The following is a 72089-nucleotide window of genomic DNA, read 5'->3' on the forward strand; positions in this document are numbered from 1 at the left end:
CCTTATTGAACAAAAGCATCAAAATAAAGAAGAAATAAACTATTGATATTACAGTCATACCTCAGAGATATTGTACTTTCTGTTCCAGATCACCATCATAATACCATCAACAAAGTGAATCACATGAAATTTTTGGTTTCCAAGGGCATATAAAAGTTTTGTTTACACTACATTTTAGTCTAATAAATGTGCAATAACACTATGTCTAAAAGAAATGAGCATATGCTGTTAGAAAAATAGAACAGATAGACTTGCCCAAAAGGTTGTCACAAACCTTCAATTTGTAAAAATGTGCAATATTTGCAAAGCACAATAAAATGATGTATGCCTCTACTGACTTTAGTAGTTTTAAGTGTGGTTTGGTCTAGCTTATAGTATACTGAACTAACTCTAATTTCTACATTTGTAAAGATGGTTCTGCTTTTAATACAAATGGCATTGAAGTAGTTCCAAGAATTAAACAACTGAATAGATTGGAACCCAACTTCAGTATATGGATTATTTTAACCCTGAAGTGTTTTTCCTTAGTTCTTAAACAGGTTTTTCAGTGAAACATTTAAGTCAGATTTTGAATTCTGAGCATCATTTTTTGATGGTTATTGATTTTTCTTTTCAAAAGTGAGTTTTCGTCTGAAATGAACAAAGAATGATATGGTTGATTTAATTGATTCCTGGAATGTGAATAACCAATACTCTTAAGGAAGCAAAAAAAAATTGCAAGGAAATCTCCAATGTGTTCCCATTCAGGGTGATGTTTCATCTTTTTCTAGCTTGTAAATGTCCTCTTCCCATGATTGATTATTGTATGCAGCTAGAAGCACAATACAGTTCTGTCCAGGTAACAATATGGCAATGATTAATAGAAGAGAGAGGTATATTTTATTGTTTTGCAAAATACCAATATACTTCATGTTTATGGTGCAGAAAATTTTGTACTTCGATTGTTAAATTACATTATAAAAATATTTGTCTTTTCTCTTTATTTTAGAAAAAGAGGTGGGGAGTGTTTTATGTCCAAGGGTCTGGTGGAAAGGTGTAATGCTAAGAACATAGTCTATAGTTTATTTAAAGATGTTATATATTTTAAGGGGTATATCACAAACCCATAGAAAAGGAAATGATTCTCAGTAAATAGTGTAAACATTGCAGTTTGGGAAGAGGAGTGACAATTACTTTGTAAGCAATCATTCATTCAGCAAACATATACAAAATCACAAAAAAACTAATAAATTTATGACATTTAGTTTTTTAATAAAAACATACAAATTCAAGAAAAAATGGAGAATATAGTATGATTTATTTTTACTGCTTTTATTCCTTAAATTGCAAAAAAAGAGAAATGAATTTAAATACATCAAAAGTAAACTACATCACAAGAAGCATGCCTAATACATAACATTAAATGACAAATACCAAATTGTCATAATTTTTAAAATATGTTCCTTAGAAGTTATGTTCTTACAATATAAAATATCTTGCAAATATTGTGAAAACGTTAATATCAAGTGAAACTACAGCAAAGTGTTTAAACAGAAATCTCACAGACAGAAAATAATTTAAAATATTGAAAATGAAATGCTTCCAAAGTCATATTTCTACCTTTTAATTTTATTTTCTCTTGTCTTTAATTTCAGGTTTACACCTAAATGATTGATTCTTTTGGGTAAAATAGTATTGGAATGTTTTCTGAAGCCCTATTTTATCTCAAATATATTATTATAGTGAGAATGTGTCTTCATTTTTCTTTGTAATTCATGCACTTTGAACATTATACTTTATTTGATTGCTGGTGCAAAATGTGAAAGTAAAGTTAAAAGTGACAGCTACATCCTGATGATTCTGTCATGTAATTCTCTAACTCACCCCATTCCTTAATTCTGAATCATCCTTTCAAATTCTCCATATCACTGAGGTCACCAAATGCTAAGAAAACATTCTGTTGATGAATAAAATTGCTTTTGAAACAAGCTGCCCAGCAGAGCTTCATCTTAGTTACTATGTCTAAAAATAGCCAAGGGAAACAAAAGGCTACTTATTTTATAGAAATTATGGGGAAAGCATTTGATTTACTATTTGATATGTAGCCATGGAAATTCACTTACCTAGATCATAGTGGATGACCAACATCAACATCACCACCCCCATCACATTTGGCTTGCAAATGCTACAAAGTATCAATCATGTCTTTGATTAATATAATGAAGAAAAGTCTGAAGAGTAGTGATTCTTATTTACATGTTCAGTTTTAGAGCTATTTATTCACTCTAGGGGAGATGACAAGAGTTAAAAAGAATCTTTTCCTTGCATTGTAGATTGCAGGTCCCTCAGAAGTTGTGTTTGTTTTCTCTTGTCTCATCTCCAAGTCTTCATTACCAATTTTTGGGCTCTGATGTTGCTTCTGGGACTCTACACAATGCATTCCCCAGACATCCTTGCCAGCTGTCTTCCTGTTAGTTTCTGCTAAGTGGAGGAACTGGAGGTGGAGGGGGAAGGAAGGAAAATGTGAGGATTGGGAAGATGTGAAGAGAAGAGGAGAAGGGAATTCCTTCTGATTTTCCAGAAATCAGAATCCAGCAACAATAGACACTTGGCACTGGCTAACAGCTTCTCATCATTTCACCACTGTCTTCAGAGATTAGAGCAGCAGACTTTGGTCTTGAAAGACCCTACTGAGACATGGCCACTAGAGGTCTGGACACTACTGAGGCCTAATCCATTCATAGAGGCTCAAACACCCTGAGAGCAAAGCCCCTTCCTTAGGACTTAGCAGCTGAGTGGATAGCTTCCTACAAGCTCTGAGATTCTGGTAACAATTTCTCTTTCCTACTGTCTCCCAATGTTAAGTATAATAGATGTTTTCTGAGTTGAATAATCATTAACTTAATACACAATATCCCCTTTGTGTTGTTTCTCCTTTCCAACATCTAAAATTTCATGTATTAAATCCCTCAAAGGATTTGTTTTAGTGAATGGATATTAAATGATACAATACTCATGACAATGTGGGGCTATTTTAAGTTAATTTCCAACTCCTGAGAGTCAACATAGTGCTCTAAATTCATATGTTAAGTCTGATATACATACCATTTATTCACTAGTATTTATTCATTCATCCATGTAATAAAAATAAAAATGAAGGGAAACTATAACATGCTAATGATAGTCAAAGAGAAAAAGATAAATAACTCCAGGCCTCAAAGACATCATTTGAATTGATATTAACTAATGAACTTCTCTGGTCCAGTGAGTTGTCAAATATGTTGTCAAAATTTAATCTCAATATAATTCTGTGAGGTGGGCATTATTATCTAATATTTAAATTCAGGAAATCGATTATAAGGGAGTTTAAATTACTCACCAAATGAAAAAATCATGATCAAAACACCAACCGATGATTTCATGAACTCAAGTTTATTGCATTTCTCACATCATTATTGATAGAAAGACAGTGTCCTCTTTCAAAAAAGGAAATGTAATGTAGAAACTCACATGAAACATAATGGAAGTACAATTAAAGCATCAATTGGTGCATATTAATTGTGAGTGAGTGGAGCAGTGTGGTTTAGGCATGTTGAGAAAGGGTAAAGAAAGGGCTGTTCAGAGAGCAAAGACATGCAAAGAACATGAGCAGAGATTAAGTCTACTTATAAGTTACAGGAAGAATTTGATCCACTATGGTTAGATCTTAGAGCAACCATGGTAAATGATAAAGTGAGAAAAGAGTCAGAAATGCTGCTACTGATAATAATGATTATACAGTCAATTGCAAATATATGTTTTGTGGAAAATGAAAATATAATTTTGAAAAAATCATAGTTTCCATAGCACATACAGAGGCAAAGTCTAAGTCTCCTGAGTTATTCATTAGATTTATTAAGCCTTTACAGCAAACTAAATGCCTGTGTGTTAGCAGTGCTATTTCCTATATCCAGTTAAAACAAAACAGATTGAAGTAAATAAAGTATGGGATGAGCATTTTGAAATATGCTCAATCTTACTTTTGGAGATTGAAAAGGCACAAAAATATTCAAAACAAAAGACCTACTCATAATAACCTAGCAACTGACTGTTCTCTCCACTCTAACACAGCAACCCACCTATTCACCCTTCATCTATGCTCCACTTTGGAAACATGAGTCCTGTGAAAGAAGCACTCTCTAAGATATTTTGGAGCCCACCATTTTCCAGAGAGCTGTTTTCACATCCTTGTTCCTCAGGCTATAGATGAGGGGGTTCAGCATGGGAATCACAACAGTATAGAACACTGTGGCCACTTTATCCATTTCCAGACTGTAGTCAGAACTGGGCCTGCAATAAAGGAAAAGGATTGTTCCATGGAAGACAATGATGTCTGTGAGGTGGGAGGCACAGGTGGAAAAGGCTTTGTGTCTTCCCTCTGCAGAGCGCATCCTCAGGATGGTGATGAGAATAAATAAATAGGAAGTGAGGATGATCACGATGGTGATGATCTCATTGAAAGTGGCCACAATGTACACCAGCAGTTCATTCAAAGACACATCAGAACAGGCAAGAGATAAGAGAGGAGGTAAATCACAGAAGAAGTGGTTAATCACATTTGATCTATAGGATGGTATCTCAAGAGCCAAACGTATGTGAATTAGAGAACATACTGTTCCACAGAGATAGCACACAGACACCAGTCCCAAACAGAGTTTCTGGGACATGATTACCATGTACAGCAGTGGGTAGCAGATGGCCACAAAGTGGTAATAGGCCATCACGGCCAGCAGGATGACCTCAGTGATCACACATGTGCTAAACAAGTATAATTGCACAGTGCATCCCAGGAAGGAAATGGCTTTTTCCTTGTCTAAGATATTGGCCAGTATCTTAGGCACAATGATGGTGGAGTAGCAGAAATCCACAAAGGACAGGTGGCTAAGGAAAAAGTACATGGGGGTGTGGAGCTGAGAGCTGACCTGGATCACTGTGATCATGCCCAGGTTGCCCATCACTGTGACTCCATAGATGAGCAGGAACACCAGGGAGAGGAAGATGCTCAGCTCAGGGAGGTCTGATAATCCCAGGAGGATGAACTCTGACACAGTGCTGCAGTTTCCCTCCTCCATGTCCCCACTTTATTTGGGGTTAGGAAAAAAAAACAAAAAAACTAAACTAAAAGTCATTGTCCATTATAGGATCCAAAATTCAATTTTTGCTCTCTCCTAAAAACAGACATGAGAAAAATTAGGAGAGTTGATTTTGACAACAAAGAAATAGGACATTGTTTTTGTGCAGTTTAGGAGGAATTCAGAAATAGCAAAATACAATGAACAAGGCTCATGGTTTAGTTCACAGATCACATAAAATCATTAAAAACATTAACAACTACAGAAGCCTCTAAGGTTCTTTAAACTCATCTTCCACAGTTAGTGACTGGCATCAAATAAATAGAAAGAAGTTAAAGTATTATTTATTTTGCTTTATTGATCCATGGTTTCAAATCCATTTTCCCCCAAAAGTCCTTCAATCAACTATCCAAACCTTGAATCCTAGAAAATAATGTTTAAAATATATAATAATCTTCTCTGAGTTTTCTACTTAAGTGATAGGAAAAAAACACTTATTTAATAATACTAAATCACAATTTTTCACTTCCTATTGACATCTGTAGATGTAGAAAATAGTCTTCATATGCTATACTAGCATTTTTCTAATAAATGAGAAGAGTGATTTTATTAATTATGCTCTTCAGTTTTGGCCAGGGTTCAGGGAATTGGATACTCTAACACATCTTTCTGAAACTATGAACCTTCTTATAACTAAGACATATGCCTTAAAAAGAGATTTTTGACAAATTAACTTCAGTGCCTTCAATTTACTGCAAGAAATGATCAAAGAGGTGAACTAGAAATTGTTAACAAAAATGCCTACAGATGCATTGCAGCATTATTTATGATATTTAAACTTAGGAGTATCCTAAATGTCAAAAAGAGGGAAATGGCCAAATCTACGGGACACATTTATGATGGAAAACAATTAAGCTATTAAGATAATAATTTTGAAGAATTTTTAATGACCTGGAAAATGATTGTAATAACACTTCATTTTAAAAAATAGTAAGCCAGTTTGCTTAGACAGAATATTATTCATGTGTACATAAATTTCATTGTATCTTTAACCATCAAAATGCAAACATTTTCTTTTAATGAGGAATATATAATCTTACCTGAATTCTCACAAAACATAAGTATTCATTGGATGGAGGGGGAAAGAGAATAGGGTTTTTCTTTAATCAAAGGTAGATTCTTTCAAGTTCTAGAATACAGCAAATCCAAATAGAGAGTAAAGACCCTCTACTTCCTGACTCTTAGTTAGTATGTACATGACTGTAAAGGCATCAGTTGGATTATTAGAGGGGAAGAGAACCTGGACTAGAAACAAGCACAACTAAATATTCCCCCATTTTCAGCTGGTTTAGAAGAGGTCAAGGATATACACATAGAAATATCCCTGCCTGAAAACAAAAATGATTTTGATGATACTCTTTTCTCCATTCCTTGACCAAGAAAACTGAGTTACTTAACTCTCCTTGAGTTCAACTTAGTACATAATATTGAAAATCTTTTCCTGTTTTCAAAACTAAAGGTTACGAATCAGCTTGTTTCCCACCCATGAAGTAGTGGTTCTCACTGAGTAGTGACTTTACTCCTCAAGTGCCATTGGCAATATCTGGAAACATTTTTGATTACGACAAAATCAACATCTGGTGATTTTGGCATCTGGTAGATAGAGGTCATGGATGGTGCTAAATATACTACAGTGTATATACAAGAGAGCCCCCCACAGCCAAGAACTTTCTGGACTGAAATGTCAATATACCAAGTGTGAAAGCCCTGCATTTCACAGTGTGTTACAAAGGCCAAAATGATTCCTCTCCTTTCTACTCCAAAGGTTGTTCATGTCTAGGTCTCTCCATGAACAGTCTTGAGGGTCTCTTACTGCCACCTTCACCATCAGGAGGTCTACTAGGAGAACCTCCTAGCTTTCTCTTCCTGGTCCCATGGATGGAGTTAGAGTAAGTATCAAAGGAAAAACAAGTGAATAATACAGGCTTTCCATTTTTTTTGTACTGTTTTCTTTTCATACTAAGCTGTTACAGGATATTTCATCCTGCTACTAAATTTTTTCCATATCTGATCTAGACTATTTCATAATACTCTGAGAGAAAAATGATTCCATGAAAGTGACCTCAAAAACATGTTCTTTCTTAAAATATTATTTAATTAAAAAGCAGATAAGATAGAGGTTGGTAAGAAAACCTCTGCCTAATCCACTCTTCCTTTACAATTCTCCCCTCTCACATATGGCTATACTTAATTAACCCCATGAGGAAAAAAAAATGAAAACAATCATCAAGCTCCCACAAATATCATTCATATCCTTTCTCAAATAACCAGTTTAGTCCAACCAACCTACTTCTGGGACTGACATTGCTTCCCATTTCTGAAGATGTTATAATGGAAAATGTTACAGGCTTTATGTATTTTTGTGTGTCCCTGGGGTCCATGTTCCTTAAGCTTTCTGAGACTATCATTCATCTCTGTGGAACAGAAACAAGTTTTCAAGGAAACTACCTTATCTTGTGACAGAAGCAATTATTGATGTCTATGCAAGATAAACAAGAGGCTAAAAGTCAATGAGATATAGTACTGTAACAATACAATTCCTTCCAGTGTTCATGATGAATTACACAACATTGTATGCTGTATCTGAAGATTGCCTCTGTAAGCCAGTATTCAAGTTGTCATCATGAAATGTATAAGCATGTTTTACCATGTTGACTGTCTCATATTTAAAATGAATTACTGAATGACATAGTGTCTGAAGTCACTACAGGGATCCACCAAATACCAGAAAGGTGTGGGAATAGTAAGCCTTCCTTTATTTGGAAAAAATATAATAACAATAACCATAACAATAATAATTACTCACATTACTGAGCACTTCCTATGTGTTAGGTTCTGTTCTAAAAACAAGAATTAACTCACTTCTTTATAACAGTATGTGAAAGAGGTAACTTTTTCATGTCCCCTTTATAACTGAGATGACAGAGGCACAGGCAGATGTGGCTTGCCCAGAATTATGCAAGAAATCACTGGTAGGAGGAGGACACATGTTGCTTTCTGATTTGCACCATCCATGTGGCTGCATGAAGAGCAGAGAGACAAAAGGGTGCTGGGATGACATACTTCCTAGTGGAAATTTTCAATACCAGAGGCCATTAAATGGCAATGCTTCAAAGATCTCTCCCAGGTCTAGTGCTTTGCTGACTATATACTGTCTACCTAAACCAATAGGGTTCACACCACAGTTTGCGTGCCCTGGATATATCAAACATTTCAAGAATTTCATGGATATAATTAGGTGTAGGTGAATCTATGTTCAATTCTTAACAATGATGTATGTATTTTTCTAAAATTAATTTTAGAATGACTTTAAATTGGGGAGTGTTTTTTGTTCTCCTTTTCTATCTAGCTTCTTTTATAATTCCTCTTCTCTCACTTTATGAAATAGAGATATTCTTCTTTTCCATTCACATACTGCCATGACAAATTGCCTCATGAGAAAAACATATAAAAACAAAAATAAATTTCTAACAGTTAAACAGAAGGACAACTTGAAATGTTTTCATACTGAAGTTCCCTTTAATTATAGCACCTCAAATCATAGAATGACTTATTTCTTCCTAACTCAACCCCCCCCCCCCAAAAAAAGGGCATGTTCCAGTCCCAACGCATGGTCCTGTGGGTTTGAACCCATTTGTAAACAGGCACTTTGAAGATGTCATTAGTTAAGCCATGGCCCAACTGAATGAGTGTTGCCCTTATCCAAAATAAGTGGAGTCCTTATAAAAAAGTAAATTGGACACAGAAGAGAAAGCCAACATGAAATTCAAGGATAAAGGATTGCTAGCAACCAGTCCCAGAATGCTGCAGTCTTTAGGAAAAGGTCATTACCTCACTGACATCATGATTTTTGACTTCACTTATCCTCAATGGCAAATTTTTGGGATGCATTATTGCACCTAACAATTTTAGTATTAGATATACAAGCTTTATGTCCTTGTTGGCTGCAGTTAACAGATCATGCTCTTTCCAAATTGTTCCATGAGCATGCCAAATGGCAAAAGTATTCCTTGAGTCTATGTGCATGGTGACGCTCTGTCCTGCACTCAGATATGGGGCTCTTAGGAGGAAAACTTGCTCCACCATTTGTGCTGAAGTTCCGTTGGGAAGAGGCTTTGCCTCCAGTATCTGTGTGATGGTAACTACTGAGTATCCTGTCCTCCATTTACCCTGGTCCATGTAACCACACTCCCTTCAGTGAGTATTTCTTGGTCTGGGTCTGAGTCTGCCACATCCTTTAGGCCTGTGTGAATAGACCTTATCCAGCAGCTAAAAACAATCATGTTTTGGGTAAGTCCATTCAGACTCTTCAGCTCTGGAAAATGGGTGGCAGGATTGAGCTTATCTATTGTCTTTAGGATGACATTCTGATTGTCCAGTAGCACTGTCTGAAAACTACTTAGTCTTCCCATCATGATCCATTGTCCCTCTTTTTGTTCTAACATGGTATGGACATAATGGTGTGTGTGTGTGTGTGTGTGTGTGTGTGTGTGTGTGTGTAAGAACACAGGTTGGGGGTCCAAAAACTTTCCAGCTTCTTGAAAAAGGTCACAAGTGGCTGCTACTGCATGTAAACCTGCAGGCCATCCTTGGACCACTGTGTCAAACTGTTTTGATAAATAAGCCACTGGCTGTATCTTATTTCCAAAAGGCTGTGCTAGCCCTCCTAAGGCAATGACATGCCTCTCATTGATGAATAAGTCAAATTCTTTCATGGCATCTGGGAGCCCTGAGGCTGGAGTGATATCCATTTGTCCTTTAAACTTTGAAAGGCAATTGTGCATTCCAGTCCATTCTAAAGGATCTTTCTCATTTCCCTTCAGGGCCAGGTTTGGCTATTAATCCAACACTGAGTATTCACAGACAACAGTAGCCAGTCAAACCCAAGAACCCTCTGAGTTCCTTTTTGTTCTCTGGCATGGCTACTCACCATAGGGCCTCCTTTCTACTAGGCAACAAACCTCTTTGTCCTTTAAAGAGCATGAATCCTAGGTATTTAATATGGGTTTGTATAATCTGAGCCTTTTTCTCAGATATCTTGTATCCTTTCTTGACTAGCCTGTTCAGCATTGTTATAGTATTACAGTCTGAGCCTTCTTGAATTTTGCTTGCTGTAAGGTTATCATCTACATACTGGAGAAAAGCTCCCTCATGAGCTTTACTCCTTGAAGACGTTTGGAGAGGTGAACATACATGTCCACACAAAAACATGTCCACACAAAAACACGTCCACCCAAAACATGTCAAAAAATGTTCATAGCAGCATGAGTTATATAGTCAAAAAATGAAAACAATGCAAATGTCCATCAATGGACTAGAGGATAAACATAATGTGATATATCTATACAATGGATTATTATTTGGAAAAACAAAGGTGTTTGATACTTGCCACCACATGGTTGAAACCTAAAAATATCAGGCACAGTGAAGGAAATCAGTTAAAAAATGACCATATTTTACAATTCCGCTTATATTAAATGTCTGGAATTGGTAAATTCATAGAGAAAAAAAATAGATCATTGGTTGCCTAAGTCTGGTGGAGAAAGTTGAGGAGAAATGAGGAGAAACTGCTAATGTGGATGAGGTTTCTTTATGAGGCAATGAAAATGTCCTAAAATTGATTGTGGTGATGGTTGTACAACCCAGTGAATATAGTAGAAACCATCAAATTTCACTCTAGATGAATAATTTTATGGTCTTTGAATTATTCCTCAATAAATCTGTTATAGAAAATAGAGTAAAAACAGGACAAAATGTCAATTTATCTGACTATTTCTATACCTGATATCAGGAGATTAATCTTGCAAGAGGCAGGAAGCATGTTTATTCATGTGGGTATTATATTTCTGTATGGTTAGGAAAAAACATGAAAATTTACCAACTTTGCAAAAATTAAAAACTTGAAAAAAACCTTGTATTGGTATAGTTATAAATCTATTAAAAAATAAACCTATAAGTTATATGGAATCCATGATGGATGTGATTGCCAAGGAATTCCATGAAGAAGTGAATTTTAAAAATACCATTATTTTCTATGATAGAATAAACACTAAATTTTTATTTTGCCTACTTTAGGGTTGACTGATTTTTATTGGTCTGAGTGATAAGAAAATATTTTGAGTTATGAATTGTATAAATAGATATATACACCTGTACTTACATTTTGCTATAATTACATGTATAATTTCACACATTTGGGGGTTTAGAGAATATATCACACAAAATATTTTAATCCTATTCATCAAATAAGACTGGCTGTAAATACCATGTAAACTTCTGCTCATATGTGACACACTGGCAATGAAACAAATACCACATGACATTGGGAAGGGCATGTCCCTCAGAGCTCCAAGGTATGCCAATCATATACACTGGAAATTAAAATAAAGTTTCTCCTGTTTTACTTTTTTATTGTGCTGACACGTATGCAACATAAAATTCCTCCTTTTAACTACTTTAAATTATACAATTTAATTGTGTTAATTACATTCACAATATGTGCTACCTTCAACACTATCCATTAACAAAACATTTTCCTCACACTAAGACCTCTTCTTCATAGTATTTCTGGTCAGCTTTCTACTTGTTTACTCTCTCTCCAGGTAATATAGAGATGTATGTAGAATCATTTTGCCATTTCTCCTATCTTCCTCTTCCCCAGTAGTTCCTTTCCCCAATTAAGAAATCATTTGCAGATAAATTTGACAATTGGTATTATAAAGACTATTGTGGATCATTAAATATTTTCTTGAATCATAGATTACTTCTTATACATACTAAAGATAATAATTTTAAACTTGAATTCTCAACCCTCCCTGTATTTTCCCTCTCTTTTTCACCCCATTCTTGTTTTCAGGAGGCCTTTCAATGACAAATTATATAGACAGATTAGAGATATTTATTTTCTTGTAGTTTTGGAGTCTCTGAGTTGTATATTTTCCATTTTTATCTGTCTAAGCAGGTGGTGTTAGAGTTTGGATTTTGCATGAATCATGGCAATATACAATATATTTCATATCACTAGGGGTGTATTTCCAAATTATTCTTTACAAATGACACAACCTAGAATTTCATGTCTTCAGAACTGTATGTGGTGCTTCTGCTTTTCCCCATTAAATCATTTACAAATGTTTTGCCAAATGTATAATGAACCATCCAACAGATATTGGCTCAAGGAAGAACATTTCTTTTCTTTAAAAAGAAGTCTAAGAGTGGGGTTAGTAGGGCAGATGACTTTTGTTGTTTCAGGAGCTCAGACTCAGTATCCCATAAATTAATCCCTAAATGGTTGAAACTCACATAACATTCAAAATCTAGGAAGCAGAAGTTGCTGGGAAGTACTACTCTCTTTACAGTCCTGCCTCTCCCTCTTTCTCTCTCTCACTCTCTCTCTCTCTCTTTCTCTCTCCCCCACCTTCCTCCTTTCTTCCCTCCCTCCCTCCCTCTTTTAGGAAGAAATATCTGCCTTGACAAAGCCCTGGCAGACTTCCTCTTACATTATTGATAATTGCCATTTGGTTTCTTTTTGTAATTCTATTTCTCTTTAATCTTAATTCCTAAATGGTGGCTGAACTTTTTGGGATAGAAATCTTTTCTTAAAATAGGAACATTTCTCTTTTAATTTATTTTTCAGCATGTTCCTAATGACATAATGCTAATTCCTCCCCTCCAACCTCAAATTTATTGGAAACCTGCCCAGACTATGTCCTGCATCCACTTCATGATGACTTTCCATTTTTTGGTTTACATCATCCAATATGAACAGTTTTTTATTTTTTATTTTTTGTTGTTTGTTTGTTGTTTTTCTAATTTTTTCTGAGTCAGTTTATTAATTCATTACTTATGGCTCTGTTGAATTCATTTTTTTTCTGCAAGAAACTATTCTAGGTATTCATTATTTTATTAAACACCCTGCTGTTTCTCCCTTTCTAATCTGACACCTGCCAGAGTGGTATTGTACTCTTTGTAATATCTGGGATGGTATCAATGAAGCAATAAAATGGACTTTAAGAGGTGATTAGGGCAATTGTCAAGAGCCTGAAATCTGGAGCTAGATCACCTGTATTTGAAACATGATTCTTATGTCTAATACTTCTGTAAACTCAGAAAAATTACTTACCTTCCCTAAGCCTCCATTTATCTTCTGAAAAAAAATGAATATATTAATAGGATCTACCTCACTGAACTGTCATGATCATTGCATTAAGACATGAAGAATTCTATCACAGTCAATAAGTGTGAGATATTACTGTTACCTGATAGTCCTTATGACCATCCAAAAGATGCATTCTAACTGGTCCAACACTTAAGTAATATTTATCCTAACATGACAATACTTCATACACTTTTTTTTTTTTATTCTGATGAAGTGAATTTTTTCCACTTCATTAGATACACAGGGATATTTATTTCATTTTTGTAAATTAAGGAAATGTGATGGTTAGTTTCATGTTTCAATTTGGCCAGGTGTCTGGTCAACCAAGCACTGACATAACAGTTACTGCAAGGACATTTGTGGCTGGTTAATAAGCCAGAAGGATGGTTTATTAAATCATCAGTCAATTGCCTGAAGCTGTGACTGATTACATCAATGAAGGGCATGTCTTCCACAGTGAAAGAATTCAATCAGCTGGATTTAATCCAATCAATTGAAGACTTTCAAGAGAAAAAGAGGGAGAACCTACACTTTTACTTCAGCTAACCAGCATTTCCTGAGGAGTTCATCGGACATCTTCTTCAGATTTGGTAGTTTGCTGCCTGCCCTAGAGAACATGGACTTGTGCATCCTGCCCTATGCAACTTGGACTCCTTCATTCCCAGAGGTGCATGAGATACATTTATGAAATCTTGTATTTACAGATATCTCTTGTTGGTCCTCTTTCCCAAGATAACCCTAATTTATACAGCTTTGTACTGGGAGTGGTTCTTGAGAAACAGAATCTTAAAATGGGCTTTTACAATTGGTTTTCTACTTTCATTAGATTCAAAGGAACTGATTACTCCACTTCCAATAATCAAGATGGCACTGACAGTCTGTGGCATGGGTTGGCAATGGAGATACACAAAATATGAACAATTGATTTGCCTAATCATACTCTTATATGAAGCAAAGCTCTGTTTGACAGAGTTTTTGACACCTTAATAGAGTTTTGTGGAGTTATGAGATACAATAATTCTGGCTGGTTGCCCTAGATATGCTGGATAAAGTTATAAGAGAAAAGGATGAACTAAAAGCTTCAAATTTGAAACTTAAATGCTGTATGACAGATGTAAAGTGTTCTATGTGTGCCTTGAAAGAAAATCTTACTTCCTGTGGCTGCAGACTTGAGATTTCTGAAAACCAGACCCAGATTCTCAATGTGCAAGTAGCAGATTTGCAGTGAAAACTAAAATCTCGACCTCAGAGTGTCTGCTGTTAAAGTAAAGGCATTGATTGGAAAAGAATGGGACCCTGAAACTTGGGATGGGGATATATGGATTGATAATAATGGCAGTGAGGACATTGGACATCTAGATATTTACTAGATATATCTGTAATGATCTGCCCTGAGGAAACAGCCACCACCTCCAGTCTGCCCTGATGAGATAGCTACCCGACCTCCATTCTGCTTTGAGAAACAGCTTTCTGACATCCAGTCTGCCCTGAAGAGTCTGCCATCCAATCTCTACCTAAAGAGATTAACCCTTCAGTACCCGCTAACCCTGTAGTCACCATCTCTGAGGAAGCAGCATTCACTCCTCTGTCTGGAGTGATTAATCCTCTTTCATCAGATGAAACTGCAATGGAATGCCCTGAAGTAATTGGCTTGAGGGGTACTTCCAATTCTTCTCATGACCTGCCCCCCCACTCTTTTATTTAAGATCTATAACTAAACTAAAGTCGCAACAGGCTCTGAAGGGTGAGGTACAAAGTGTGACTCATGAGGAAATACTCTATACTCCAAAAGAACTGCTTGCATTTTCAAATTTATATAGACAGAAATCTGTGTTATATGTGTGGGAATGGATATTAAGGTTATGGAATAATGTTGGAAGGAATATAAAGTTGGATTGGACAGAATTTATTGATATGGGCCCACTAAGCAGAGATTCTGCATTCACTTTTGTTGCTAGAGGGGTTAGAAAGGGCATTAATCATTTGGGTAGTTGACTGAAACATGGATCAAAAGGTGGCAGACATTATATGAAGTCAAAATGCCAGAACTGCTCTGGTATAATGTAGAGGAGGGGAATTAAAGGCTTAGAGAGTTTGGAATGCTAGAGTGGATTTATCATGGAACACCTGCTCACACACCCCTGGAATGTCCAGGGGACACACCTTTTAGTGGGACTGAGGAATAAATTTGTGAGACTAGCTCCATCATCCCTGAAGAGCTCTGTAGGTCGTATATTACTGGGGGAACTGCTGTCACTGAGCTGGAATCCTTAAACACAATGGGGATAATTGGATATCAAGTTTGCAGAAGCCATGTCACAGCAGTTAATTACCAAAGACAAGGTTGGCATGGCTACCACAATGGAAAACAGGCTCAAAGCACGGTCAAAATAGTCTGACTCACAGACACTGTGATGGTTGGGTTCATGTGTCAACTTGGCTAGGTGGCCTAGCTGTCTGGTCAAGCGGGCACTGGCCTGACGATTGCTGTGAGGATATTTGAGGCTGGTTAATAAACCAACGGGCTGGTTTGTCGGATCACCAGTCAATTGACTGCGGCTAACTGATGACTCATCAAGGGGCGTGCTTCCACAGTGAGAGAATGCAATTGGCTGGATTTGGTCCGGGTGATCAGTTGGAGGCTTATAAGCCAGACGGTTAGAGAACCTTCACTTCTTCTTCGGCTGCTCAGTGAAGCATTTCCTGGGGAGCTCGTCGAAGTTGCCGGTTCGTTTCCTGAGGCGTTCATCAAAGTTGTCGGTTCATTTCCGGAGGAGTTCGTCGGACGTCTTCCTTGGAGTTGACAGCTTGTTGACCGCTCTGCAGAATTTGGACTCATGTGTGCCCGCAGTTGCGTGAGTCACTTTTACAATTTGATAATCAGAGACATCTCTCATTGATTCTGTTTCCCAGGAGAACCCTAACTAATACAGCTCCTATTTTTTTTTCTGCATTTTTCATATTCTGACTCAATGAGCACACTGATTAAGAGCTATTATAATTCAAGAGTAGACAATAGAGTTTATGGTATAACAAAACATATTTTCATAAGGTATTAATTATGTACCAATAATGCATTTAAGCTAAATACTTCAAAATATTTGGCACAAAATAAGAACTTACAGATTACATTTCCTAACAAAATGTCTAGTTGTTTAAAATGTTAAGAACTTACTACAATAAAATTTCCAAAACCAAAGAACAAAAATATTATATAAATCACTTTGTGGCATAGAACATCATAAACTTATTTATGTAACTCAGCAGACAGATTTTGGTGTTAGAAAAAATATGGAGAAAACCCTAAATTAAACCAAAAATTCAATGAATGATTGTTTAGTTCTGGTTAAAAGAGGCTCAACTTTGTAAGGACCTGGAACCTGTGAGCATCACATTGTTTGTAAGAATAAAAACTTCTCGAAATATCAGTAGCATACTTTTCTACCCCAGCAAAGACATTTCCTCTTTGATAACTCAGAACCCTGCTGTTCATTTGCCAAAGTTGTGAACAATATCTGACAAACTTTTTAAATTTGACTACCAAGGCCACCCTTCAGAGGCTGATTCTGTTGTGCTTTCTCATAAGTTGTTCCCCAGTGGAGACAGGGCCGGTGATAGGGAGATGCCAATAGATGACAACTGGTCTTAGAGATAACCTGAGTCATGAAGAGTTCGGCAAATGTCTATGGAAGGCCTATTGTATTTCTGGCTTTGGACAGAACCAGATAGGTGCAGTGCCTGTTCTCAGAGCTCTGGCCCCCTGGAAATCCAGTCTGCCTTCTGCTTCTCAATCACCAAGAGCTTTTGTTTCTTTGTTTCCTTTTGTGGGACTTGCAGAGTTACCAATTTCCTCTATAAGTGCAAACAAACCCCTTTCTCTGCATGCCCGTCTCTGAGTTCCCTTGAGAAGTTTCTGAAATCTTTGTGGACAAGGCGTACACATTGACTTATCTAATTGCCTTCTGCTCCTTTGGGCAATGCCCAGTGTTTTGCTTTCCCCTTGGCCTCTCCAGCATGCTCTCTGCAGTTGTCTGCCCAGTTGACTTTCTGAGGCCTTTGGCTTCAGTTTATGTTGTCCCTCACTGTGGCCCTCTCTTGCCTTCCTTCTTACCAGCCTGGCCACTGGGTTTCCCCAGCTTCCCTTTCCTGCCTTCTGATAACTCAGGAGACTTATATTAACTCTTCCTTAAATGTTGGGTCTTCAATAAGTAGAACAAATCAGGATTTCCAAAGAGCATTTCCTTGAGCTTTGCTGTGAGCTTCAGATCTATGCAAATAATAATGTCTTCCTGAATGCTATTTAGAATTATTATCATCAAAAAGGCAATGGTTTCTTGAAGATTCTTATAGGTGGTACTGAAAGAGATTGGTAAATAAACACATAATTCCACAACAGTTTCTTCTATTGTGCTGTCAGTTTTCACACTGAGAAAATGGACTCTCTGTTTTAATAGTTAAAGTCACTTGGTATGGGATATCAATTTATTCCTGAGAGCTAGCTTAAAAAAAAGAAAAAAAAATGACACTTTGATATTAAATTGAAATTCATATGCACACAGAAAGTTTGAAATACAAAAACTCAGCTAAAGGATAAATAATGAAAATAGTTGTGTATTCACTGGCAAGTCTATGACCCTCATCATAAACTGTGTATAATTAGGAACTCACCTATTGATGAGTCCTGCAACTCAGAAGCTATCCAGCAAACTGCCATCTATGAGCCATATATTTTAAAGAAGATTTTACCCAAAGACAAATAATTACAATTTAGTAAACTTTAATTTTCCAAATGTTTTCAGAAGGAATCATGAGAACCATCCTGCAGTATAAAACACAGCTGGATAATCCATTTACCCAAATGAACAAGCAGCTGCACTGAAGGGCAACAGCAAAAGGTAGTGGCAGTGGCAGCCTCGTACTACAAGTATCCCCTTCACAGACTGAGATACAATGATCTTTCTTTACTTCATTGACAACTTGAATTTTCAGAGTATTTTAAATAGCTTGATTTCAATTTTACAAAAATAAAATAATTTGATAAATCAAAATATAATTCTAAAATATGTTCAAGTAACCCACAGAAAGGCAGAGAATAAAAATAGAGAAGTGAAAAACAGAGAGAATGAATAAATAATAGAACATAAAATAGAAGACTTAAAACCTAACCTATTGATTATCATATTAAATATATATGGTCTAAGCAAACAAATTAAGAAGCAAAGATTTTCAGATTGGATTAACAAACATGACCCAACTGTATACTCTGTACAACAAACTCAACTAAAATATTGTGATATAGGTTGGATGAAAACAAAAGGATTGAAAAGATATAAAATAGAATATTAATAAAAGGAAAGCAGGAGTGACTGTGTTGCTATCATATAAAGCAGACTTCAGCACAAAGAAAATTACCAGAGACAAAGAGACACATTAATGATAAAAGAGTCAATCTACCAAGATAACATAGCTATTCTAAACATGTATGCACCAAACGACAGAACTGTAAAATACATAAAGCAAAAATTAAGAGAATTGGAAGAGAAATAGATAAATAAAAACGAATCTCAATAATTTATAGAACAACTAGACAGAACATCAGCAAGAATATAGAAGAGCTCAATGATGTCATCCATCAACAGGAATGAATTGACATTTATAGAACACTCTACCTAACAATAACAGAATGAAATTTCTTTTCAAGTGTCTATGGTACATATACCAAAATAAACTAAATCTTAGGCTGTAATTACAATGATCACAAAATATAGTCTAATTTATAAAATATTTGTCTGTGCCAGCCATTCTACAAATAGGTCTTTATGAAAAACAAATGAAAGCATATGACTATACAAAGACTTATACAAAAATGTCCATGGTGACTTCATTTGTAATAACCCAAAACTGGAAACAATACAAAAGTCCATTAAGGGAGGAACATATAAACAAACTGTTATATGTTGATACAATGGAATACTACTGAGCTATGAAAAGTATGCGCTATTGATAGATGCTGCAACATGGATAAATCTCAACATAATGATGCTGAGTGCAATAAACCAGACAAAAAGAATAGGTACTATATAATTCCATTTATATAAAATTCTAGAAATTGAAAATTAATCTATAGTAACAGAAAACAGATCAGTGGTCACCTGGGGGAAACTTTTGGGGGCAAAGAAATTGTTCATTATCCTGATTGGGTTGATAGCTTTATAGTTGTAAACATAAATGAAAATGTATCAAATTATACCTCTTCAATAACAAAATTCATGATTAATAATACCAAACATGCTGTGCAAATCTTCATCCTAATTATATAAATATATGTACATCTAAATGTATGTAGGTATATATACATGATATAAAAATCATACACATTATAGTTCAGTTTATATAAATATGTGTACATCTAAATGTATGTAGGTATATATACATGATATAAAAATCATACAAATTATAGTTCAGTTTACCCCTTTCCTATGCTTTGTGCTATTATTGTCATAAATAAAAATAAAAATTACATATATATATATATATATATTTGAATGGTATTAACAGAACCAGTCAAATAACTTAACCTAGGTAAAACTGGAATCCCAGAGAAGGAGAAGAGAGAGAATAGGGCAGAAAAATTATTGGAATGAATATTGGAAATTGTCTTACATTTGTTCATAAGTATCAGTGCAATCAAAGCAGGAAAATACAAAATAAACAATAACTACATTTATTATATTCAAAAAGCAGAAAGCCAAATATGAAAACATAACCTTAAAATCACTCAGAGGCAAAAAGTGGTATTAGTTCATATTATACACACAGCAACAAAGATAACAATGATGGCTGACTTTCTATCAGAAACTGTGTAGGTTATAATGTAATAGAAAAACACCATTAAATTGTCAAAAGGAAAAAAGTAAAAAGAAAAAAAATGTTAATACAAAACTTTTTACTGAGTTAATACAACTTTCAAAACTACAGGCAAAGTAATGACATTTTCAGATAATCAAAGCAAGAGATAAATGATTAAGAAATTATGTCATGCCAAAGGAAAAAGATGCTACATGGAAATTCAGAACTCCAGGAAGAAATTTATAGTATGTATTTACAAATAAAATTACTTTTTTTCTTTTTAAATTGTTTAACATATATAATCACCAATTGAAGCAAAGCAATAACAAATACATTGCAAGTTTTATAAAATATGAAGAAGAAAAATAGATGAAAAAATATCACAAATCAAAGAGGAAACTGGAATTATCCTTTTGAGGTTCTTATATCACATATAAAGTATTCTTATTTAATTGAAGACAATTTGCAATAATTAAATTATACCTAAAACATTTAACTAAATGTACAATGTATTTCATTATATTTATAGCATTACTGATTAATTACAATAATATTTTATTATATAAAATACATAAGCAATCCATATGTCAATAAACTGATGAAGGGATAATGGTCCAAGAAATGGAATACTTTTTAGCAATAAAAATTAACAAAAAGTAATGATAAATTCTACAATATGGATGAATCTTGAAAGTAGTCAGTCTCAAAAGATCATATATTGCATGATTCCTTTTGTAGGCAAGGTCCAGGTTTTTCAAAGAAAGAAAATACATTTAGTGTTTACCTAGTACTGGGGGAGGAGAGGTGGTGAAGGGGAATGGGGAATGACTGCTAATGGGTGACTGAGTTTCTTTTAAGGATGATAAATATGTTCTAAAGTTAGGTTGTTGTGATGGTTTCACAACTTTGTGAACAGTCACATTTTATATCTGTGAATTGTATTCTATGTAAATTATATCTAAATAAAGCTGTTAAAATAAATATGGGTTAAACTGAGTGATCATTTCTACAGAATAAAAGACAGTGCAACTGGCATTAAGTATTCCACTCCCACAAAGGCAGAATGTGTATATATTTTTAAAAATTTAGTATATAATTGTGCTTTGAATTCCCAATTTTCATGATTAATATTTCAAATAGTTTGCATTGTATTTGATCATTTAGTTTATTTAATTCACACAGAATGACTCATTAAGTTTCATTACAGGGAATAAATGGTACGTAGTCTGAGGAAGAACCACCTGTCTCTAATCTTAAAATGAATCCATATAATCTATGTAAGAGACATCTGCTTCAGTAGCCAAGTGTTGGACACAATGTCACCCATTAAGAGCCAGGGCCCACAGTGCTAGAGAAGTTCATGCTCCAGGTCTCTGAGGAGCATGGCACAAGTGTCAAGCACTTCCTTTTGGGGTAGAGTGGAGGTTAAGCATTATATAGTCAGGGTTCAGTGCCAACAAAACAGTTCCACATTTCTGCCTTCATATACATTAGACATCTTTTCTCTTTCTGAGTCCCTAATGCTAACTTTTAATTTTCATGCTAGCTGCAGGATGAAGGCTCTTAATAAAACATGTGCAATCTACAAGTTAGAGCTTCATTGTTATTTTGTATGTGTGTGTTTGAGATGAAATGTAGAGATGTGTGAGAGAGATTCTGAGATCTGGAACTTTCAAAATTTCTGAATCTTCGGGCTAGAACTGTCAGTTCTCTACCCTAGCTCCAAAACAATAGCATCCCTGTGGCTGGAGAACAAAAAATGACTTTCCCTAAAACAGGAGCTGCACAGCATTGATGTTTGTGCCTCCTCACATCAAATCACAGGAACCCTATTTACATCCAGACCAATAATCATGGTCAAATCTCAGTTTAACACAAGTAAAGCTCCTAATTTGAGAGGAAATATCCTACACCCCAAGTGCATTTGCAGGACTTCAATAATATGAACTGTGTGAACTGGGAGAACACATTGGGTGATGGAAAGAATTTCATTCTGGAGAAGGGGTGATATATTGAATACGGACTTCAGATTCTGTGTTCTGATAAGGATGTGGACAGCCATCTCCTTGAAGCCTGGACAGAATAATGGATTATAGCAAAGGATCCCAAGATATGTGAATTTCATCGGTGAAAGGAAAGTTTAAGAATGGGATCATTTGCTATAGGAAACTTGCAATGGGGAAAGGAGACTACTCAGAAATTTTTAGGGTTGTTGGATAAAAGTTCTGACCTGTCACTGATACAAGAGAACCAAAAATACTATCACAGTCCTCCAGTTACAGTGGAGGCCTGTGGAAACCACATTACAAATTGAGTTTTAGTTCACCACTGCTTCACAGCAGGCTCAGTATACCTGAGGATCTATCCTGTGGTTATTTTTCCATTATTCAAATGCTTAATTTGAACAGATATATTTAATCCCTGGAAGAACTCTCCTACTGATTCCTCTCTAAGAAGAACACTTAAAGCAAAGGCAAGATAGAAAATCAGAAGAGAAATCATATTACATAAGGAATTTCAGAGAAAATGACAATTGTAGATTTGAAAGATTCAAGATCCCCATAATATCACCATGGAAATAATTGGTCTAGACCATGCAACAAGTAAGTTATAGCATATGACAATGAACTATTATAATGTCACTCAGGAGGTAGCCCCTATAGAGACTATAATACCAGGAATATTAATTTTATTAGAGTATAAGAGCTTCTAGTACCTGGTTTATAGCTATGATCTTGTGAATGAATATTTCTCCAACCCCATGAAAGGGCTAAAGAAAAGAAATTCACCTTTACATGGCAAAACGCAGTAATATTTTACACCAGGACCATATAATCTCCTGTCATTTTTTTTCAAATAGAACCCCAAGGGATTTAATCTTCTCAATATTGTGCAAAGTATCAGAATAGTCCACTGTATTGACACAATCATGCAAAATACTCTGGTAAGCAAGGTCATATGAAAGAGAACTGAGACACCTGAGCTAATTGCCACATTTATGAATGAGGCCATCTTGGGCCATCTACCCAATTTGAACAAGAATGTGTTTCCAGGTAACACCAGCAGAAGAACCATCCAGCTGGATCCAGCCCAAATTACAAAATCTTAAGAAAATTGTGTTTTGTTTTGCTTTGTTTTTTTAATCTAAGTTTTTGTGTTGTGACTTTAATCCATTTATTTTTGAATTAAATTTTGTGGTGTTGAGCCACTAAATTTGGGTTTGTTTTGTTTGCTAGTACACAGTAATAGATTATTTATACATGGCTATATTATATATCTGCCAGAAATGTGAAGTAAAGACCATGAAGAATTTTCAGGGACTGCCACATGCATGAAGTTCTTAGAAGTCCTGTGTTCAGAGGATGCAGAAATTTGCTCAAAAAAAATAGTTATTACATGGCACCTGCTACCACTAGGAATTAGGCATGGTATTTGATGAGTCATTGGATTTTGGAAGCAACATGTAGTGTCATGGAAATGCTCTTCTCCAATAGTAACTAAGGAGGCTGCTAGTTGTGAGTGGGATTCACTGAAATGGGTAAAGCAAGAAAGGGCTCAGGCCCCTTTTGGGTGATGGTGAGGATCACCTGAGCAGGTAAGCTACTGAGTGCTGACAGCTGAATGTGGGGGAAGTTCTAGCCTGGGTGGCTGGAAGAGTAAATTGCTGGGTACCAATTATGGCCCAAAGATCAGCTGCAGTAGTAAGAACTGAAACTTGATTTTCTGACCTACTTTAAGTCATTTTAGGAGACTAGAAATGACACTTGAAGAATTTGACTTGTACCTCTCCTCGCGAGGAAAATGGATATTCTCCTAAGGCCTCTAGAAGGAACACAGCCCTGACAGCACCTTGATTTTGGTTTACTCTAAAATGGCTTATTCTCAAAAAGTTAAAAAAAAAAAAGAATGAAAGCCTACAAAACCAGTAAATGTTTCTCTAGAAATCAGCAAAGACATAATTAAGAAGAAAAGCAGCAAACCCCAGTAGCACTATTGAATCCACTAATTTCCAATCAAATAGAATCCTTTAAAGGGGTGGAACAATTCAAATTTAACAGGACAATGTCCCCAAAACAGTGACTGAGATTTACACACACACCCATATGCACACATATATTAATTGATTAAAAAACATATATATCATAATTCAATCACATAATGACATATGTCTATTTAAATGTTTTGAATTAGTGACAAAGCCCTTAATTTGAACATCCATTGGGCTTTAAATTTCACAAAAAAAGTGATTTTTTTTTTCATTATTTTATAGAAATGAAAAAAAGGAGATTAAAGAACATTGTTAAGTCCTTGATATGTTTCTGGCTATGGACTGAGACTTTGGGGAAATGCTTTCCCAAGGTCATTATCATTTTGCATCATTCTCTTTAAATAGACCTTCTAAGAAGTAGAGGAAAGGGCATTTATTGCCAAAGATGCTGTGAAGTGGTACATCTCAGTAAGTGAGACAGAACCAAGACCAACAGTCTGACTCCTGCCAGCCAATGATTTATGAGTACTAACTAGTCACAAAGCAATTCTGAAGGCATCATTCCTACTTTATTTTGGTCAGCTGCTCTCAAATATTTTCAGGAAGAGATGGACAAATGAAGCAAAACTGAAGCCCTGGAAAATACAGGTGAGTTTATTTTCATCTAAATTTATATCTTCTAATCTACATAGAAGTTTTGTGGAAAGGGGGATTCAATTAAGTTGCTATATTTTAAGCATGTGCAATATATTTTCAAGGCTGTTCTCAGAAGTAAATGGAGATTAAAATTATTTAGAGGATACTAATAAGATAATAAAGTGTATCCATTTGCAACTAAGAGAATAGTGTGAATGTGAAGAGGAAAATGCTAATCAAAAGCTTTATCATTTCAAAGGTAAGTGAGGCATTTTCTTGCTTGAGACTTTCAGAAAGGGGAGTAATGAAACACCTGAGTTGATCTTTAGTCAAAGAGGAAGTAGGACTCCCCTTCCCTCCTCTAGGACCTTGTGGCATAAACAAGGATGTCACAATTCATCCAGTACATAAATGACACATTTCTGCCAAATGAAATTCAAGCAGCAAAATTCACAGTTGTCAGAAATTGCTATGATTTGAGCTCCTTCAAAATGAAGTGCTCTCTTAGTGAGGAAAAGTATATTTATTTTTTAATTCAGAAGGAAAAGCAAAAGGGGATTCATCATGGAAAAGCAGAGGGATGTGCGTGGAGCTCTGAATTTGAATGTTATTATATCCTTATGGTTATTGTTATTCTGCACTGTAAGAGAAGGCACACTGTAGTGAATATTCCACCCACTCTAATTTGCAGACCTGAGGACACGCAGTCACGAGTTTCACCCAAGCTGGAAATTGCAGCCATTGGTGTTGCTGCAAGGTGGTAGCTGAGAGCACAGAGTGCAGTAATAGCTGTAGGCACTAAATTTGACTGGGATGTTGAGGTGATATGGCCTCAAATGGATACATATCCTAATGATTATAAGATACTGTATAATCGTAGCCTAACATTTAATTAGAGGAATCATTTACATCTATGGTGTGATTTGAGAAGTCACCCTGAAAGATCCTGAAATCAAAACTCTTAGACAAACTAATACCACCCAAACACTCCAGTGACCCCATTAGAGTACCTGACATACTAGGGCTGAATTTTCCTCAACCCATTTAAATGATCTTTCAGTGATGACCTCTTCTGGAAATATTGAATTCATCCAAACAGTGAAAACTAAAATAAGCTGGCATAAAACTTGAAAGGTTAGAAGAATGCATGAAGGCATGGTGACTGTTTTTTGATTATTGTTGTAGTTGTTGTTGTTGTGATTGAAAGACTGAAAGACCAAGACCAAGTCAAAGACAAGTTTGGAGATTCCTCACACCATCCCTGTTTGAAGATGGAGAAATTACCTTGGGACTTCACTTCCCCATCTTTTAAATCAAACATATCTTGCTTTGTCTCTTATCCCTACCTCTTTATAAGAATTATGTAGCTATTTCAGGCTGACATGTGATTTTATATCATGGTAGAAATAACCCTTAGAATGATAGAAATGATAATGAAATAAAAACTCTCTCATAGTACAAATGGGGAAACAGAAGTTCCATGATGTTAAATAATGCAACCAAGATTATAGCCTGGTTACTCAGGTTTATATAATGTTTGTTTGTATAATTCTAGTTCTCTTTACACTATACTGTCCTACAACCTGACTATAAGAAGCTTGAGATCAACTAAAGAGCATAATCTCAAATACACAAACACCTGAGTTTCATAAGTAGGAGAACCTGCAGAAGTCACTTAGTCTCAACTAATTGAGTTCTCACTGATGAATGCAATAGCCAGGCATGGCTGTGTTCAGAAGGGAAAATGAGGGCATATGTTCTCTCTTCTGTGTCAAACAAGAAGTGAACTTTTCCAGATATAGAAGTATTACCATATCCCCAAACACAAGTTTATTTCAAAATTAGGCTGAGTGTCTTATACAGAATAGCAACTAAATGAAGTTTAGGGGAAAAGCCAAACAGGTGACAAAATGTTTACAAAAAGGTGAAAGAGGTGGATTCTTAGGTGGGTAAGTTAAAGGATTTAAATTATCTCTTTGGACATTTTTTCCTCCATTGAGGTGAATGAATTAACTGTTGTATGGAGGCAAGATGATCAGAATACATGAACATCAAATTCTTTAAGTATTTGTGCCAAGCAGCAGGAAGTACACATTTTCCATTTTCCACTATTGTGTTTATCTGTTTGCTCATCATTACAAATAACGCTGTGGTCCTTTTTATGTTTTCTTTCAGATGATTTAATTTTTTCTTGGGAATTTGCCCTGCTGGATTAATTCCATGGAAAAAATAAACAATGTAACTGAGTTCATTTTCTGGGGCCTTTCTCAGAACCCAGTGGTTGCAAAAGTTTGTTTCGTGGTGTTTTCTTTCTTCTACACAGGCATTCTTCTGGGAAACCTCCTCATCATGCTGACAGTTTCCACTGGCAACCTTTTTAAGTCTCCTATGTATTTTTTCCTGAACTATCTGTCTTTTGTGGACATTTGTTATACCTCAGTGACAGCTCCCAAGATGATTGCTGACCTATTAGCCAAGACTAAAACTATCTCCTATGTGGGATGTGTGTTGCAACTCTTTGGGTCACATTTCTTTGGTTGTGCTGAGATCTTCATTCTTACTCTAATGGCTTATGATCGTTATGTGGCCATCTGTAAACCCCTACACTATATGACCATCATGGACCGGAACAGATGCAATAACATGTTACTGGGAACCTGGATAGGTGGATTTTTACATTCCATTATCCAGATGGCTATGGTGGTCCAGTTACCTTTTTGTGGACCCAATGTGATTGACCACTACTTTTGTGATGTCCACCCTCTTCTGAAACTTGCCTGCACAGACACATATGTTGTTGGTGTTGTTGTTGTAGCCAACAGTGGGGCTATCACTCTGGGGAGCTTTGTTACCTTGCTAATCTCCTATACTGTCATCCTGATGTCCTTGAGAAAGCAGTCAGCAGAAGGCAGGTGCAAAGCTCTGTCTACCTGTGGCTCCCACATTGCTGTGGTCATCATCTTTTTTGGTCCCTGCACTTTCATGTACATGCGACCCAATACTACCTTTTCAGAGGATAAGATGGTTGCTGTCTTTTACACCATTATCACTCCCATGTTAAATCCCCTGATTTATACCCTGAGAAATGCAGAAGTAAAGAATGCAATGAAGAAACTGTGGGGCAGGAAGTTTTCTTGCAGGCTAATAGCAAGTAGTTGAAAGTGATGAGGCTTTAACCTGATCTTAAATTTTCTCAACCTTGGTTAACTCATCATCATAATGAAAAGAATAATAACAACTGCACAGGGTTGGAAGGAACAAATGAGACAACAACACATTTAACAGATGGAAAGTAATATTTATCATCATCATAATTATACTCATTGTAGTATTTAATAATCAGATAATGTTCTAAAATATCTAAGTCTGAGAAATTTTATTCAAATATGAATATCATCAATACCTTATTCAGCATCATTTTTTTCTCCCCATTCTGGCCTGTTTGCCATTTTCTTTAAAGAGTGAAAGTCTACTGAGAAGTATTTAAGGGTTTTTTCTAGCATTTTGAAATGTGATTGGAACATATTAAGTAATAAGTTTGCATATGTTGCCTGAAAAAATAATACATTATACTAGTAGGGATCTGAATTAAATCATTCTGTTCTAAGTGTTCCAAAACAGATTCTGGGAAAAAAACAAATCTAGTAAGCTTGGAAATGACAAGGGAAGAGTGAGCAGAATGTAAAAGACTTGTTATCCTCTGACCTTTCAAAAACTGTTTTCTTTCTGTTGAACTCATTGTCTTTGTCTGCACAAGGATTTTGGACAAATGTACCTTTAAGATCTCTCTTTTAATTGTAACTCCCATGAATATACTTCTATTAACTGGTCTCTGTAGCCAGAGACCCTATTAATATAAAGTGACTAATTGGAAAAATGAAAGAGACTGGATAAAAACAGTCAATTGTAAAGAATAGGTAACTGAGAAAAGTCAACAGAGTGAATGAAATTTACTGTAATTCATGGTTGGGAAAACATGTGTGCTGGTTTGAATGTACTGTGTCCCCCAAACGCCATTATCTTTGATGTAATCTTGTGTGGGCAGACATTATCAGTTTTGATTAGATTTGAGTGTTTCTTTGGAGATGCACCCCACCCAACTGTAGGTGATAACTCTGATGAGATTTCCATGGAGGCATGGCCCCATCCATTCAGAGTGGGCCTTGATCAGTGGAGCCATGTGAATATGCTGACAAATAGAGGGAACTCAGTGCAGCTGAGAGTGAACTTTTGAAGAGGAGCTACAGCCAAGAGGGACACTTTGAAGAAAGCACAGGAGCTGCAGATGACAGACAGTTTGAAGATGGCTGTTGAAAGCAGACTCTTGCTACAGAGAAGCTGAGAGAGGACAAATATCCCAAGTGCAACTAAGAGTGACATTTTTGAGGAACTGCAGCCTAGAGAGGAACATCCTAGAAGAAAGCCATTTTGAAACCAGAACTTTGGAGCAGATGCCAGCCATGTGCCTTCCCAGCTAACAGAGGTTTTCCAGACACTATTGGCCATCCTCCAGTGAAGGTTCCCAATTGCTGATGTGTTACCTTGGACACTTTGTGGCCTTAAGACTGTAACTGTGTAACCAAATAAACCCCCTTTTATAAAAGCCAATCCATCTCTGGTGTTTTGCATTCTGGCAGCATTAGCAAACTAGAACACCATGTCTTCCAATGTTTGGACAAAACAGCTTTAATGAATACAGTGAGCCATTTCTCACTGCTTTCTTGACTTACCTAAGAATTTCCAGCTGCAAATTACAGAGAAACTCACTCTAGAGAAACAGACATATGCCTTTCTCATGTGAACTGACAGTTGCTTCAGTGATATGTCTTTCACGACGAGACACAACCTGGGCTTTTTTCCTATAGCAGGTGAACATATTACTGACAATGCCTTCACCATTGTCTCATCACCTTTTCCACCAATCATTTTATCCAATTATTGCATATGTGTTTATGGTTGTGGTGTGTGTGTGCATACACAAGTGTGAGTGTGTAAATGTTACTCACTTTAAGGGCTACACATAATTAAGGCTTAAAGAATGTTTTCTGATGTTGCTACAATGGAATTAAAGAGAGGAAAATTAAAAAGCAGCAAGAAATCTGGGCTAGAAGGCATAATCAAGAAGTCAAGATTCTTCACCTTGGGATCACACAAAACCATGGTTATTGTCCCAGCATGGACATATACTCACTGGTGTTTATGGACCTCCATTTCCTCAATTTAAAAATGAGGACTAGATTAATGCTTCTTAGGGTTGGCTGGTAATTGGAATCACCTTGAGAGATTTTTGAAGAGTTAACAGAACCACATCCAAGAGATTCTGATTCAGTAGGCCAGAGCTAAGTGGTATATAAAAATCTATATTTAGAAAAAAAAACAAAACTTTGTGATTTTTATGCAGCCATTGGTCACTGTTCAAGACACTTGGATTCGGCATCAGTGGTGCTGTATTTGGCTGTTCTTAGAGCTTATGAGGTCTGTGAATCAACGGAATCCAAAGATCCTTACCTTGGATATATACCCCATCTGCTCTGCCTAACACACAAAGAGAGATGAAATTGACCTGATCTACAAAACAGAAATAAATGCATGTTACACAGTATTCTTTCCCTTATGCTTTTTCACTAAAATATTTGAATATAGCAAGATAATATTACTGATCTTGCATGCCTGAGGTCCCTAAGAAAATAAAAGCTGCCAAGTTCATGGTTCTCAAAGCCGAGAAGGGGAGCATGTGTAATAGTAATCAAGTTTCCACCAGTGACATTATAAACTTTTTCCAATTCACAAAAGTTTCTCAAAGTCAAGCCCCATCAAAGGAGCTTAGAGAGTCTCCTCTTGGCTTCTTGGAAGGAGATGAACTAGAATGATGAGAACACAGACTCTCCCCAGTTTCTGGGGTAAAAGTCTAGTCAAGAACAGTAGTGTATTCCATGGATGTGTGATTACGTATTGGCTGCCAGCTTTTTAGTTTTCTAACCTTGCTGCCACAAGATGGGAGGTGTGACTTTGCAAGGCAGATACCTCCATAAACAAAACTAAATGTGCCACTTCTCATTTTTCAGGTGAATAAATTTATTTTATAATGCAAAACAATGACAAGATCCCTCCCTGTATCTTCTAACTAATGATTATACTTCTGCTTTCTGGAGCATCAAATATTTAAAACATTTTTTCATGTAACTCTCAATTGAATTTGTAAAGTTGGCTTTCATATTCCTTCAATATGGAATCCTTTTTTTTTTTCAGAGTAAATACTGTTTATTTTTAACTATTGATTTTTCAACATTTTCAGTAATGTTTCATTGTTAATATATTTGGGTTATTTAATGTCTTGTTTGTTTTATTTTGGGGGGCTTTTTTTAAAATAATTTTTATTGAGATTGTTCCGATACCATACAATTATCCAAAGATCCAAAGTGTACAATCACTTGCCCCTGGGTACCCTCATACAGCTGTGCATCTATCACCACACTTAATTTTTGTTCAATTTTTGGAAACTTTTCATTACTCCAGATAAGAAATAAAGTGAAACATGAAAAAAGAAAAAAAAGAAAAGGAAACTCTAATCCTCCCCATCACTAACCAACCGCCCTCAATTGTTAACTCGTAGTATTGGTATAGTACTTTTTTATTATTTATGAAAAAATGTTGAAATACTACTAACTGTAGTATATAGTTTGTAATAGGTATATATTTCTTCCCTATATGCCCCTGTATAATTAACCTCTAATTGTACTGTCATACATTTGCTCTGGTTCATGGAAGCGATTTCTAGTATTTGTACAGTTGATCATGGACATTGCCCACCATAGGATTCAGTTTTCTACAGTCCCATCTTTTGACCTCCAGCTTCCCTTCTGATGACATATATGACTCTGAGCTTCCCCTTTCCACCTCATTCACACACCATTCGGTGCTGTTATTTATTCTCACATCTTGCTACCAAAACCCCTGTTCATTTCCAAACATTTAAGTTCATCCTAATTGAACACTCTGCTCATATTCAGCAAGCACTCCACATTCTTAAGCCTCTTCCTATATCTTGGTACCTTATATTTCATGTCTATGAGTTTACATATTATAATTAGTTCCTATCAGTGAGACCCTGCAATAATTGTCCTTATGTGTCTGGCTTATTTCACTCAGTATATTGCCATTGAGGTTTTGTCATCAACCCATTTTTTTTTAATATGGTTTTGTTCACTCACCATACATTCCATCCCAAGTAAATAATCGATGGTTCTCTGCACGGTCATACATTTATGTGTTCACCACCTTCACCACTATCTATATAAGGGCATCTACATTTCTTCCACAAGGCAGGAGGGAGAGTCAAAGAAGGTAGGGAGGCAAAAGAAAGAGGGAAAAAAAAAAGGACAGCTAGGAAGCAGCAAAAGGAAAAATAAACTTAAATCAAAGTAGAATAAAGAATCAGACAATACCACCAATGTCAAGTGTCTAACATGCCTCCCCTATCCCCCCTCTTATCTGCATTTACCTTGGTATATCACCTTTGTTACATTAAAGGAAGCATAATACAATGATTCTATTAGTTACAGTCTCTAGTTTATGCTGATTGCATCCCGCCCCCAATGTCTCCCCATTTTTAACACCTTGCATGGTTGACATTTGCTTGTTCTCCCTCGAAAAAGAACATATTTGTACATTTTGTCACAATTGTTGAATACTCTAGATTTCACCAAGTTACACAGTCCCAGTCTTTATCTTTCCTCCATTCTTGTGATGTCTCACATGCTCCCCACCTTCCTCTCTCAACCATATTCATAGTTATCTTTGTTCAGTGTACTTACATTGTTGTGCTACCATCTCCCAAAACTGTGTTCCAAATGATGCACTCCTGTCTTGTATCACTCTGTAGTGCTCCCTTTAGTATTTCCTGTAGGGTCGGTGTCTTGTTTACAAAGTCTCTCATTGTGTGTTTGTCAGAAAATATTTTGAGCTCTCCCTCATATTTGAAGGACAGCTTTGCTGGATATAGGATTCTTGGTTGGCGGTTTTTCTCTTTCAGTATCTTAAATATATCACACCACTTCCTTCTTGCCTCCATGGTTTCTGCTGAGAGATCCTCACATAGTCTTATTAAGCTTCCTTTGTATATAATGGATCGCTTTTCTCTTGCTGCTTTCAGGATTCTCTCTTTGTCTTTGACATTTGATAATCTGATTATTAAGTGTCTTGGTGTAGGCCTATTCATATCTCTTCTGTTTGGAGTACGCTGCGCTTCTTGGATCTGTAATTTTATGTCTTTCATAAGAGATGGGAAATTTTCATTAATTATTTCCTCTATTATTGCTTCTGCCCCTTTTCCCTTCTCTTCTCCTTCTGGGACATCAATGATATGTACATTATTGTACTTTGTTTCATCCTTGAGTTCCCGGAGACATTGCTCATATTTTTTCATTCTTTTCTCCATCTGCTCCTTTGCATGTAGGCTTTCAGGTGTTTTTTTCTCCAGTCCCTGAGTGTTTTCTTCTGCCTCTTGAGATCTGCTGTTGTATGTTTCCATTGTATCTTTCATCTCTTGTGTTGTGCCTTTCATTTCCATAGATTCTACTAGTTGTTTTTTTGAACTTTCAATTTCTGCCTTATATATGCCCAGTGTTTCCTTTACAGCCTCTATCTCTTTTGCAATATCTTCTCTAAACTTTTTGAATTGATTTATCATTAGTTGTTTAAATTCCTGTATCTCAGTTGAAGTGTATGTTTGTTCCTTTGACTGGGCCATAACTTTGTTTTTCTTAGTGTAGGTTGTAATTTTCTGTTGTCTAGGCATGGTTTCCTTGATTGTCCAAATCAGGTTTTCCCAGATCAGAACAGGCTCAGGTCACAGAGGGAAGAAATATTCAGTATCTGGTTTCCCTGTGGGTTTGTCTTAGAAAATTGCTCCATCCTGTGATGCCTCAGGTCACTGTGCTTTTCTGCCCAGCAGGTGATGCCTGTTAGCCTATAATTCTTGACTGGTGTGAGGAGGTATGGCCATGTTCCCCCAGGCTCTGGGGTCTGGTTCTGAATGGAAAGGGCCCCACCCTTTTCCTCCTAGAGAAGACAGACCCCCCAGGTGGAGGTCATTAGCATTTCAATGGTCTCTCTCTCTCTCTCTCTCTGCTTGTGCAGTCTCCACCCTTCCCTGAGTCACAGCCCTGGAAACTGAAAATGACTGGGGCTTTCTACACTGAGCCGAAAAAGAAACAGATAGTTCCCTTCAGACCCAGTCCAAGGCAACCCTCCAGCTCTCCAAGGTCAGTCGTCACCCAAAGCCTCTGTCTGTTTTTCGGGGATTCGTACCTGTAGCGAGCAGTTCACACTCGCTACTTAAAACCCCAGTTGGAGCTCAGCTGAGCTATATTACTTGCTGGGAGAGAGCTTCTCTCTGGCACCACGAGGCTTTGCAGCTTGGGCTATGGGAGAGGGGGGTCTCATGACTTGGATCTGCAGGTTTTACTTACAGATTTTATGCTGTGATCTTGGGCATTCTTCCCAATTCAGGTTGGTGTATGATGAGTGGATGGTCTCGTTTGTCCCCCCACAGTTATTCTGGATTATTTACTAGTTGTTTCTGGTTTTTTGTTGTTGTTCCAGGGGGACTACTTAGCTTCCACTCCTCTCTATGCTACCATCTTGCCAACCTCAGGAATCCTTTTTATGCATATAAACATAGCCAGGAGATTAAGATATTTCTCATGTGTCAGGATCTCCAGAAATTCACTATTTTTGTAGTGCCCAAGTGGGCATGCTTCATTTTGTCAGTGTTCTGATGTATCCAGGTGTTATAAGATGACCAGCTTTCAGTACAATATGGCCCTCAAAAGTAAGATAGGCCTTCCATTTTATGCATAAGAGGAATGAGAGTTAAATAGACTGTACCTGAATCCAACCTGAAGACTGAGATTTTGCCCAGCCATGCCCAGCCTGGATCAAGTGAACCCCAGCTAATCCATAGACATAGAAGCAATAATTAAATGCTTGTTGAATAAGTCATGAGTTTTGGAATTTCTAGTTACACAGTATTACTGAATGGAAGGATGCAAGAATGACCAGAGGAAATTGTGGAAAATGGAATTTTTAGGCATGTTCTTGAAAATATAAAATCTCCCATATATTTAGCATGAATTACATTGCAAGGAACACTAAAAAAAAGGCAAGTTGGAGAGAATGGATACAAGGGACAGAATGTTACTTCGGCTATTCACATAAAGGCCAAATTCTAAATATGTAAGTGTATAGCCAGCCTTCCTCCCACTTGTTCTTCCATGAATAACATACTGAAAGATATTGACATAGTATTAAACGTGTTACTATAGATTCCCTTTCACCTCTCCTTTGTTGATAAGTTATAGCAAGAGAGTGAAAAGAAATAAATGCAAACTGTATTGAAACAGACTCCTGAAAGGTCTGTCTCCTACTCAGGGAAACCAAATAAGGAATTTTTTGCAATCAGCTCATTTAATTTATTACTGGAAAATGTGGCTATGGTGGTTAGGTTTATGCATCAACTTGGCCAAGTGATGGTACCCAGGTATCTGGTAAAGCAAGCACTGGCCTAATCATTATGGCAAGGACATTTGTGGCTGGTTAATAAACCAGAAGGCTGGTTTATTAAATCATCAGTCAACTGGCTGCAGCTGTCACTGATTACATCAACAAAGGGCATGCCTTCCAAAATGAGAGTATGCAATCATCTGAATTTAATCCAATCAGTTGAACACTTTTAAGCAAGATAAATTGAGGACCTTCACTTCTTTGGCTAACCAATGAAACATTTCCTAAGGAGTTCATTGGAGTTACCAGTTTGCTGCCTCCCCTATGAAATTTGGGCTTCTGCATCCCCACAGTTGTGTGAGACACTTTTATAAAATATTTTATTTAGATATCTATTGCTGATTCTGTATCCCTGGAGAACTATAACTAATACAACTTGGAACTGGGAGTGGTTTTTGAGAAACAGAATCTTAAAATGGCCTTTTACAATTGTTTTTCTACTCTGATTAGATTTAAAGGCACTAATGACTCCATTTTCAATAATCAAGATGGCACTGACAGCCCATGGCGTGAGTTGGCAATGGAGATACAGAAAATATCACCATTTGATTCTCTTAATCATTCCCTTGTATGAAGTAAGGCTCTGGGTGACAGTGTTTTTGGCAGATTAACATAGTTTTGCAGAGTTAAGAGATATAATGATGTTGGCTGGTTGCTCTTAGATACACTGGATAAAGTTATAAGAGAAAGGGATGAGCTAAAGGCTTCCAATTTGAAACTTAAGTGCCATATGGTAGATGTGAAGGTTTCTATGTGTGCCGTGAAAGAAAATCTTACTTCCTGTGGTTGCAGACTTGAGGTTTCTGAAAACCAGACCCAGAGTCTCATTGTGCAAGTAGCAGATTTACAATGTAAATTAAAATCTCAACCTCTCGAGGTGTCTGCTGTTAAAGTAAAGGTATTGACTGGAAAATAATGGGATCCTGAAACTTGGGATGGGGACATATTGTTTGATAACAATGGCAGTGAGTACATTGGAACTCTGGTTACTGCTGAGTCTTTGTTATATAAAACTGTAGTGGTGTGTCCTGAGGAAACAACCCCCCCCCCCCAGTCTGCTGTGAGGAGACAGCTACCCAATCTCTACCCTGCTTTGAGGAAATAGCTTCCCAAATTCAGTCTGCCCTGAGGAAACTGCCATCCAACCTCCACCTAAAGAGATTAACCCTTCAGTGCCTGATAAACCCATAATCACCTCCCCTAAGGAAGAAGCCCTCACTCCTCTGTCTGGAGATATTAATCATGTTTCACAAGATGAAACTGCCACAGAATGTCCTGAGGTAAATAGCTTGAGGGATATTTCTAATTCTTTTCATGACCCACCCCCACCACCAGTCTTTGTTTCAAGACCTGTAACTAGACTAATGGCCCAAAAGGCCCTGAAGGGTGAGATACAATGTCTGACCCATGAGGAAGTATGCTATAGTCCAAAAGAAATGCAGGAGTTTTCCAATTTATACAGACAGTAACCATGGGAATATGCATTGGAATGGATATTAAGGATGCAGCATAATGAAGGAATATAAAGTTGGGTCAGGCTGAGTTTATTGATATGGGACACTAAGCAGGGTTCCTGCATTCAATGTTGTAGTTTGAGGGGTTAGAAAGTGCATTGAAAGTTTGTTTGGATGGTTGACTGAAATGTGGATCAAAAGGTGGCTGACATTACCTGAGATTGAAATGCCAGAACTGCCCTGGTATAATGTAGATGAGGGATTCAAAGGCTTAGAGAGATAGGAATGTTAGATTGGATTTATCATGGAAGACCTGCTCACACACCCTGGAGTGTCCAGAGGACACACCTTTTACCAGAACTGGGAAACATAAATTTGTGAGACTAGCCCCATCATCTCTGAAGAGCTCTGTAGTCACCCTTTTCTGTAGGTTAGATATTACTGTGGGAACTGGTGTCACTGAGCTGGAATCCTTAAACACAATGGGGACAATCAGATCCTGAGTCAGCAGAAGCCACCTGGCAGCAGTTAATCATCAAAGAGAAGGTGGGTTTGGCTACCATAATGGAAAACAGACTCTAGGCAGCAATCAAAATAATCTGACTCACAGAGACTTATGGGATTGGCTGGTAGATCATGGAGTATGTAGCAGTTAAATAGATGGACAGTCTACTAAATTCTTGTTTGAGCTGTATATGCAGAAAAATTCTAGGTCAAGTGAACAAAAACCTCCCTTGAATTGCAAAAACAGAGAGTCATGGCCCCTTAATCAATTCCCAGACTTGAGATAGTTTACAGATCCAGAGTCCCTTGAATGAGGGGAAGGACAGGTACCCTTGGGGAAGGATCCTGTTACACTGCCAAATATTTATACTGTTAATCTTCCAGCTATAGCTATACTGCTAAACTTCCTCCCATCCCTCCCCAGAGGACCTACAGCCTTTAACCAGGGAAAGTGTGCTTTGGGGAAAAGGAAATGATCAGATATTTGGGGGATTAATAGACATGTGTTCAAAAGTGATATTAATTCCAGGAGACCCATAATATAACTCTGGTCCACCAGTCAGAGTTGAGATTTATGGAGATCAGATTATCAATGGAGTTTTAGCTCAGGTCTTTCTCATAGTGGGTCCAGTGTGTCCCTGGAACCATTCTGTGGTTATTTCCCCAGTTCTGGAATGCATAGTTGGAATAGACATACTCAGCAAATGGCTAAATCCTCACACTGGTTCCCTGATTCATGGAGTGAGGGCTATTATGGTGGTAAAGGTCAAGTGGAAGCCACTAGAACTGCCCTGGCCTAACAAAATAATAAATCAGAAGCAATACAGGATTCCTGGGGAGATTATAGAGATTAATAGCACTCTTAAGGACTTGAAGAACACAGGGGTGGTGATTCCCACTACATCCCCATTCAACTCTCCCTGTTTGGTCTGTGCAGAAAACAGATGAATCTTGGAGGATGACAGTGGATAATTGTTAGCTTAAATAGTTGGGAATCCAATTGCAGCTGCTGTTCCAGATGTAGTATCATTGCTTGAGCAAATCAACCTCCCCTGGTACCTGGTATGAATCTATTGATCTGGCAAATGCTTTTTCCTCAATAGGTATTGTAAGGACCACCAGAAACAGTTCGCATTCAGCTGGCAAGGCCAGCAGTATACATTCACTTTGCTACCTCAGGGTCATATCAACTCTCCAGCCCTATGTCATAACATTGTCTGCAGGCATCTTGATCATTTCTCCCTGTCACAAGACATCACAATGGTCTATTTTATTGATGATATCATGTTGATTGGACCTAGGGAGCAAGAAGTAGCAAATACTCTAGATTTGTTGGTAAGGTATTTGCATGGCAGAGGATGGGAGATAAATCCAACAAAAATATAGGGGCCTTCCACCTCAGTAAATTTTCTGGGTGTCAAGTGGTGTTCAACATGTCAAGATATCTCTTCTGAGGTGAAGGATAAGCTGTTGCATCTGGCACCTCCTATGAACAAAAGAGGCCCCATGCTTATTTGACCACTTTGGATTTTGGAGACAACATATTCCTCATTTAGGTGTGCTACTCTGGCCCATTTACTGAGTGACCAGATAAGCTTCTAGTTTTGAGTGGGGACTGGAACAAGATAAGGCTCTGCAACAGGTCCAGGCTGCTGTGCAAGCTGCTCTGCCACTTGGACCATATGATCCAGCTGATCCAATGGTGCTGGAAGTGTCAGTGGAAAATAGAGATGCTGTTTGGAGACTTTGCCAGACTCCTATAAGAGAATCACAATGCAGACCCTTAGGATTTTGGAGTAAAGCCTTGCTATCCTCTGCAGATAAGTACTCTTCACTCAAGAAACAGCTGTAGGCTTGCTATCTGGCCTTAGTAGAGACAGAATGCTTAACTATTGGCCACCAATTTATCATGAGACCTGAGTTACCTATCATGAGCTGGGTGTTGTCTGATCCACCAAGCCCTAAAGTTGGGTGTGCACAGCAGCACTCCATCATAAAATGGAAACAATATATACTAGATAGAGCTTGAATGGGTCCTGAAGTCATAAGTAAGTTACATGAGGAGGTGGCCCAAATGCCTATGGCCCCCAGTCCTGTCACATCACCTTCTCTTTCCCAGCCTACAGCTATGGCATCTTGGGGAGCTCCTTACAATCAATTGATTGAGGAAGAGAAAACTCAGGCCTGGTTTACAGATGGTTCTGCAGGATATGCAGGTACCACCTGAAAGTGGATAGCTGCAGTATTACAGCCCCTTTCTGCAATGTCTCTGAAGGACAGTGGTGAGGGGAAATCCTCTCAGTGGGCAGAACTTCAAGCAGTTAATCTGGTTGTTCACTATGCTTGGAAGGAGAACTGGCCAGAGGTGTGTCTGTGTACTGTTGCTAATGGTTTGGCTAGATTGTCAGGGACTTGGAAGGAACATGATTGGAGAATTGGTGACAAAGAAATACGGGTGGGCAAAAAACATGAAGATGGTTGTGTCTGGATAATTTCCATGGAGGTGTGGCCCTGTCCATTCAGCATGGACCTTGATTAATTTACTGGAGCACTATATAAGTTCAGACAGAAGGAGAGAGCTTGCTACAGCCAAGGGGGACACTTTGAAGAATGCACAGGAGCTGAGAGAGAAGCTGCAGCTGAGAGACATTTTGAAGATGGCTGTTGGAAGCTGATGCTGACATTTCTGAGAATGCCATTTTGAAGTGCAACCTGGGAGCAAGCAGACACCATCCATGTGACTTCCCAGCTAACAGAGGTTTTCTGGATGCCAATAGCCTTTCTCGAGTGAATGTATGCTATTGTTGATGCCTTACCTTGGACACTTTATGGCCTTGGGACTGTAATTGTGTAACCAAATGAACCCCCTTTTATAAAAGCCAATCCATTTCTGTGTTTGCAAAAGGGCAGCATTAGCAAACCAAAACACATACCTACTTTCATAACCTTCTTCATTCCAGAACTTTCTGAGATAAATATTTAAGAAGGACTGGCAGAAGTTAGGAGAGGCATTATAATGAATAATCTTAGAGTATTGCATTATATCATACAGCTCTTTGTTGCCTGGTATATATATGTACTCCAAATTATATACCAAAGCCTGGCCAAGTAGAAGAAAATATCCTGTTTGGAAAATGAAAATGAGAAGCATAATCTTTATTCTTTTAATGATTTGTCACACAGCTAAAGAAATAGATGAACCTCAAGGACCTGATAACTTCTCATGTCAGACTCTGAATTCAGGTACCTCAACCTATAATAAATCCCTTAAAGTATGGTATACATAGAGACTGAATAATCAAAGATAGATTCATCTTCATTCTGTTTCATACTTTACAAACATAGTATGATCATTAACTAGTGCATTGAGGTATATATGTATACACACACACACACATATCTCAAGTGTTTCTCTAGGGTGAAGTTTCTTGTAGTCATGAGCTATATATTAGTAATGAGAATGATGAATTTTTATATTGGCCTTACTTATCTATAAGCTCTACTTATAGATTCTCTGGAACTCTAGCCCCTGCATTTGGCTCATGAGATAAACAGCAAACTGTAGGCAATGTTTCCTTCCCACATGGTCTCTTCATATTTAAAGCTGAGGCTCTAATTATTCACAATGCCTGGTGCCAAAACCCACTTCCAGACTAACAATAGGCACTGTTGTTTATCAGTTCCCCAGTGATAACATTTAATAGCCAATTGTTTCTTTGCAAGATTTGGAGCTGAATCCTATTACTGATCTACTGAAAATGGCTTGTACTAGCAGACCATCATTTCCCTAACATAGTAAAATATTCCTAGAAGACATTACATCAGCCACCTTGAGTAGTGTTTCTGTCTCCAGTGTGCTTCCTGGTCAAGAACTGTGATACAGGCCTCCATCCTTTCTCCTTACCTATGAGTTCCTGCCAAATCTCTGCCTTCAAACATACCACCTTCCTGCGACCACACTTCTTCCCTTCCTGTCAATCAGAGCATGGCACAGCTCCACCTTGACACAGAGAGCCTTGTTTTTCCCTTTGAGGTTTCCATTGTTTATATAAGTGGCAACTGATAGTAATTTTTTATGTATAAACTATTGTTTCTCAGAGTTAATTACCTTGTAGAAGATTTTTAACAGATATTTTCTAAAGTTCAGCTTCAGCCTACGTATTCAGCCAAACTCATATGTCAGCTAAGACTTAAACATTTGCAAGGCCAAAGTGCTGAAGGCCTACTCTAGAGCCATTTCTGTCACCTCTGCCCCTCAAAGCCATGATTGCATAACTATTACCAATTAGTTATGGTATTCAAATTCATCATTAATATATGAATATTCACTTTCATATATTAGTGAGCGTTCTACATGTAATTTGGTGAGAATATGTCCTTTTTTGTAATTTTTTTTGTTTACATTTTGGTTTTCTTTTTAATGTCAAACATTAACCAGGTTGACAGGCTTATAATATCAATATTTATAATGCTAACCTCTTCTTCAAAATCTGAACACAGACATTGCATCCACAACTGAAGACAACAGAAAGTCACTTCAAGAACAAGCGTGAATAGATTGACAAAGCAAAATTACATTGCACACAATTTTTCCTTCTTTCCTTCATTTGATTACTGCTTTTTTTTTTTTTTTTTACCTAATACCTCATTGTTAAAGAATGGAATCATTTTTCTTCTTTTTATTACCCAAAAGATTTAAAATTTAATTAATAAATTTATATCTTATTATTCCATAGTATTTAATCCTGCATATGAGTCACTCAAGTGCACACACATGCACTCAAGAAATCCCTTAAGGGATATGAAATTTACATTTTAATAATATTTTTGCTTTTCATTTGATTTGGATGATTGTAGAGGTAAACAAACATTAGATGGGGTCTGGGTGAATTCCTCCAATGAGAAGTGAAGAAAGGCTTCTAGGATAGGACAGGAAGGATGAAGGGGAGAAAGAAAAATTAGGAAGTAAAATACAGGGGCAAGTTAAACAATGGGTTATAAAGGGTTTTCCTGATGAAAATATTTCAAAATTAGCAACTCAGTTTTTTTTACTTATTCTAATTAAGCTAAATAATCTATACAAAACTTAACAATCATTTCAGTCCACCTGAAAAAATAATAGCTCACTATGATCATACTAATTTTGTTATCATAATTAAAAACTGAATGACAGTTCTAATCATCAATGTTAAGTATAAAAAGTAAAATGACTTTATTATAATTTAATTTCAGTATATTAACTTGCTAATGGAAAAAAGACAAAATCAGGGTGTCCTTAGCTATGAGGAAGAAGCAATATGGTGATAAAAGTTAGTAAAATATTGTAAGAATGGGAGAAGCATGCATTACTTTAGGTAAACATAGAGAGGACCTCCAGGAAAACTTTATTCTTGTTAAATAGAAAACTTTTAATTTATAATTCTGTGGGCAGATACTAGATAGCCATGAAATTCAATTCATGGGATACTGTTTTGTGTTGCTTTACATAAACAAAGAGAAGATTTAAGGATATGAAAATAGGAAACAGCAATTGAACAAGATGGATGCCTCAGCTCAGAGCAACACCACCTCAGAATTTTATCACTGAATTCAGCCATTACTTTCAATAGAAATAACAAAAATACCATTTCCAGATCTATTGGCATGAGAACTATAGAAGAGAAACAGCCCCCAATTAAGAGGATACAGCATCCAGACAGCAGAACCAGAAGAGCAAGAAGTTTAAAGGTCAAAGGAAAGTTCACAGAAGAGGTGAGATACAGGGGATTCTGCTTATTATTGACCCTCTATCCAGAAGAGCTAATTAAAGGAGATGAGGAGATACAGGAAAGATGAAAAGGAAGTACAGAGATGCAGAGAACTTAAAATATAAACTTAAAATGTCCTCATTTAAAAATAAACTAGCAATTGTTAGTTTGAGAAGCATTCATTCAAACTTTTCAAATTCTGCAAATTTACAAAAGTCCTGGATTTATTACTGTACTTTTTGAAATACATACCTTACTAGATGTGAACTCGGAAGGCAAGAATTTTACTTTTATTTGTATGGATACCTAAAATAGTACATAATGAAGAGTAAATAGATATTTTGTCAAATTGAAATGAATTTGAGTGAAAAGCACTTCTGTGGATGTTATTGATGCTGGATGCCTATATAAGAGATGGTTAGATACCCACTAAAATTCATTTTCTCGTTGGACAGTAACAGAGGTTTACCTGAGTTCATGGCCTTCAAATTCCAATGTTGTGAATTTTGATGGTCAGTGCAGACCCATATATTTTTTTATCTTCATTTTATTGAGATATATTCACATACCACGCAGTCATACAAAACAAATCGTACATTTGATTGTTCACAGTACCATTACATCATCACCTAAATCAATCCCTGACACCTTCATTAGCACACACACAAAAATAACAAGAATAATAGTTAAAGTGAAAAAGAGCAATTGAAGTAAAAAAGAACACTGGGTACCATTGTCTGTTTGTTTGTTTGTTTCCTTCCCCTATTTTTCTACTCATCCATCCATAAACTAGACAAAGTGGAGTGTGGTCCTTATGGCTTTCCTATTCCCATTGTCACCCCTCATAAGCTACATTTTTATACAATTGTCTTCAAGATTCATGGGTTCTGGGTTGTAGTTTGATAGTTTCAGGTATCCACCACCAGCTACCTCAATTCTTTGGAACCTAAAAAGGGTTGTCTAAAGTGTGCGTAAGAGTGCCCACCAGAGTGACCTCTCGGCTCCTCTTGGAATCTCTCTGCCTCTGAAGTTTATTTCATTTCCTTTCACATCCCCCTTTTGGTCAAGAAGATGTTCTCCGTCCCACGATGCCAGGTCTACATTCCTCCCCGGGAGTCATATTCCACGTTGCCAGGGAGATTCACTCCCCTGGGTGTCTGATCCCACGTAGGGGGGAGGGCAGTGATTTCACCTTTCAAGTTGGCTTAGCTAGAGAGAGAGGGCCACATCTGAGCAACAAAGAGGCATTCAGGAGGAGGCTCTTAGGCACAATTATAGGGAGGCCTAGCCTCTCCTTTGCAGCAACCGTCTTCCCAAGGGTAAAACCTATGGTAGAGGGCTCAACCCATCAAACCACCAGTCCCCTATGTCTGTGGTCATGTTAGCAACCATCGAGGTGGGGTAGGCCAATACCCCTGCATTCTCCACAGGCTCCTCAAGAGGGCACTACATCTTTTTTTCCTTGTTTTTCTTTTTTTTTTTAACTTTCCCCTCTTTTTTAAATCAACTGTATGAAAAAAAATTAAAAAAAAAAACATACAATAAAAGAACATTTCAAGGAGATCATAACAAGGGTGTAAGAAAAAGACAACTAACCTAAGATAACTGCTTTACTTCCAACCTAAAACATGACTAAAACAGTCATGACTTTAGACTGCAGATAAATTCTGCAGCCATTAAACAACATCTCCCACTTCCCCTCATTGCTCTGCCTATGGTAACCGGTAATACACTATCTGTCTTTCTAAATTTGCTTATTCTGGGTGTTTCATACAAATAAGATCGTACAATATTTGCCTTTTTAAAATCCATTTTAAATTTAATAATGAATATTGAAATATTAAATTCCATTTGCCTTCCTTTGTGTTAGAATGTTTTCATAATCTCCTGTCTCCACAGTTTTCATTGCATGCTTATAAATTTGCTTTGCTTTGTTTCAGATAGCATATGCACAAGGGATATCTCCTTCTGTGGGTTTATCTTCCACCCAAGCATGTTGATACCACTTTGACATTAAGGCTTGAGCTGCGGACTCCAGTTTCTGCACCTTGAGCTCTCTCCTGAAATGTTAAGTATCTGCATGATTATTATTCAACTGCCACTACAAGTCCAATGAGGACAATCTTGGCTTTGCCCATGACAACTCCAGGCCCAGGCCACTGCTCTAGGTCCCTTTCAGAGGTGTCCATTCTCGAAGATGACTAAAATAAATTCTTAGGCTTAATTGACTTCCCTCCTTTTTCTAACTTAGCATTGAACTACTGCTTCCTTTGTTTCCTTCAGATCCCATTTTGTAAAAATTATCTGCAGCAAGAGTAAATCACAAGCTGAATATACTGTGCGTAATCAATGCAGTTGCCTAATTCAGAATAGAGAAGTCTGCATATTGTAGAGTTACCTGTTGGGGTATCAGGCTTGGGATGGTGTATGGTGTATACAGAGAAGGGGCTTGCCAATGTTACAAGGGGACCCACCTAGGACTCAGCCCATGGGGTTGATACCATGAAATGTTCAGCATCAGGGGTTGAGCAAATTTTTTCCAAGGTAACCATGCAAATGCTGCCTGATGGGTGACGCCAAAGAATAAGAAGGCAGCCTGTCTCTGGGGAGTCCGCAGGCTTCCCCCAACACCTGCTTTACCCCACCCCGGTCCCTCCTCACCTTGATTTTTTTTTAATTAGAGAAGTTGTAGGTTTAAAAAGAAAAATTATTCAGAAAATACAGAATTCCCATATACCCCCTCAGACACTGAATTTCCCCTCTAATTAACACTGCATTAGTGAGACAACTTTTTTACAGTTGAAGAAATAATACTGTTGTAATTTTACCATTAACTATGGTCCATAGTTCATATGAGAGTTCACTACTCATTTCGTACATTCCTATGGGTTTTTTTTTTCAATTTTTGTTCTTGAAACATATATACAATAAAAATTTCACTTTATAACCACTTTCAAATATATAATTCAGTGGTTTTAATTACATTCACAATGTTGTGCTACCATCACCCCCACAATCTATTACCAAAACTTTTCTAACACCCCAAATAAAAACTCTGTACCAATTAAGCATTAATTACCCACTCCCTAGCCACACCCCAGCTCCTGTAACCTGTATTCTAGATTCTGATTCTATGAATTTGATTATTCTAATTATTTCATATCAGTGAGAGCATACAATGTCTATCCTTTTGTGCCAAGCTTAGTCACTCAACATGATGTCTTCAAGGTTCATCCATGTTGTTAATAGATCAGAACTTCATTCCTTTTTACAGCTGAATAATATGCCATTGTGTGAGTGTGTGTGGATGTATATCACCCTTTATCAGTTCATCTGTTGATGCACTTAAGTTCATCTATTTTTAAGTAATTATGAGTAATTGAATGTTGGTGTGCAAATATTTATATAAGTTCCTGCTTTCAATTATTTTGGGTGTATACATACAACTGGGATTTCCAGGCCATATAGTAATTCTGTACTTCATTTTCTGTGGAAAAATCAAATTGTTTTCAACATTGACTACACTGTTGTACATTCCTATCAACAAGGAATAAGTGTTCTTATTTCTCCACATCCTCTCCAACAATTGTTAATTTTCATTTTTGTAATAGTAGCTATTCTAGTGGGTGTGAAATGGTATCTCATTATGCTTTTGATTTGCAGTTCCCTAATGGCTAATGATATTGAGCACCTTTTCATGGAATTATTGGCTTTTTGTATAACTTTCTGGAGAAATGTCTCTTCAAGTCTTTTGCTCATTTTTAATTCGGTGACTTTTTGTTGTTCAGTTGTAGGATTTCTTTATATATTTTGAAAATTAAATTCTTTTAAGATATGTGAGTTCCAAATGTTTTCTCCCATTCTCTATGTGGTCTTTTTAGTTTCATGATGAAGTCCTTTGATACACAACATTTTTTTTAATTTTCATGAATTCCCATTTATTATTATTTTTTCTTTTGTTGCTTGTACTTTTGGTGTAAAGTTTAAGAAACCATTGCCTAATACAAGGTTCTGAGGATGTTTCCCTATGTTTCCTACTAGGAGTTTCCTAGCCCTTGTTCTTAAATTTGGGTCTTTGATACATTTTGATTTAATTTTTGTATGCTGTGAGAGTTAGGGTTACACCTTCATTCTTTTGCATATGGTGTCCAGTTTTGAATACCATTGGTGACTTTGAGCATTCTTGTCTTGTTCCTGATCCTAGGGAGAAAGCTCTAAGTTTTTCACCATTGAGTATGATGTTAACTGTGGGTTTTTCATATCATGCCCTTTATTTGAGGAAGTTTCATTCTATTCTTTGGTTTCTTAGTGTTTTATATTTAAAAAATGTACTGGATTTTGTCAAATGCCTTTTCTACCTCAATTGAGATGATCATGTGTTTATTTTTTCCTTTGTTTTATTAATGCTGAATTGACCTTATGTTGAACCACCCTTACATAACTAGGATAAATCCCACCTGAACAAGGTGTATATTTCTTATAATTGTTCCATTAGATTTGTTAGTATGGGTTGATTTTTGCAACTATATTCATAAGATATATTGGTCTGTAATTTTCTTCTCTTGGGCTCTTTATTTCACTTTGGTATTAAAGTGATAATGGCACCATAGAGTAAATTAAGAATTATCCTCTTCAATTTTTGGAAGATTTTGAACAAGATGGTGTTCATTCTTGGAATAATTGTTAAAATTCACTGGTGAAACCATACGGTCCTGTGTTTGTTGTTGTTATTGTTGTTGAAGGGTTTTTGATTATAGACTCAATCTCATACATTGTTATTGGTCTGTTGGGATCTTCTATTTCCTCTTGATTTAGTATAGGTAACTTGTATATTTTTAGGATTTTTGTGCATTTCCTTTATGTTATTTAATTTGTGGGTGTACAAATTTCATAGTATCCTCGTAATCTTTTTACTTTTATGTCATCAGTAACATTGCCACCACAACCCCCCTTTCATTTCTGATTTTAGTTATTTGTGTCCACTCTCATTTTCCCATATCAGTATAGCTAAAGGTTGGTAGATTTTGTTTATCTTTACAAAGAACCAAATTTTGATATCATTGATACTCTCTTTTGTTTCTATGTTCTCACGCTTATTTATCTCCTCACTGATCTTTGTTATTTCCTTCTTTCTATTTGCCTAGGGTTCAGATAACTCTTCTTTTTCTAGATCATCCAATTGTGGGGTTAGGTCTTGGATGGGACATTTTTCTTTCTTTTTTAATATAAAACTTTAGAGGTATAAATTTTCCCTTGAGCACTACTTTTACTGCATCCAATAACTTTTCTAATTTTTTTTTGTTTTTTTTTGAACTTTGTTATTTCCTAATTTCACTTGTGCTGCCTTTTTGTATATTTTCTCCATCCTTTCCTTTACAACCTACTTATGTCTTTGAATTTAAGGTGACTCTCTTATAAACAGAATATATTTGGATTATAATTTTTTATTTGTTCTTCATATCTCTACCTTTTCAGTAGAAAGTTTAATCCATTTACATTCAAAGTGTCTACTGATAATGCAGGAATTTCATCTGCCATTTTGCTTTTAGTTTTTGTAAGTTTCATACATTTTTGTTCCTTAATTCCTCTGTTAATATCTACTTTCATATTTACTTGATTTATTGTATTGTAATTTGGAGAATCTCATTTTTACCTTATATATTTTTCAAATATTTTCTTTTTTGGTTAACATGGGGCTTAAATTTGCCATCCTACATCTATAAAAAATTACATATGATGTGATATCAAATTGACATGAATAATGTACACAAATACTGTTTCTATACCCCTCTGCCCCCTACTTTTTTGTTGTACTTCTTACAAGTTATATCTTTATGCATTATATGTCAAAACTCATGGAATGATCATTAATTTTTATGCATTTGCATTTTAGAAATTTAAGAAGAATTGATCTTCCTCCCCACCTTCCACCGAATTTGTTTTTCTGTGACTTTTTCTTTCTTTTTCTTTCATTTTCTTTCCTTCCTTCCTTCCTTCCTTCCTTCTTTCTTTCTTTCTTTCTTTCTTTCTTTCTTTCTTTCAGCAAAGCAAAAGTTTAATTATCAAGCATTACATTACAAAGCAAGATTAGCAGTGAAGTCAGGGAACCCAAGGCTGGGTTTCCATTTCCTTCCCACTAAACTGCTTGTAGAACTGAGGAGGAAGGAGATAGGCAAAGCATAGACAGCATTTAAGTCCTATTATATGGGTCTATAGCTGTCTATCTGGTTGTGGGAAGGGACAGGCATGGCCCTGGGGCCAAAGGGGAAAGATATTCATAGAAAGTGTGGATCAGCATTACAAACTTTGTTTTCTTATAGCTTTCCAGAGACTCCTTTCCATCTCTCTGGCCATTCTCTTTGTCATCAGAGTACAAAACCAAGTGCCCTACGGTAATGACAGGACTGCACAGAGATGGAGGACACACTGGATTTACTATAATAGGAGTGGATGCCTGTGGGTGTGAGGGCCTCAGTAATTTAGTCAGGAAATATTAAGGTCATTTAGAGTGCTGTGCATTTAAACATTACATCTACACTGTGAGCAAACAAATTATTTTACATTTATAAATTAAAGGATGGTAAAGCACTTAGCCATGTTGATGGTAAGGAAGGAAGAAGTGTACAAATATTGAGAAATGTATCTGGACAATGAACTCCAAATCCAGCAATAAATTCTTCTTACTCTTGCTTTCTCACAGTGTCAATGATTCTGTGGACTTGTTCTCACCATTCATTGCATCTTCTGTTTCTTACTCCATAAATGTTTTCATGTGTAATATATCATTTGATTCTCACAAAAGCCCTATTAATTGGCATTTTTAATATACCCCTTTTACAGAAATGAAAATTAAGGTTTTGAGTATTTTAAGAAAGTTGTTACTAGACACACAATTAAATAGGAGAGCCTGGATCTGAACCTAGGTCTATATGAGTCTAGAGCCTATGTCCTCCCTCACTTCACCTCTTTGTCTCTCCTGCTTTGACCCTAGGCTAAGCGACCACCACTGATCATATACTTGTATTTTTTTGCATTTTAATAAATGATTGATGACTGATCCATTGATTTTATTAGGTTTAATACTCTTGCTTTCTGGGTGAATATTTATTGCTGGATATGGAGTTCACAGTCCAGACACATTTCTCAAATACCAAGAATCCTAGGTGCATAATGGAAGTGGTTGTTTTAAAGAAAGCAAACAGGCAGTCATTGACACAATTAGTTATATTAAGTACTGCACGTTGTTTCTGTTAATTCTAAGCTGCATGCATAAAAATCACTTTTTTAATAATTCTTACAATAAATCACACTATTCTTTTATTCATCTATTTAACAAACATATAATTATATAAGCTGTTTAACTGTTAATTTTCTTTTATATGTACAGGTGAGGACACAATGATCCTTCAAAGCAGAGAAAATGAAGTAAAATTTGACGTAATTATCTGGATGACTCATGGAAAAGCTTCCTATGGATAAGACAGCTGGCTTTTTAAATGGAAGATCAATAACTTCAATTTGTAAGGACACTATTATAAGGAATTGTATCACATTTTTTAATTCAGCCTTCATCATAATCCTGTGATATGAACAGGTCAGTAATATATGAATAACTCTACTTTACAATAAAGTTATATAAATTGAAAACATATAACTTAGAGAGTTGTACTTTATCCTTGTGGGCCACATTATAGAAATAATCTTCGAATAACAAAGTCTTAAGACTGTCTGATAAGCATCATGTTTCTTCTCCTTTATCTATGTAGTTGTTGTCAATTTGTATGTATAAATAATGAGAATATTTCATTTTGATTCTAAATCACTTGCTGTTTCCTTCACCAAGGTGCCTCATTCATAAATGACTAAAGGAATCAGAAGGCTTTAACCTTTAGAGGTGGACAGAGACTAGAAAATAAACATTCCCACCCTTTCCTCTCTTGATCCAGTAGGAAGGACTTGGTGTTGAAGCCAGAGGTTCTGTGTTAAAATGCCAGATCCACCATCTACTATTTGTTTAACCTTAACCTCTCAAGTATGAGTTTCCTGGAAGTAAAATGGGATAATATGATATAACATGGACTGTTTCCTAGGCATAGGCACTGATCAGTTACTTTTCTTGTTTTATTTATTAGTCATCATGAAAACACTGTGAGGTGTTGGCTTTATAAGATTCGGTTTCATTTTTAGATGACAGATGAAAACAAACACTTAAGGGCCTAATTGTTACATGGGCAGCTTAGAGTTAGGCATTCTCCCATACATCTTTCTCTGTCATAAGGGATAAATCAGTTTAACCTAAAAGACCAATTCAATTCAGACTTTTAAAGAAATATTTGGGACAGTAAGCATGATTTCCAAAGGCCTCTTAAACTGTGTGCTATTTCTTCTCCTTGTAGATAAGGCTGCCTCCTGATCAGGGGTGCAAGTATTGGGCATGAAAGTCACTCCTGTTCTCATTCCATGCCAATAGCAGATATCCCTAATAAATTGCAACCCTCCCTTCCTCAGAGCTTGGATGTGGCTTCAGAATTCTTTTCAACTCTTCAATCCAGGAAGTCTCCACTAAACGGACAGAGTTGGCACATGAGACAAAACTATGTCCCTACCACTGAAATTCTAGCTATTTAAAAGTACTTAGTAACTTACCTCCACCTCAATTCTGCCTAAACTCCCATTGCCACCTTCAAAAATTTCTGAATTCTTAATGACAAAAGAAGTACTTCATATAATTTTGCTTATAGATGAACCAGTCTGCTGATGACTATGATGCTATCATTAACTGGTTTGAGAGGAATTTCTCTTTCTCCTAATTTCAGATTCTACATGCTCACAGTGGTAGCTTTCACCTTTCCTCTGAAATCATGCATAACTAAAGCTCTGTAACTGAGTTCATCCTCCTTGGGCTTTCACAGAATTGAAATGTTCAGAAAATAGTATTTGTTGTATTTTTGTTTGGCTACATTGCAACCATTGGGTGCAACTTGCTAATTTTGGTGACAATCGTCAGCAGCCCGGCACTTCTGGGCTCCCCCATGTTCTTCTTTCTGGCTTTCCTGTCATTTCTGGATTCATGCTTCTCCTCTGTCATTGCCCCAAAGATGATTGTGGACTCCCTATATGGTAGGAAAACCATCTTCTTCCAGGGCTGCATGACCCAGATCTTTGCTGAACACATCTTTGCTGGGGTGGAGGTGATTATCCTCACTGCTATGGCCTATGACCACTATGTGGCCATTTGTAAGCCCTTGTACTACCCTTCAATCATGAATTGCAAACTCTGTGGCATTCTAATGGGTGTAGCCTGGGCAGGGGGTTTCCTGCATTCTGCAATACAAATTCTCTTTACTTTCCAGCTGCCTTTCTGTGGCCCCAATGTCATTGATCACTTCATTTGTGACTTGTACCCATTGTTGGTGCTTGCCTGCAAGGACACACACATCCTTGGCCTTTTGGTTGTTGCCAACAATGGGTTTATCTGCATCATAAATTTCACCTTGTTGCTTGTCTTCTATGGTGTCATCTTGCTGTCTCTGAGAACTCACAGCTCTGAAGGGCGGCGGAAAGCTCTCTTCACCTGTGGATCTCACATTACTGTTGTGATTTTGTTCTTTGTCCCATGCATATTTTTGTATGCACGACCTCCATCTGCTTTCTCCTTAGACAAAATTATGAAAATATTTGCCACCATTCTAACTCCCCTGCTCAACCCTTTGATTTACACTTTCAGGAATAAGGAAGTGAAAAATGCCATGGATAAGGCATGGAACAGATTGGTGGTATATTTTGAGGAAAATTAAAATATTGCAATATTCAAAACACATTTAAGTTGAGGAAAGAAATCAAAATTGCCTTAGACAAAAACTTTGGGGGAGAATGGGCCTTGTAAGGCAGAAGTAACATGATGCAATAAAAACATTAACATGAGTTTCAGGGAAAGATGTTTCCACCCTCTGATCACTCAACTCAGATTCAGAAACTCAGTATCCTTATACCCTTATATGTAAATTAAAGTAAGTTGAATTTTATGTTTTCTTAGAATCTAATAATCAAAAAAAAAAAAAAAAAAGAACTAAAAGGAAACGAATTACCTATCAGACTGCTTGCCACTCATATCATGCTTGGACAAACCTTGCAGATTTGGAGAAGAATACAAAAACACCTTAGACTTTAGGAAAAGCAACTTGCTGAAACTTATTTAAGTAAGAAAGTTATGTTAGGACACTGATCTCAGTGAATATAAAGGAAAAACATACAGGTAGAGCTCACAAAGGGCAGAAACAGAGCACTCTCAGAACCTCAGCTGTAGTACTGTGACATACAATTGCATGTACTTCTTGTGTAATTAATTATCTTATCTTGAAGTATGTTATCCCTCCAATTCAATAGTAAAGAGTTTGAGGACATCCTTCCACTACAGCCATACAATAGATGAGAAGGTTCTTAGTATATATATGATAACTCACTTAATGATGTTATTGATTCATTGATGGATTTGTAGTTAGTCAGAATAAGGGAAAGTATCTCAAACTCATACCAAAATTAATTCCAGATCATTTGAGATCAATATTAAAAATCACAAGACAGAATAAAGGTATTAAATTCCCTAACTGAAATAATAATCTAAATTGCAAAGAGAAAGTTTTTTTGGTAGGTTTGACTATATAAAAATGGGGGAAAAAAGAAAAAAGCTCAAACTTAAAGATAACAAGAAATTCATAGGCAAATGTTAAACATAATTCAGAACAGATTAAATATAAAATATAAAAATATCAAAAATATTATATTATCACCATAATCAAAGAAACACATATCATGATTTCATTTTACTAATCAAGCAGAGAACATAATACTCTAAGTTTTGTTTTCTTTTAGAAAACGCTAACATAATCTGTATTTGTAGAACCAATGGAGAATAATGATACAATTTGTACATAAGAAGGAATGTTTAAACAAAATACATAAATATATATGCCTGAAAAATCTAGACTACTATGTAAAGAACTATATCAGTTACTTCTGGAGAGTGGTATTGGTAAATCATGAATTTTAGAAGGATACTTTTATTTTTTACCCTCTAATTTACTGTAAACTTTGGATATTCAATTATATAAATTTGCTCATTATATAGTTAAAGCAATTCTAATAAATTCTGATAAGGCCTAATGTGAAGACTATTTGATGATAGTTACCAATAATTATGAAAATATTCATGCTTTTGCCTCAGTAATCCCATGGAAGTTTATTTTTATAAAATTATTAAAAATAAAAATCTTCAAATGAGAAGGGATTAACTCAAACATTTTTATGAGTGAAAATTTGAAAATCACTTAAATGAGTTAAAAATGGTAAAATTTGATATTAATACATTTTTAATATGTGAATTTACAATGCTAAAAAGCACAATTGTATTGTGAGTTCCCTTTAGTTGCAAGAACAAAGGTTTTTAACAATCCAAAATGAAAATCAGAATATAAAAAATATTACAGGGTGATTGCATTGCTTCCATATGTATGTATATAAAGAAAGAATAAAGAAGGACAATGGACAAATATCTGTATGGAGACATTCTGAAATACTTTTTAAAAATTATGTGTAAATAGAAACAAAAATTGAAAGAAAACAAAACCTCTAGAAGATAGGGGTAGAAAAAAAAATATGTGAGAAAACACATTATTTGGGTTATATAAATATAAAAAGTGATACATCAGGTTGGCTCTTTAGGATCTGAGACACAAAATCATACATCTGGTATAAGTTATAGCTGATTCCACATACATGGTAATTCCCTTCAATAATGCCAAACTCAGTGATATATTCAAACACTTCATATGTCCTGAAGACCATGAAGTTAATATTATGGTCACCATGAGCCAAAAGTTGGAAAAATATTTTCTTCTTAAAGCAAAATCCAACCAAGATACTGAAGAGGTCAGTAATAATGGATGCAAACTGGTATCCATATCAATAAATGTTTTTCTGAAGAGGAATCTTCATACTTAATGGTTTTTAATTATGAAGGAATATTGTTTTTCAGTTTTCAGATGCAGTATCTAGGCACATATATATCATATATGAAGTAAAAAATTTCAGATATTAAAGGAACTTGCTCAAGATCATACAGCAAAGTCATTAGTTCTCAAACTTTAGCAGAGAGCACAATTTACTATCTGTGGGCTTTTGTTTTTATCCCTCAAATTCTTCCACCCAGGAAGTCCCCATGGATAAAGCCCGGGCATCAACATTAAAATAAATAAATAAATAAAAAGTTTTCCATGTGATTATAGTCCATAAAAACCTTTTAGGATAACTGAGTTCATCAATTTGAATTATAAAGCAGTAACTGAGAATCCAAGTCCTCTGCTTTTGCCAGATCACTACCTTATCAATTATCTTCACAAATAAACCAGCTTTCAGCTGTTCCCATTCTACGTCTGTTATGGCCATGGACCTGACTAGCACTGTCACCATGTTCATTCTGTTTGGGTAAACACAGGATGTTCTATAGGAGGAAATATTATTTGTGGTCTTCTTGTTTCTCTATCTTGCAACTCTGTTGACAAATGTACTTATTGTGATGACCATGGTATACAGTTGGATGCTTGGGAGCACCAAGTTCTCTTTCCTTCTCTATTTATCCTTTGCTGGTGCTTGCTTCTCTACAACCATGACTCCTAGGTTGATTACAGATGCTGTATCTGAGAAGAAACTCATCTCTCTATATAAGCATATGACCCAGATCTTTGCACTTCACTTCTTTGCATATGTGGAGAGACTTGTGCTCATCCTCATATCCTTTGATCATTATATGGTCATTGTAAGCCCCTGAGATACACAACCATCATGAACAGATATGTCTGTGTACCTTTCTTGATTCTAATGTTAACGATCATTATTTCAACCTTTGTTGAAACTTGCTTGCATGGTAAAATAAACATTTTTGAGTAACCAGATTCCATAAAGAAGAAAAAAAGCCCTCTCCACTTATACCTCACTCATAATCGTGGTCACATTACTTTTGTTCCATGTGTATTCACATACAGACCCCTCCAACCACCATTTCCAGTGAACAAGATGATGGCCATGTTTTACACTCTTGGGGCACCATTGTTCAACCCTCTGGTTTCTACTCTAAGGATTTCTGAAGCTAAAAATGCCAAGAGAAAGTTATGATGTAAAACACTGTGACTTGAGGCAGGAGAGTGGAAGGCTCCCCTTGCTAATTCTGTAGCTGTTTAAATAAAATTGATTCTGATATAGAAAAGATAATCCTCCCTGCTGTCAAGTGCAGCAAGGTTTGTGGCAGCCAATGCCCACTCCTCACTTTTTTTCTCTGCATTGCAGATTGTAACCAGATCCTTTTGCAGCTATAGTTTTGCCTCCCTCTTCTGTACATTATTCTGGTTTGGGTTGCTCTTCTCCATGTTTCTGGTCCAAGTCTAGTAATTTGTGCTGATTTCTGACTGATGCATCTTGTTGATAAATCAGTTCTGACCCTACTGAATCTGGCTCAACATTCAACCCAAAGTCACTCTAAGAAACTTATGAACCTAAAGAACCATAAATATCAGGTAATTAAGCCCTTATTTGATGTTGATTCCCTTTTGCAAAATACTAAATTGTGACCATTCATCCTCCTCTTGAACTTGTACAGGGTTATGACTCATTACTGTTTCTTTTTTTTAATAAGAGCAATTCTGGCTAAAACAAAATTCACTTTATTTAGCTATAATCTATATGTACTTTAATATTTTTTGTTCATGTTAATTATTATTAATTCATAATATTTAGTTTTATAAACTTGTTAAAAATTTAAGTCAATGAACACTGCCCAAAATGGTGAATTGGTTAATTTGTGACAACTTTATAAATTATAAGAGTTGGCATCACCTTGGAGTTTATTAGAAATGTGGAATTCTGGGCTCTACTTTCATATTAATGAATCATAATTTGAACATTAAACCTAGATGATTCATTTGTATACCATTGTTTGTAAATTATTGTCATAGGTAACTTTTTTCTAAGTTGTGTCTCCATATTCTTGTTTTCAGGTGGCAAGAAGAGAAAATAAACTTGTAGGAGGATGCATTGAACATTTTAGATTTCAGCATGAAAGTTACTCATATCCCTCTGCCTACAGCCAATAGACAAGAACTTAGTCACAGAGCTGGACCTAGCTGCAAATGGGCTGGGGAATTTTGAATAAAAATTACCTATGGATATTTTAGAGCCCATGAATGTGCCAGAGACTGCTATATGTCCATTACAGAAAGTGTTTTCATGTTTTTTTCAATTAAAAATATGGGTCTGCACTGACCATCAAAATTCACAACATTGGAATTTATATCCAATAAATATATTGTGAATATATCTCAATAAAATGAAGATTAAAAAAAAAAAGAGCAATTGTGCACAGTTTGTAATCCTCTGTTGTGAGTGTTGAAGGTCTAACTCAGGTGTCCAGTGACCTTACAGAAGCCCATATCCGTACAGGTATGAAGCAGATACAGGACACTATTAATGAGCCCTATTTGAGGGAGTGCTCAGGTGTGCACACTGTAAAAATGGAAAGTCTACCTCCTATGATGTGGTATTTTTAACACTGGCACTTCAAGTATGTGAAAGAGTAGCATGCTCTGTTTCCTTATGATCCTCCCGAGGGGCTCCTCCCATTGATGGACAAGGAAATACACCTAACTCTGCAAGGATTGGCACATGGACAACCTGCTACCTGGACAGCCATGACTGTCCAGCCCAGTACTGACACCTTCTGGTGGGAAGACATCTGGACTGCCTGCCACAAATGTAAGGTAACCATTTTTCATGTCTCTGCCCACAACACCAATTCATTACCAGGTAACATAGAAGTGGATGCCCTAGCAAAATTCCACAGCCTAACACCAATGATGCATGAAGTCACTGAATGGCTGCACCAGAAAACTGGCACCAAGGACACCAGATTCCTGTCACCTGGTGCCAAGTAGACTATATTGGCCCCCTTCCTCTGTCCAAAGGGACAAAATATGCCTTCACCACCACGGATATGGCTAAACACTTAAAGGATGATAGAAACAATGGACTGAAGGACTGTATCAGCATTAAGTCCAGATAAAGGGACTTGTGCCTTCAAGCCACAATGGGGCAATGATAATAACTTTCTCTTGCCTGTGTCACAAACACTAGAAATTGGGGGAAAATAAGGTCAATTGGCTCTGGTTCTGGCCCATGCAGCCACACTGGTTGAGAATCCTAAGCCCATGGGTATTAGAATTACATAGGAAACTAACTGTAGTTCTGACACTGAAGGGCTCCCTGCAGAGGAGAAAACATGGTATTTAAAACCCCCTCACCTGGAACTCTCTATCTACTATGAAGACTCAGCTTTTATATTGTTAAATCACTCAGCTGTCCAATTTAATGCTTACATATGTTGTTAATTCTTATTTAAGAAAATATGTGTTAGTATTTCAATAATGCATAACTAAATTAAAAAAAAAAAAACAATGAAAAACATATGCAGAGCCCCCTTGAGGAGCCGGTGGAGAATGCAGGGGTGTTGGTCTCCCCCACCTTGATGGTTGCTGATGTGCTCACAGACATTGGGGACTGGTGGTTTGATGGGCTGAGCCCTCTACCACAGGACTTGCCCTTGGCAAGACTGTTGCTGCAAAGAAGAGGCTAGGCCTCCCTAAAATCATGCCTAAGAACCTCCTCCCGAATGCCTCTTTGTTGCTCAGATGTGGCCCTCTCTCTCTAGCTAAGCCAACTTAGCAGGCGAAATCACTGGCCTCCCCACTACGTGGGATCTGACACCCAGGGGAGTGAATCTCCCTGGCAACATGGAATATGACTCCCGGGGAGGAATCTAGACCCAGCATTGTGGGTTGGAGAACATCTTCTTGACCAAAAGAGAGACGTGAAAGGAAGCAAAATAAGCTTCAGTGGCAGAGAGATTCCAAAAGGAGCTGAGAGGTCACTCTGATGGACACTCTTAGGCACAATATAAACAACCCCTTTTAGGTTCTAATGAATTGGAATAGCTAGCAGTAAATACCTGAAACTATCAAACTACAACCCAGAACCCATGAATCTTGAAGATGATTGTACAAAAACGTAGCTTATGAGAGGTGACAATGTGATTGGGAAAGCCATATGAACCACACTCCCCTTTGTCTAGTTTATGGATGGATGAATAGAAAAATGGGGGAAGAAGAAAAAAGAAAAAAAGACACTCGGTATTCTTTTTTACTTTAATTGTTCTTTTTCACTTTAGTTTTTATTCTTATTATTTTTGTGTGTGTAGTAATGAAAATGTCAAAAATTAATTTTGGTGATGAATGCACAACTATATAATGGTACTGTAAACAGCTGAATGTATGCTTTGTTTTGTATGACTGCATGGTATGTGAATATATCTCAGTAAAAGAGAATTATAAAAAAATAAAATAAAAAAAAAACATGCGGCATGACTAAAACTGTCTAAAGTCATGCCGCTTCTAGGGTGTTCAGAGTCAAACAAATATTTTTTGCAAGATATTTTTTGCAAGATATTTGCCTATATAAAAAGTTTGCTTAAAAAAATAAACAATTTGACTAAAGTATGTTTTACTAAATACATGGGTCAATGTGAGATGTCATTATATTTACTGATACAGGTTTAGATTTGTGGGTAGAGAGGAGATTCTTATATGCTTGTTTATTTTCCAAACAGAGCATGTGAAGAGTCTGCCTAGTGTCCATGCCCCTCTCTTGCTGTGAGGTCCAGGAAACATCTCTCCCTATTCTCTTCCAAGCCTGTTTGGATTGAAATAATGCCTTTGTATCAATATAACACTGGCAGAAATCTTGGTGGTATAAAACAACAAAAATTTACTGTCTCACAATTCTAGAGGCTGGAAGTCTGAAATCAAACTGTTAGCAGGGCCAGGCTCCCTCTGAAACCTGCAGATGAGAATCCTTCCTCACCTCCTCCCAGCTTCTGGAGTTACCAGGAGTGCTTGGTGTTCCTTGGCGTGTGGCAGCATAACTCCAATCTCCACCTTGCTGTTCACAAGGCCTTTCTTCCTTGTGTCTGAATGTGTCCAATTCCACTCTTCTTACAAGGACACCAGTCATATTGTATTAAGACCTACTCTAACCCAGTTTAGACTCAACTAATCACATCTTCAAAGATTTTATTTCCAGATAGGGTCACATCCATGGGACTAAGGGTTACGAGTTGAACATATCTTTTGGGGGGCACAATTCAACTGCTCTTGCAGTTCCTTAATATCAAGGAAATCTAATGGGAGTCTGCTGGGGGAATTCTGAAAATGTTTTATTCTGAATAAACATTTTCTTTCTTTTCATTTTCTTTGTCTTTCTTCCTTCCTGAAACATAGACATGAAACTAGAAGTAAAGGATCCATTTTTTAACCACAAGGACAAATCCTTCATGAAAAACATGGTACAGTAAGTTTCTTGAAGGAGCCCAGATATGATTATATTTGCCCCAGATTATATTTTTCTGAACTCATTGTTACTTTAAAATTACTTATCTACAAATTTCCAAAATTGTTTTCTAATGAGTAAAACTGAGATCTATCCCAACTAACAAAGATACATTTATTGCCTCTTTTTGGACACTTTTTCTTCCACATATATTTCAGATTAACTTTAATAAAAAAAAAGAAAACCTGGAATTTTAATTGGAAGTGCATTGCATTCATATATTAATTCATGAAATTGTGTTTTTAATAATATTATCTCCTGTGGTAGTTTGAGGCTGTTATATATCCCAGAAAAGGTCATTTTCTTTTAAACCATTCCTGTGGCTGTAGACCTATTGAAGGTACAACCTAACAATTAGATTATTTCAATTGAGATGTGAGCCACCTCATTCAAAGTGGGTCTCAATCCACTTACTGGATTCCTTTATAAGCAGATAAAACACATACAGAAATGAAGAGATGAATTTAAGAGATACTCACAGAGAAAATCCCTGGAGAAGCTACTAGAGGATCCAAAGAAGCTCTGTGAGGAAGCCACTGGAAGCAAAAGTTTAAAGCAATGAAACCTAGGAAAAATGGACAAGTAGATGCTGGCCATGGCTTCCCATGACAGAGGTGTCCTGGATATCAGCAGCCTGTTTTCAGGGTCCAGGTATCATTCTGTTGATGCCTTGAGTTGGACATTCTCATGACCTAAGAACTGTCATTTGTAAGTTAAATCCCCATTGTAAAAGCTAACCCATTTCTGATATATTGCATATCTGCAGCTTTAGCAAACCTAAACAGATTTTGGTACTGAGAAGTGGGGTGCTGGGATTTGCAAATAACAAAAATGCTGGAATGGCTTTATAAATGGATAAGGCAAAGATTCTGGGAGAACTGTGAAATGCCTGATAGACAAGACCTAGATTGCTTTGAAGAGACTGTGGGTAGAAATATGGATGCTCTTTAAGGGTACTTCTTATGAGGTTTTAGACAGAAATGATGAATTTGTCATTGCAAACTGGAGGAAAGACTATCCTTGTTTTAAAGTTTCAGAGAAACAGGCAAAATTGAAACCTGATGGAATTGGGAATTTGAAAATGATGAGCTTGATATTTAGGTGAAGAGATTTCCAAATTAGACATTGAAGTGTGCCCTGGCTTCTCCTTGCAGCTTATAATAAAATTCAAGGAATGGGATAAGCTAAGAACTGAAATCTTGGATACAAAGAAACCAGAAATTGATGGTTTTGAAAATTCTGGGCTTCAGGAAAGTGAGTTCCCAGAGAATAGTGCCCCATGTGAGGATTTAACTGAACATGGAACCAGTCAGCCATTTCAGTGTGAGTCAGGTTTGGAGATGAGGTTATGCAAAAAGAATTTATTGAAAGTCCTATTGTCTGATGGTTGGGACCCCTGTGTACTGTATGCAAAACAGACCAGCCTTTTTTTCTTTTTGCAAGATGTATACCACTGCCAACCTGCATTAAAAGAAGCAGAAAAGGGACACATTAAAGGAAAAATGACTTCAAAGACAAAACCGTGGAAGATAAGGTCTGAATCCAGGAAGTATTGGACCAGGAGAGCAGATGCACCCATTCACATGGAAAGGGTGAGTTTGCCCTGTATCTCACAGTGTGTGGGCCCTCCACCCTGTTGTTTCAGAAGAGTGCTGCTGCTCCACGGTTCAGAGACAATAGAGCACATTCCCCTGGGATTGGAGAGTCTGGCTGCTACCCCACTGTCCTCAGGGTGTTGAGCCTGTGTCCCAGAGATGGCAGAGAGTTTTGCCCCCATCTTGATGATTGAGGAGGCTGGGTCTTAGAACATGGCCATTTTCCAATGCTTGGAAGTGTTGGAACCCTCACCCCAGTGTTTGGAGAGAGCAGGCCTCCACTGTGCAAACCCTTGGAAAGGGTGGGGTTGCTGCTCTGTCAAGCCCTGAGTAGAAAACGTCATTCAATAGATGACTCTCAGACTTGGAAATCTAATGAAGTGTGTCCTAAAGGTTTTTGGAACTGCTTGGGTCCACTGACCCCTGTTTTTGTTCCAATTTCTCCCTACAAAAATGGGAACATTCACTATATGACTGTTTCTCTTTTGTATATTGGAAGCTGATAACATATTCTAAGTTTCACAATTCCACAGTCAGAGGGGAACTTTGGCCCAGGACAGACCATGCCTATAATTTATTTTGATGAGACTTTGTACTTAATACTGTTACTGAATTGTTTGAAGCCTTTTGTGATATTGAGATGGAAATAATTATTTTGCATATGGAAAGAACATGTCTTTTTGGGGTCCAGATGGTGGGGGTTAGTAGTTTGAAGCTGTTAGCTGCCCCAGAAAATGTTATGTTCTTTTAATCCATTTCTGTGTGTAGAGACCTATTGTAGGTGGAACCTATTGATTAGGTTATTTCAACTGAGATGTGAACCACCTCAATCAAGGTGGATCTTAATCTACTTACGGGAGTTCTTTATAAAAATATAAAACACATACAGAATTGAGTAGCTGAATTTAATAGAAGCTCATACAGAAAATCCCTGGAGAAGCTAGGAGAGGACCACAGAAGCTCAGAGAGAAAGCCACTGGAACCAGAAGCTGAAAGCAATGAATCCTGGGAGCAAAGGACCAGCAGATGTTGACCTTGCATCTTCCCATGTGACAGGGGTGTCCCAGATGCCATTAACCTCTCTTCAAAGTCCAGGTATCGTCCTGTTGATACCTTGAAATGGACATTTTCATGGCTTAAGAATTTAAATTGTAAGTTAATAAATCTCCATTGTAAAAACTGACCCATTTTTGGTATATTGCATTCCTGGTAGATTTAGCAAGCCAAAACATCTCCTCATCCAAAACATTGATATGTCACTTGATTTGTTTGTGCTTATTTTATTGCTTTAAACCAGGTCAAATGGTTTTCTTACCTTTGACCCAAAGCTGCTCTTATTAAAATTTATTTATAATTGACTTAGGTTTTTTTGTTTTGTTTTTGTTTTTGTTTTGTGTGTGTGTGCATGTATGTGTGTGTGTTTCTTTTTTATTGTAAGTAGAATCTCTTTTCTCCTTCTGTAGTTTGTTTCTGCCTATTTTATACACAATCTTTTTTTTCTGTATACATATCTTAGATTTAGCTACCTTGCCAATTTTCTTATTAATTATTTAATCATATTTGAAATCATATTTGTTGAAACAAAATAAAGTTTTAGTGGCTGAAAGGTTCCAAATAGAGTTGAGAGGTCACTCTGGTGGGCACTCTTATGCACTATATAAATAACCCTTTTTGGGTTTTAATATATTGGAATGGCTGGAGGTAAATACCTGAAACTGTTAAGCTGCATCCTGGTGGCCTTAACTCTTGAAGAAAACTGTGTGACAATGTAGCTTGTGGAGGATGACAGTGTGATTGTGAAGGTCCTGTGGATCATGCTTCCTTTATCCAGTATGTGGATGGGTGTAGTGGAAAAATGGGGACAAAAACTGAATTAGGAGTGATGTGGGAGAGAGGGTGATTTGAGTATTCTTTTTTACTTTTGTTTTCTATTCTTATTTTTACTTTTTCTGGTATAAGGAAAGCATTCAGAGAATGGATTGGGGTGATGAGTACACAGTTATGTGATGGTGCTGTGAACAGTTGATCATACACCACGGATGATTGAATGATTTGTGAATATATCTCAATAAAACTGAAATTTAAAAACATATTTGTAAAGATTGTATAGGTTCACAATATTTCCCCTTACATAAATAAAATTGTCTCACAGAATTTTAGTGTCTTCCTCATTTACTTAGTGGTAGAAAGTTTGCCTCCTAACTCCCAATTCTGTGCATTTTCCACCAAACCACAGGGGCTTGTCACAGCCTGAGGGGGCTTTGCCAGTCAAAAGACCAAAGGAGACACCAAGCATTTTCTGAAACATGAACTTTGTTTGGGACTTACTCACAGGGACTCAGAAATCAGCAGAAATAAATGGTTTTTTACTCGCCAGGCAGGTACCACTTTTGTAAGGAAGTGGGCTATGCACTTGAAAGAGGACAGCAAGCTAGTAATAAGGGTTTAAGACAAAGACATTCCTAAAGGTAGGAGAGCATCATGTGATGTGGTGGTGCAGGAAGGAAAGAATTATAGGATGGGGCTTTGTAAATAACCACAAGAGTGTTAACACTTCGGGACCAGGAAGCAGGCAAACTAGGTTAACATTCTTGCTCTTTTGTGAGACCAAGAGTTTCTCCCCTCCTGCTTACTTCCCATTTAAAGTTACAATTTACCCTTTTTTCTCTTTACTGGCTTACACAGATGATAGGTTAAACATTAGCTGACTAGGTCATGCAGACTGCTGTATGCTAAGGTTTGCAGGCCTGTTTTGTTCAGTACCATAGGGCCACTGCTTGATTGGACAAAGGTTACATCTAAATGATCTTGTTTCTAGGCTAAATGCCTAATATAGTGATTTTATTACATGGATTATTTATTGTGGACCATGTACACATATGTAAAAGTTTACCAGGAAAATGCCACCTTTAAGGAAAGAGACTACATGCTAAATTAGGAAAAAAGAAGGAATTATAACAATAACGTATGGCAGAGTTAGGGCAGTAAGCTAAACTTGAAGAAACTGAGAATTTAATGCTACAAATAAGGAACTGAAGAAAGAGGGTCTCAAATAATAAACAATATGATTAACAACATCTATATGATATCTCTGAACTATTCAGTATTTCAGAAAATATAAAAAAGAAAAATATATTACTTAAAACAGATAATAGTTGCTTCTCTCTTACAAAAGTAATAGAAGACTGAAATTCATTTTTTTCCATTTTTTTTTAAATATTCTAAATACAGAGGCCTAGAATTATTTAAACTTAATCTAGTGGAGCAAAAGTAGACTCATAGGTAGGCAGAGGGTAAAGTTCTCTACAATATGAAGTGAGGAGAGTGGATGTTGAGGAAAGTAGAGTAAAATGGTAGAAGTAAGATATTTGTAAGAAAAACCTAAAAACTATAGATTTTTTGGTATTTTAGTATGATCTAAAATCCATTTATTTCTTTAAGACTGTAGTAGATTCTCCTGGAATCAGCAGAGTGTAATGAGAGTATGCTCTCTGAAATCAGAATATCCATGTTTAAATCTGTTCCTATTTATTAAAGCTATCATTATGCCAAATACCAGAAATGGATTGGCTTTTAGAAAAAGACTTTATTAGGTTACAAATTTACAGTTCTAAGGCCATAAAAGTGTCCAATCTAAGGCATCAACAAGAGGACACCTTCACTGAGGAAAAGCCCATGGGTCTTGAACTCCTCTGTTAGCTAGTAAGGCATGAGGCTGGTATCTTCTGGTCCTTTGCTCCCAAGTTCTGGTTTCAAAATGGCTTTCCCAAAAATGTCTCTGAGCTTATGGCTCTCTTAGCTTCTCTCTCTCAGCTCCTGAGCATCTTTGCTTGTTCTCACAGGGAATTTCTCTTTAAGAGTTTGGGTGTCCTCTCTTAGCTTCTCTGTGGCAAACTCCTGGCTTCGTCTCTTAGCTTAGCATTTCCAAACCTCTTCCTGTCTGCATTTCCAAGCATCTTCAAGCATCTGGGTCTGTGTAGGCTCTCAGCTCTCTTAAGGACTCCAGTGATCTAATTAAGACTCACCCTGAATGGGCAGGGTCACATCTCCATGGAAATATTCTAATCAAAAAATCCCACTCATAGTAAGTCTGCCCCACAAGATTGAATAAACATAGTCTTTCTTGGGGTACATAACAGTTTCAAACTGGCACAATATCCCAGGACCACACCTATTGCCTTTGTAACCCTTAGAAAGTTCTAAACCCCTGTCTTCTCACCTGTAAACAGGGAACAATAATGGTACCTACCCCTAAGATTATCATGAGTATATAAATGAGCAGTAAATTAGAACAGTAATAGAACAGTACATAGCCATCATTCAATGGATGTTACATATTACCATATATTTGGGTATATTCTGTGGTTGGTTTAGGAGACAGCAAAAGCAGATAATTGGGTTATTTACCTAGTTCACCAGACTGCTAAACAAGTAGCAAAAACCCAAGACTTAAATAATAATATCCTGGCCCTGGTACCTAATATGGACTTGGACTTGGACTTAAGTCACATTATTTATCAATGGATTTAGACAGGGCTATGAATGGAGATTTTGTATAAGCCCTGAAAATCCTGATGAAGATCCCTATGGAACCAACAAGGAAGCATGGATTTATAATTAACTAAGGATTATACTGGGACCTGTGAATTTAGTAGAAGGGATCATCATACATTTACACCAAAGGACTTATTATGGAAGGGACATCATATACCAGTGGCTACAGAAGTAACAGTTGACCTGAATATGCAGAAAATAATTCAGAATGTAGTCCAGAAGTGTTTAATCTGTGCTAAAAATTACCTGCAAACAGGACACCCTCTTCCTGTTAAAGGAATTCAAACAAGAGGAATAGAATGAGGACAGGACTGGCAAATAGATTTTACTGTAGTGCCGAAAGCCAAATGATACTATAAATACCTGGTAGTGTTCATTGACACATTCTTGGGATGGGTGGATGGCCTTTCCTTGCAGATCAGAAAAAGCCACAGCTGTAACAAGGGTCCTGCAATTGGCAATCATCCCCCAGTTTGTATTGCAATATTCTGTACAGTGACATGGGTGGAGATTTCATTGCCAGGGTAACCCGAGAGGTATCAAGGGCCATAGGAATACACTGGAAGCTGAACACTTCATGGTGGCCACAATCCACAGGAAAAACAGAAAAAAAATGAATCATACTCTCAAAAAGATTCTAGCAAAAAACTTCCAAGAAACTATTTTGACATGAGACAGAGCATTGCCATTTCCACTGCTTAGGTAAGAGTAGCCCCTAGAAGCAAGCTCCAAGTGAGCCCTTATGAAATGTTATATGGCAGACCTTTCCTTAAGGCTAAATTTCACTGTACTCTAGAAAACAGTTATATTGTGGAAGAACTAGGTACTGAAAAATGTGTACAATCTTTAGAAGCTACCTAGTCTGCTATTCATCAATATGCTTTTAGCCATCTAATATTTCCCACAGATGTTCCCCTGCACTATGTAAGTCCAGGATACTGGGTGCTCCTTAAGTCATGAAAAAAACCTACACCGTGAGAGCCAATTATTCCCCATGTGGAATGGGCCTTATGAGGTTTTGCTTTTCACTCACTCTTCTGTTAAGTTACAGGATGCAAAACCATCAATAGAGCTAAGGTAAAGGCAGGGTCCACTTTTGAGATACTTCCATTTGAAATTTAGTGACCCCATGGGGTATTTGATTAACTTAATGCTTAGGCCTATCTTGTAATTTTGGTCTTTTCACTTCCTCAATAGCCTGCACATTACTTATTTTTTTGATCAATTCTTGATTTACTTTCTACCTAAAATCCTAAAGGTTTCTTTTTTAAGTTCACCACCTTGTTAGGTATCATTTCTCTGTCACTGAACATTGTGCTTATCCTTTTAGAACATCTCAAAAAACACTAAATGAGCAACTCCTAGAATTTATTGCTGTCTTTTTCTCAAAACAAATGTCTATGAAAATCAGAAAGTATTCTGTATTTAAATTTAACTATTTAAAAATCTTTTATCTATACAATGGAGTAAAAAATGAATTCAGAATATATCACACATTCAGGCAGGATATAATTCACCACACAGTTTCTCCAGCTTCTGCTTCAATTGTTGTGAGTCCATTCCCATTCTTTCCTTCTCAATATTTTCCTTCTCTCCTCATTGAACTGCTTGTCATTCTCCTGCACAGATTATTATTTCATCTTTGTGATTTCATATTTCCTTCACTATCAGTGTTATTAATAATATGCACTTTCTAATTCCTAATAATATTCATACAAGAAAACCATGAAAAATTAATGGTACAACTGTTATGTGTCACTCAACAAGTGTTCACACAAATAACGGGAGGTAATACACTCAGAGCAAATGTTTGAAGGAAAGTAGAATAATTTGCATATCCCCATGAGTCAAATCATGATCACTAAATTTATTCCTAAACATGTCTGTGTTGTTTTGGATCTGTTACTTATCCCAGAAAAGACTATATCCCTTTAATCCAATCTTGTGGGGGCTTACCTATTGTTTCCATTAGGTGGGTCTTAATCCCCTTGCTGGAGTCCTCTGTGAGAGGATAAAAGGCAGAAACATTTTGGATGGAGAACAGAGAAGCTGAGACAGAAGCCCAGAGACAGTTTGGAAAGAAGCTAAGATGTTATCCACAGTTTGTCCCCAGTAGAAGTAAGGAGAAGCCACAGGAGCTGAAAGAACCATTTTGAAGCCAGAAGCCAGGAGATCAGCAGATGTCACCATATGCCTTCCTATGTGACAGGGGGACCCCTAATGTCAGTTGCATTTCCTCACATAAGGTATCTTCCTCTTGATGCCTTAACTTGGACACTTTCATGACTTTGGAACTATAAACCTGTAAACTTATAAATTCCCATTATAAAAGCCAATCCATTTCTGGTATATTGCATTCCAGCAGCTTTAGCAAACCAGAATGGTGTCTAAGCTCACATGATTATCTAAAACACTGGGTGAATAAAAAAATCTGAAACTACTCTTCCTTGCATATTGTCTGGAGTTACCTTCCCAAATATTCAACTTCATGGTGAGTTTCATTTAGATCAATTTATCAGACTCAATGCAAAACTAGGATAGAATCAGATTAAAATGAATTTGTGAATCATAAATAACACAGATTCATATTATTTAGGCATCTAAGTCTTTACTCATCTCCCTGGGCCATAGTGACTGAATTCTCTGGCCATGCAGAAATTTTGATGAAAACAAATTTGAAGGGTTTTCCTTTGAAGACCTCCATTCCATATTTTGAGGAGAAAAGAGCAGCCTTGACTCTTATTATAGATAATTCTCTTCATCTCTTTAAAAATTGTCTATCATGTTCTCTGAGAGCATTAGAATGTTTTTGTTTTGTTTTGTTTATTTTCAAGTACTGTTTGGGCTGATTTTCTGAAAAAGTATAAATATAAAACTTATTCTTATTCTGTATGGAGTCTGTAAACTCCCATTAGAATGATTAAGGAAAAAATAAAAAAGGCACAGCAGAATATATTTTAAATATATTTTAATTTCCCACAATTCCCTATCATTTTAATACATCTTCCTTTCCTTCTTTTATTTTTTCACATCTGTATCCAAAGTTAAAGCTTGCTTCCCATGTGCTGTGTGGGCAGAAGAAAAACAAATTTGTATTGTGCACTTACTGTGGGCCATATAACAAAGTTCTCACTAATATTCACAGCAACCCAATGAAAAATGAAAATAGCTAATTCCAGGGAAGGGGAAGGAGTAAGATCAGGGAAGGCCATAGTATGGGCTTTGGAAATAATGATGGTGCTCTACTTCCTGATTTATGTGGAGGTTACAGGGATATCTCCTTTGTAATTTATTTCACTTTTCTATATGTATTATATTTCTTAATTTAAAGGGGTGAGAAATAATGATACAGAATTCTAAAATTATAACCCAAAGTACTGAAGCTACCCAGGATGTTAAGTTTGATTAGCTGTTCTAATATCCTAGTAATATATATATATATATATATATATAATATATATATATTTATTTATATAAAATTCAGTATTCATAATCCTTTGTTAAATCCTTTCTTGTCTGTTGCTACCACTTCCTCTTGTTTAATCACTTTCTTGATCTTCAGAGCTTTCTAGGCAGTGACCACCATAACTTGCTCATATTAAATGGGGATGTCAAAATTATGGGAAACGGTGCTGCATCTGGTTGATGTTCTTAAAGAGACTGCTACCTCTGGGTTTATGACTTGTCTGGCATACAAATACTCTGGTGTATTTAAATTTCTGAAAAATAAACTTATTGGCTGAAACTTTTATAAAGTCTCAGATAGGGACCTAGGCATTTTGGGACTACTGTTGGTTGGGTTTTGTATACTGTGGCCATTGAGGTTATTCTAGCTGTAGCTTAGAAAAGAGGATAACCCCTCAATTCTATTTGAAATTTTTTAGCCATTGTAACCTTAGTTTGCTACCTTTCTTTTCCTTCTTTTGGTCAAGAAGTTATTCCCCATTCCTTGATGCCAGGGCCAGGCTCATTCCTGGGATCCACATCCCACATCACCGGGGGGATTCACTCCCATGAGAGTCACATCCCACAAAGGGGGGGTGTTAATGAACTTATATGCTAATTTGAACTTAGAGAGCAAAAGGCCACATCTGAGCAACAAAAGAGGTTCTCTGGAGGTGCATCCTAGGCATAATTATAGGAAGGCTTAGTGTCCCTTTTACAGTCATAAGTCTCACAAGAGCAAGCCTCAAGATCAAGGGCTTGATATATATATGTATATACATATATATTCTTAAAACCACATTTTTATCTCCTCCATTTCTACAGGTCAATAAGTTTTCTGGTCATCATGTAAAATGAAACATTTAAATTATGATTAAAATTCATCTTCAAACTTGCAAGTGACTGCTTAATATGACAGCAACCCTTTCTTTAGGCCAGAATATTTTCATTATATATATGCCCTTATGCAAGCTCTGTCTCACAAGTGAAGTTGTCACTTGAATCACAGTTCTGCACCTCAGCCTTTCTGACATTTATGTAATGAAGGAGATGACTACAATGATCTTACAGCTAATAGAGTTCACTAATTAGAACTCCACATTTACCCCTGCATAAAGCTCTTTAGCATAGTCAGCAGGGCAGATCAATTATGATTTTCTTCTGATGGTAGTTTTTGACACCAAACTTTTTCTTGACCTTTTTCATCTCTATATTTTTTCAGAGTAAAGATGAAAGGATTGAATATAGGGGAAATGATGGTATAAAATAAAGGAAATAGTTTATCTTCACAGAAAGTAGTGGGTGGTCTAAGGTAGGCAAAGATTGAAAGCACCCCTCCCTCAAAAAAAAAAAAAAAAAAAAACACAGTTATGTGATACCCACGTATAGAGTTTTGTGTCTTCCCTCAGCTGAGAAATTTGTTAAGGTGAACAATGTAATGACATAAGAACCAAATAAAAGGAAAAGGATTATTAAAGCAACCATTCCAGAATTATCAACCACAAGGACATCAGTGATATAGGTATCAGTACAGGCAACTTTCAGTAAAGGGAAAATATCAAAATAGTAGTTGTCAATTTCATTGGGACCAAAAAAGGGCAACCATGTTATCATAAAAACCTGGGAGAAAGAACAGAGAGCCCCATCAGCCCAAGCAGCTAAGACTAGGAGACTCTATCATGTCTTATTCATGATAATCATGTGGTGGAGAGGTTTGCAGATGGCAACATAATGATCAAAGGCCATAACTGTAAGGATGACAATTTCAGTCATTCCAAAGAAGTGCATGGAAATACTTCTAACATGTAATTACTGTAGGAGATGGTTTTTGTCCCCACTAACAAGTCACTGATCAGTTTGGGGGTAATACTGGAGGTACAGCAGATGTCCATAGAGAGTAAATGGGTGAAGAAATAGTACATGGATAGTTGAAAAACAAGGCTGCATCTAATGGAGATAAAGA

General features: G+C 36.6%; 2 protein-coding genes and 2 pseudogenes across 2 annotated transcripts; 2 read left to right on the forward strand and 2 right to left on the reverse strand.

The window, feature by feature from the left end:
• Positions 1-4157: 4157 nt before the first annotated feature.
• LOC119536740 (olfactory receptor 5L1-like) lies at positions 4158-5090 on the reverse strand. Its single transcript, XM_037839519.1, has one exon. The coding sequence runs from the start codon at positions 5088-5090 to the stop codon at positions 4158-4160; it is 933 nt and encodes a 310-aa protein (XP_037695447.1).
• A 21908-nt stretch (positions 5091-26998) lies between these two features.
• LOC119536742 (olfactory receptor 4S2-like) lies at positions 26999-27937 on the forward strand. The gene has a single exon (XM_037839520.1). The coding sequence runs from the start codon at positions 26999-27001 to the stop codon at positions 27935-27937; it is 939 nt and encodes a 312-aa protein (XP_037695448.1).
• Positions 27938-51892: 23955 nt separating this feature from the next.
• On the forward strand, positions 51893-52843 carry LOC119536449 (annotated as a pseudogene).
• Positions 52844-71270: 18427 nt separating this feature from the next.
• Positions 71271-72089, reverse strand: part of LOC119536743 — a 946-nt pseudogene continuing 127 nt past the window's right edge.

The sequence above is a fragment of the Choloepus didactylus genome, chromosome 6, assembly GCF_015220235.1.
Source record: "Choloepus didactylus isolate mChoDid1 chromosome 6, mChoDid1.pri, whole genome shotgun sequence".
Classification (NCBI taxonomy): Eukaryota; Metazoa; Chordata; class Mammalia; order Pilosa; family Megalonychidae; genus Choloepus; species Choloepus didactylus.

What these genes read in the sequence shown, in the direction of transcription:
- LOC119536742 (XM_037839520.1), top strand. Translation starts at nt 26,999, where the DNA reads ATGGAAAAAATAAACAATGTAACTGAGTTCATTTTCTGGGGCCTTTCT.
- LOC119536740 (XM_037839519.1), bottom strand. Translation starts at nt 5,090, where the DNA reads ATGGAGGAGGGAAACTGCAGCACTGTGTCAGAGTTCATCCTCCTGGGA.